The sequence below is a fragment of the Haliotis rufescens genome, unplaced genomic scaffold (genome assembly GCF_023055435.1).
Source record: "Haliotis rufescens isolate VD_foot unplaced genomic scaffold, xgHalRufe1.0.p SCAF_9, whole genome shotgun sequence".
NCBI lineage: Eukaryota > Metazoa > Mollusca > Gastropoda > Lepetellida > Haliotidae > Haliotis > Haliotis rufescens.
In genome coordinates this window covers 6,378,033-6,438,980 of record NW_025964383.1, presented here as the reverse complement: position 1 = coordinate 6,438,980, position 60,948 = coordinate 6,378,033, and the positions used below count along the sequence as shown (strand labels likewise).

Below are 60,948 nucleotides of genomic sequence, written 5' to 3'. Positions count from 1 at the left end.
CGTGTTGTACATGACGTGTTTCTATCGTGTGTTGTATATGACGTGTTTCTATCGTGTGTTGTATATGACGTGTTTCTATCGTGTTGTACATGACGTGTTTCTATCGTGTGTTGTATATGACGTGTTTCTATCGTGTGTTGTATATGACGTGTTTCTATCGTGTGTTGTATATGACGTGTTTCTATCGTGTGTTGTATATGACGTGTTTCTATCGTGTGTTGTATATGACGTGTTTCTATCGTGTGTTGTATATGACATGCTTCTATCGTGTTGTACATGACGTGTTTCTATCGTGTGTTGTATATGACGTGTTTCTATCGTGTGTTGTATATGACGTGTTTCTATCGTGTGTGGTATATGACGTGTTTCTATCGTGTGTTGTATATGACGTACTTCTATCGTGTTTTGTATATGACGTGTTGCCATCGTGTATTGTATATGACGTGTTTCTATCGTGTGTTGTATATGACGTGTTTCTATCGTGTGTTGTATATGACCGGTTTCTATCGTGTGTTGTATATGACGTGTTTCTATCGTGTGTTGTAAATGACGTGTTGCTATCGTGTGTTGTAAATGACGTGTTTGTATCGTGTGTTGTATATGACGTGTTTCTATCGTGTGTTGTATATGACGTGCTTCTTTCGTGTGGTATATGACGTGTTTCTATCGTGTGTTGTATATGACGTACTTCTATCGTGTTTTGTATATGACGTGTTGCCATCGTGTATTGTACATGACGTGTTTCTATCTTGTGTTGTATATGACGTGTGTCTATCATGTGTTGTGTATGACGTGTTTCTATCTTGTGTTGTATATGACGTGTGCCTATCATGTGTTGTGTATGACGTGTTTCTATCGTGTGTTGTCAATGACGTGTTTCTATCGTGTGTTGTATATGACGTGCTTCTATCGTGTGTTGTATATGACGTGTTTCCATCGTGTGTTGTATATGACGTGTTTCTATCGTGTTGTACATGACGTGTTTCTATCGTGTGTTGTATATGACGTGTTTCTATCGTGTGTTGTATATGACGTGTTTCTATCGTGTGTTGTAAATGACGTGTTTGTATCGTGTGTTGTACAAGGCGTGCTTCTATCGTGTGTTGTATATGACGTGTTTCCATCGTGTGTTGTATATGACGTGTTTCTATCGTGTTGTACATGACGTGTTTCTATCGTGTGTTGTATATGACGTGTTTCTATCGTGTTGTACATGACGTGTTTCTATCGTGTGTTGTATATGACGTGTTTCTATCGTGTGTTGTATATGACGTGTTTCTATCGTGTTGTACATGACGTGTTTCTATCGTGTGTTGTATATGACGTGTTTCTATCGTGTGTTGTATATGACGTGTTTCTATCGTGTGTTGTAAATGACGTGTTTGTATCGTGTGTTGTACAAGGCGTGTTTCTATCGTGTGTTGTATATGACATGCTTCTTTCGTGTGGTATATGACGTGTTTCTATCGTGTGTTGTATATGACGTACTTCTATCGTGTTTTGTATATGACGTGTTGCCATCGTGTATTGTACATGACGTGTTGCTATCGTGTGTTGTATATGACGTGCTTCTATCGTGTGTTGTATATGACGTGTTTCTATCGTGTGTTGTATATGACGTGTTTCTATCGTGTGTTGTAAATGACGTGTTTCTATCGTGTGTTGTACAAGGCGTGTTTCTATCGTGTGTTGTATATGACATGCTTCTTTCGTGTGGTATATGACGTGTTTCTATCGTGTGTTGTATATGACGTACTTCTATCGTGTTTTGTATATGACGTGTTGCCATCGTGTATTGTACATGACGTGTTTCTATCTTGTGTTGTATATGACGTGTGTCTATCATGTGTTTAGTATGACGTGTTTCTATCGTGCGTTGTAAATGACGTGTTTCTATCGTGTGTTGTATATGACGTGTTTCTATCGTGTGTTGTATATGACGTGTTTCTATCGTGTGTTGTATATGACGTACTTCTATCGTGTGTTGTATATGACGTGTTTCTATCGTGTGTTGTATATGACGTTCTTCTATCGTGTGTTGTATATGACGTACTTCTATCGTGTGTTGTATATGACATGCTTCTTTCGTGTGGTATATGACGTGTTTCTATCGTGTGTTGTATATGACGTACTTCTATCGTGTTTTGTATATGACGTGTTGCCATCGTGTATTGTACATGACGTGTTGCTATCGTGTGTTGTATATGACGTGCTTCTATCGTGTGTTGTATATGACGTGTTTCTATCGTGTGTTGTATATGACGTGTTTCTATCGTGTGTTGTAAATGACGTGTTTCTATCGTGTGTTGTACAAGGCGTGTTTCTATCGTGTGTTGTATATGACATGCTTCTTTCGTGTGGTATATGACGTGTTTCTATCGTGTGTTGTATATGACGTACTTCTATCGTGTTTTGTATATGACGTGTTGCCATCGTGTATTGTACATGACGTGTTTCTATCTTGTGTTGTATATGACGTGTGTCTATCATGTGTTTAGTATGACGTGTTTCTATCGTGCGTTGTAAATGACGTGTTTCTATCGTGTGTTGTATATGACGTGTTTCTATCGTGTGTTGTATATGACGTGTTTCTATCGTGTGTTGTATATGACGTACTTCTATCGTGTGTTGTATATGACGTGTTTCTATCGTGTGTTGTATATGACGTTCTTCTATCGTGTGTTGTATATGACGTACTTCTATCGTGTGTTGTATATGACGTGCCTCTATCGGAGGCGGTCCTGCGGCTTGAAGATGTTATTTATAACGGCGGCTTTTTGACATCTAAAGATATGTTTCGCCTAAGTTAAGAAGTAAATATCGATGATCAACAATTTAAGCATATTTTCTGTACATACAAGATCCACAATGGCCATACTGACACGCACATTTCTGTTTTTCATGCTCATTATTTAAATATTTCGATTATACTATCATTCAGCTTTGTCATAGATTTTTTGTCTATATGTAAGATAAAATTATGCATTCGGTGATGTTACTTTTAAAGAAATGACATTTTAAAACATACTTTATAGTGCCTCTGTGTAGGCATGACAGAAAATGGACTTGCTGAATATTGTACACACTGCTTCCTGAATTCCATATTTGCAATAACGACCTAATCAACGAGATCAGATTGCATATTATACAAGAAGTACTCTTCTAGCACCAACTGTTACCCTCTGATTGTTTGACCCACAATATGTCTGTGAGCGCTGAAACGATCATACTTGTCAAACGAGATACTGTGTTATGTTGCCAGTGTCGACCAGGACGAGCTGCTGTGTTCTGCTGTCAGTGTCGACCAGGACGAGCTGCTTTGATATGCTGTCAGTGTCGACGAGGACAAGATGCTCTGTTCTGCTGTCAGTGTCGACCAGGACGAGATACTCTGTTCTGCTGTCAGTGTCGACCAGGACGAGATACTCTGTTCTGCTGTCAGTGTCGACCAGGACGAGCTGCTTTGGTCTGCTGTCAGTGTCGACCAGGACGAGCTGCTTTGATATGCTGTCCGTGTCGACCTGGACGAGCTGCTTTGATCTGCTGCCAGTGACGACCAGGACGAGATACTCTGTTCTGCTGCTTGTGTCGACCAGGACCAGATACTCTGTTCTGCTGCCAGTGTCGACCAGGACGAGACACTGTTTTCTGCTGTCTGTGTCGACCACGACGAGACACTGTCTTCTGCTGTCTCTGTCGACCAGGACGAGACACTGTTTTCTGCTGTCTGTGTCGACCAGGACGAGACACTGTCTTCTGCTGTCTGTGTCGACCAGGACGAGACACTGTCTTCTGCTGTCTGTGTCGACCAGGACGAGACACTGTTTTCTGCTGTCTGTGTCGACCAGGACGAGACACTGTCTTCTGCTGTCTGTGTCGACCAGGACGAGACACTGTTTTCTGCTGTCTGTGTCGACCAGGACGAGACACTGTGTTCTGCTGTCTGTGTCGACCAGGACGAGCCACTGTTTTCTGCTGTCTGTGTCGACCAGGACGAGACACTGTGTTCTGCTGTCTGTGTCGACCAGGACGAGACACAGTGTCATGTATACTCTCCAAAGAAAGTAGGGAATATTCGAACAGTTGACACAAAGCGAAATTGATATACGGTCTGTTAAAAGCACAGGAAGATTAAACATAATTAACATGAGCAGCTCAACTATATGACATAGAGGTTATCACGCGAGTGTGTTTGGGGATGGTAAATATCCTGCATTAGGAATAAACATTGTATTTAGCGAGCCTTGGCTGTAGTTTATCCAGATTCCCGATGGTTAATTCTGACTCGATCGTCGAATGACAAGGGCGACGCCATGTTTGTTTATAAACAATGAAAGTAGTCCCTACTTGACCTTTGATATTTGCATCTCTATCCGCATATGACCCCAACGGATATCGTTTTTATCCGTTGGCTTTATCCTGCCGAGAAACCTACCCATTATATGATAAACTGAATGTATCCGTGTTAGGGACGAAGTTAAGAACTGCTCTTTGAACAGATCCACGTGAAGTATTTGGACCTTAAATCGTAAAAGGAGTCAGGTTTAATCAGTTCAGGTCTAAAATTGGCCTAGGCTGGGCATTAAAGGAAACTGTCCCGAATAGTGTTTTCATACCACTTTGAAGAGATTCGAGAACAACCATACGAAGTCCACATGGCCCAAAACAATTCTCTGTAAAGATGACCCCTCACCTTTATTTGCTCCTTCGAATCTCAAACTGATGGGCACGTGAACTGCACGTGTCGTCTCGTAGTGCCGTTATCCCACACTTCTTGTCATTGTTCACATCACTTGGATATGGATATAAGTATGGATTCTGCCAAGAGAAATCGCAGTTAATCTATGACCAAACGCATTACCATGTGGACTCACAGGGACCACACAATATCTAATGTAAGAATTTCATATATCAATTATATCACATTTCGATACTGATAAGCCAGATACAACTGCCCTAAAATTTGCCATGGAATCAGTCAGCGAATATTATTACTGTTTCCATCAACCTGTTTTAAACCTAAAGTATTTCAAACAGCTTGACTAAAAAGAATTATAAACAATCATGGAGTTGAAACGCTGATAGAACCGAAATCCAAAAAGCATCTATGACCCGACCTCTTACGGGCCAGTTGTGTCAACCTCCTGAAGGTCATATTGTCCAGCAATGTTTAAAACTCCCGACCCACACACACTAGACACTCAGTCATCACATCAGTAACAGGTGGATATTTGTTGAGGTGATACGTTATTTCCAAACAATCACCTTGTACAGAAGGTATTGGAGTTGTTAGGTCGTATCCAGTACAATGTCACAATGCCTTAGAATGAATGCGATCGAATTTCATAAGATCGCATGTTGAGGCAATGGTGAAAATTTGACATCCAAGTTTACTTCTGACACAATCAACGCAAAAGCAACAAAAAGGACGACTAATCTGCACCACATTCTGTTGTGGAAGTGTATTTAAGCAAAATCAATGAGTTATTTGCATTTGGACATTATACTGGCGATATGCGAAGAGAATGTCATTCCTTTGGTCAACGTATATGACAGGACATTTGATGTGGAAACAAATTTGATTCCGTTTTTGACTAAATACAATTCTGTATTATGAGGGTAAACAAAAAACATGGCAACTTACTTTGTACGATATATTTCAAACCCCATTTACAACACCATCTATGAACTATGCTGGGACACTTTTGTACAGATTCCAGTAGAAATGGAAAATGACCAGAGCGTCTCCAAAAGGCCCTTCATCCACTTGAGAAGCATCACCCATTAACATGGAACTTATCACACTTGAACATCCCACATCAGTCCAAGCTGTTGCAGCTTATATAGCAGGCATTGTCTCTATACCATGTCATAACCTATATCAATATCAGAATACACACATAATGAATTCCTCATTAGCAACAGCCATTACATATAGGTCTAAACGGAATCCGTGAACCATACTGATGTCGAGTAAGTAACTGATCACGCTCAAGGGCTCCATAATTCTACATACACTAGAAGTACGTCATATTTTTCTGTAAGAAGTTGCTTTTAAGGACCCTTTCCTCGCTTTAGAATTGAAACAACACGTGCATGTTTCGGAGAACTTGGTAACTTTAAAAAAAGAGCCAAGTTAATTCAACAGATCCCGGATATCTTCAAGGGAAGAATCTAGCAATTGTTCAAAAAGCATTCATAACATAATTCTTCTGCACCATGGGACTTTTTTTCCTCTTGTTAAAATCTGAATCAAAATTGGACAATGCAGTAGCTATGCAAGGTTAATTGTTTTCTCAGTATCAGCTTTTATTCTTTTGTCCAAAATACTTTCTCAACAAATAGCTTTTGGGAATTGTTCGGCCAAAGTATTGTGTTTCGCATCATTGGTTCCTGCCTGTCTATGTTGGCCGAATACAGCAGGGGGCGTGTTATAATTGAATTGAACCTTTTTTTCAAAATTGACGATAGTGGTCTGGCATACTTATTTCAGAAACATAACTGCGCTAAATACTCCTTTTGCTGAACTCACTCACCGTTGAAATTCTGAACGTTTATTTTATGAAATTCAGCCAAATCTTATGGCAATAAAGTATCACAAATGTGATTTAACCAAGCTTTGAGAATGTTGTCTTAAAACTTTCCAGGCGTTTTACCAATACATGTCAGTAGTAGCTATTATCTCAGGAGTAACGTTAGCATTGACAGTAGAACTATCTAAACAGTAAAGACTGGGAAGTTATCACTACCCCGAACGTCATCAGGAGGTATATGCTCGTATATCCCTAAAGTAAACACTGGGAAGTTATCACTACCCCGAGCGTCATCAGGAATTATATGCTCGTGTATCCCTAAAGTAAAGACTGGGAAGTTATCACTACCCCGAGCGTCATCAGGAATTATATCCTCGTATATCCCTAAAGTAAAGACTAGGAAGTTATCACTACCCCGAGCGTCATCAGGAGTTATATCCTCGTATATCCCTGAAGTAAAGACTGGGAAGTTATCACTACCCCGAGCGTCATCAGGAATTATATACTCGTATATCCCACAAGCTTTCTACGAGTTTTGCCACGTGCAGTCAGACTTGGAGCATTCCATTGCAATATAACGAGAAGCATTAGTCATCCTTCCATTTGGTCTTGTTTGTGTGAAGTGAACTTTTTATAGGAACATGAATATCAATGTAGCAGTATGCTTGTAAATAGAATATTGTTAGATTTTAAAGCATCATTATAGTAAACTAACATCAATTAAATTAATAAGCTAAACCTAAATATTTAACATTTATTTCCCTAAATGTTAACTTCAGCACTTGCACAAGTGTACTAATTCATAGGCAAGCTAGTTTCTGTATATAGCTTGGGTAGTTCAGCCATTTCTTTATTAGGTTCATGGTTTGTCACTGGTTAGGTGCTTATTATTATCTAGCTTTTTGCATGATCTATGCAATCACGTGAACAGTCTGGCCGCAGCACACGCGCCCCCTCCCTTCAGGGATTTTCAGGACACGCTCCCCTTCCCTTCAGAGCCCTTCAGGACACGCTCCCCCTCCCTTCAGGGACCTACAGCACACACTCACACTCCCTTCAGGGCCCTTCAGGACACACTCCCCCTCCCTTCAGAGCCCTTCAGGACACACTCCCCCTCCCTTCAGGGACCTTCAGGACATACTCACCTTCCCTTCAGGGACCTTCAGCACACGCTCACCCTCCCTTCAGGGACCTTCAGGACACGCTCCCCCTCCCTTCAGGGCCCTTCAGCACACACTCACCCTCCCTTCAGGGCCCTTGAGGGCCCTTCAGGACACGCTCCGCCTCCCTTCAGGGACCTTCAGGACACGCTCCCCCTCCCTTCAGGGACCTTCAGGACACGCTCCCCCTCCCTTCAGGGACCTTCAGGACACGCTCCCCCTCCCTTTAGGGACCTTCAGCACACACTCCCCCTCCCTTCAGGGCCCTTCAGGACACACTCCCCCTCCCTTCAGGGCCGACTATTTGTTTGAATGAAGCGCCTTTCAGCAAGCAAATCATACTAAAAGGACAATTTTATATCTTCATGTACGCGTGACGAGGTGTCTGTGACAACAGTATTCGCACCTGGCGCATAAACAGCTATAACAGTAGTGTTGTGTTGATCTTGGAACCCAAACACCATTAACACTGCCATAGCACTACCATTACTGCTGCCTTCAAGTAATATTGTCAGTATAAATGTCAACCCTCTTGTTGGGGTTAAATGCCTTGCTATAGGTTCTTAGATGTGAAGTATTGACGTCCTTCGGTGATTTATACAGAATAGAGATAAAATGTGATGACATATGTCAATTTGGTGATCCATGTGAAAATGCATATCTTTATTAATGAAAGTGTCCATTGTACGTCCACCAAAGAAAAACTATGTTACTAATAATTTGGGACATTTTACAGAACGCCGTGAACAAAAATGTTAATTTAGATTTAAATTTGATGTTAAACGGAAATGAATGTTTGTTCATTATTGAAAATCAACACATCTTTAAAGCAGTGCAAATGTTGAGAAGTTATACAAAGAGATTTGGGTAACACTTTAATGTACATATACTAGTCTATCTCTCTTGTACATTTCTTGTTATCTTTACACTCATCTTCTTTTCTGTTTTCCTTGTATATGATTTACTGTACAAGCTTTGTAAATACCATGGAGAGGGAGTCCTAAGTTGGATAACTTGTTCCCAATCCATTTCAATCTGAATAAAATATGTTGAAATCAAACACCATTAACACTGCCATAGCACTACCATTACTGCTGCCTTCAAGTAGGATTGTCAGTATAAATGTCAACCCTTTTGTTGGGGTTAAATGCCTTGCTATAGGTTCTTAGATGTGAAGTGCTTAATTCAATGACGTCCTTCGGCTCCAGAAATTCAAACCACGAAACATCCCCTCTGACATTGTCTCCTAGTTTTACATTAAGCACCAGGCGCAGAATTCTAAGATCCAACATCCGCCTGAACAATGTCCTTTCTCCCCTAACACCATGTGTAGCCCAGCATAGCATTCTAATTAAAGTTTTTATCTTCCCCTTACTGGCTCGACATTTGTACTTGAAATCCTTTAAAATAGCTTTCATTCACGTAAAGCCAAAGTACAATTTGTAGTATCAAACACTACTATGGGCTGTGGTTGTCCATCCAACCGTCTTGTATCAATTCAGAAACATCCATGGGCTTTCCGTCAACCATCAATTCAACCTTCAAGTGTTGAGACTGACCCCTCTTTCAACCAACATCATGCCGGCAAACCGAGTGTTCACACATCTAGCCGTGCTCGTGGGTTTCGCCAAAATGATACAGTCTGTGATATATACTGCTTCTGGATCGCGTCTCACATGAAGCTAAGACGTCATGTGGTGTAACTAAAGTGTTGTTAAGACCAGTTAAACAACACAGTAACTTGTTTCGTATGTGCTCCCCCCGTTATGCAGTGTCAGCACTCTTCTCCGCAACAGAATCCAATCGACGGGTTAAAAGGGGCTCTAATTTGGCGCTAGTTTCATCTTTATCGTCCTCCATAGATACAGGGTTCATCTCAATATCAGCCTCCGTGTGTTGCTTGATTTGATTGGTCTTTTTTAATGCAGCTATTGGAATAGACAGCAGACTAGCCACAATAAGGGCAGCACCTGCAACAAAAGTGCCGAATTATAGTTCACTGATATTGCGTTTTGCATATACAGCTCTATGTGTGTTCTAGATCTTAAAGGCGGCACAGATGGCCCAGTCGTCTAAGGCGCCGCGATTCGCCGCGCAAAGATGCGTTGGTTGTTTAACGCGGCACTCAGCAATATTCCAGCTATATGAGAGGTCTGTAAATAATCGAGTCTGGACCAGACAATCCAGTGATTGACATCATGAGCATCGATCCACGCAATTGGGATACGATACCGAGCGAGACAGAAGATCTTTAGTATGTTGTTGTTTCTTGTTTTATTCTTATTAACATCTATGATGTCACTCATATGTTTCTTTCGCTGTGCAGAGTTGCCTCCCTTGGGCACGCCAGAAACCTATGATTGTGGGTTCGAATCCCGGTTCGCCCCGATTATGTTTCTAGGTTTGTCAGCACCATACCCATGCTCGTGGGTTTCACCGAAGTGGTAAACATCAGAGACATGCATCACTTCGGGCTTTCCCCCCACATAAAGCTGACAAGCCGTGATATAACTGGAATACTGTTAAAATACTCACTCACTCACTCACTATATCTCAAAAGGTCACAAAATCAAATAAAACTAATTCGGAAAGAGCCTCATGTTCCGATTCCTAAAGACACCTGAACACAAGTAGCTGACATCACAGCTCCCCGAGACTCACCTGAACACTAGTAGCTGACATCACAGCACCCCGAGACTCACCTGAACACAAGTAGCTGACATCATAGCACCCCGAGACTCACCTGAACACAAGTAGCTGACATCATAGCTCACCGAGACTCACCTGAACACAAGTACCTGACATCATAGCTCTCCGAGACTCACCTGAACACAAGTAGCTGACATCACAGCTCCCCGAGACTCACCTGAACACTAGTAGCTGACATCATAGCTCTCCGAGACTCACCTGAACACAAGTACCTAACATCACAGCTCCCCGAGACTCACCTGAACACAAGTAGCTGACATCACAGCTCCCCGAGACTCACCTGAAGACAAGTAGCAGACATCATAGCTCCCCGAGACTCACCTGAACACAAGTACCTGACATCATAGCTCTCCGAGACTCACCTGAACACTAGAGGCTGACATCACAGCTCCCCGAGACTCACCTGAACACTAGTAGCTGACATCATAGCTCTCCGAGACTCACCTGAACACAAGTACCTAACATCACAGCTCCCCGAGACTCACCTGAACACAAGTAGCTGACATCACAGCTCCCCGAGACTCACCTGAAGACAAGTAGCAGACATCATAGCTCCCCGAGACTCACCTGAACCCAAGTACCTGACATCATAGCTCTCCGAGACTCACCTGAACACTAGAGGCTGACATCACAGCTCCCCGAGACTCACCTGAACACTAGTAGCTGACATCATAGCTCTCCGAGACTCACCTGAACACAAGTACCTAACATCACAGCTCCCCGAGACTCACCTGAACACAAGTAGCTGACATCACAGCTCCCCGAGACTCACCTGAAGACAAGTAGCAGACATCATAGCTCCCCGAGACTCACCTGAACACAAGTAGCTGACATCATAGCTCCCCGAGGCGTCCAGCACCATACCTGCAGGGTAAAAGTCACTGAAGGATACAAAGAATGAAAATCCATCTGCCGGTCAGCTGATCAAAATTCATTCAAGTTTTAGTAACACTGTATTCTCAGCAATACTATAAACAAACGTGTACATTAAACGTGTACAGAAATGTGTGCTTATCGAAACAGTATGCGAAGTTCAAGAGTGTAAGTTTATGGTATACATTCAATTATAAATCACATATATAAGTGAAAACATACAGCATTACTCCATTGATGAGTATGGTTATCAGTAAGACTTTCAGAGTCAACACACCTGCAAATGGAGGTCCTAGCAGTAGCGATAGTCCAACAAAGAGATTCTTGACTCCATATCCAGTTGCCAGCCGTTTCACTCCAACTAGATCCGCGGTGATAGGGTTGAACAAAGCTATTGGTCCTCCAGTATAAATGCCATACAAACACGAAAATATGACTTGTTGTAAATAAGTGTCAGAAAACAATGTAAACACCATGATGACCACACCAGCAACACCGACTGTGCCCATGTGCAGAATCAGTGAGTCAATTGCAGGATCATTGGCAGCAAACCCACCCAGCACTCGAGCGATCATGCTTGAAATTCCCATGGCTGTAAATAACATGGCCGACCTCTGTTGGCTTGTTCCCTTTGATTCCACATAATTGGGGAGATGTATCTGGAAAGCGGATTCCCCAAAACCCCATGTTGCGAAGGATATGGCATACAAAAGGAAACTAACGTTGGACAGTATTTGTCCAAATTCATATATAATCTCCCTGAATCGATAGAAAAAGCAGCTTACTATTTGCCTATTTGTGTTGTCTTCCTCCTGCAAAATGTTATCACTTGTTGATGATCTCTGATTTTCGAATGGCGATGGTCTCATGAGCATTCCACACACACATGAATTGGCTCCAACACTGCCCAGTATAAGAAACATTCCACTTAAACCGAAAGTGTCCAACAGAAGACGCACTAGTGGTGCGCCAATCAGCATTCCCCACCCTGCACCGGACGTCTGAATCCCGGCCGCTAGAGGGCGATACTTGACGAAGTAATGACCGGTGATTACAATGGCTGCTGTCTCCATGAAACTCATCCCAAGACCTGAAATGAGAGTTAACAAATCAAGGCATCACACTAGTAAGTCTCCTGTTCAGTGATTCTGTATGCTGTATTAAAAATATATTTTACTTTGAATCTTGTAATTTATGTTTGACACCAATATCTCACCAACAACGACGCCATAGGATGCAATGAGCATGTTGATAGAGTTGGCGAAAGAGGCGCCAACCATGCCGGCCAGAATCAATATTCCTCCAATGATGGACGAGAGGCGACAACCCAGCAAATTTACAAGTGAACTTGTGATTGGTCCTGTAAAGATAAGAACATTCCGTTCAAGGGTAAGACGGTAGTGTCTGTGTAAGCATGTATACCACGTAAGTCATTGTGTGTGAAATGTGTAACTATTTTGCCAAATCAATGTGGCTTAAACTCGTGGAAGTGTTCCTTTGTGAATTTTTCTACACTCCAAAAACGTATTTACCCGTCAGCATCACAGTTCCTAACAACGAGGACCCAACCCACGACGTCTTAACGACTCCCTCTTCCATTTCCTCCAATACAGCTGTTATGATGACGCCGGTAGAATAGTACAACATGCCCGCGATGACCACCTGTAGCCAGCTGACGGTCAGAATCACCCATGCATAACCACGGTCGATACTCCCGTTAGTTGACATCTGAAAACAGGTATTGTAAAAGCATGACCTCTTTGCGAAAACAGGATTTACAGATGACAGAAATACGAGGTCAAAAACGTATAAGGCACAGTTTTTAAAAATGTAAGATTTACAATTTAGCATCTGAAGATAAAATTAGAGATGATGGTTCTTGCTGACAATCCTCAGGTCATCCTCATAGTGTCCCACAGGCCAATATTATTGGGTGTTCTGCTGGATGACAAAATACAACAGCAGCCTACCCTCACACAATGTTCTGTAGGGCGGCATTACATCACAATACAACACCAGTCTACCCTTATACAATGTTCTGTAGGGCGGCATTACATCACAATACAACACCAGCCTGCCCTTATGCAATGTTCTGTAGGGCGGCATTACATCACAATACAACACCAGTCTACCCTTACACAATGTTCTGTAGGGTGGCATTTCATCACAATACAACACCAGCCTACCCTAAGGCAATAGTCTGTCGGGTGGCATAACATCACAATACAACACCAGCCTACCCTAAGGCAATAGTCTGTAGGGTGGCATTACATCACAATACAACACCAGCCTACCCTAAGGCAATAGTCTGTAGGGTGGCATTACATTACAATACAACACCAGCCTACCCTAAGGCAATAGTCTGTAGGGTGGCATTACATCACAATACAACACCAGCCTATCATTATACAATGTTCCGTATGATGGCATTACATCACAATACAACACCAGCCTACCCTAAGGCAATAGTCTGTAGGGTGGCAATACATCACAATACAATACCAGCTTAACCTTATAAAATTATCCGTAGGGTGTCATTATGTAAGCAGGGCAATGTGGTTGGGCGTGTTTAATGAGCTTGTTTTGTTAGGGTGGTGAGCATTTTAGGGTAATTATGGAGTAGGGTGGTGAGCGTGTTGGGTAGGTACGGAATAGTGTATTGGAAGAGGGAAGTGAGCGTGTTGGGTAGCTATGGAATAGTGTTTTGGAAGAGGGTAGGCAGCTTGTTGGGTAGCTATGGAATAGTGTGTTGGGAGAGGGAGGGGAGCGTGTTGGGTAGCTATGGAATAGTGTGTTGGAAAAGGGTGGGGAGTGTGTTGGGTAGCTATGGAAAAGTGTGTTGGGAGAGGGAGGGGAGCGTGTTGGGTAGCTATGGAATAGTGTGTTGGGAGAGGGTGGTGAGCGTGTTGGGAAGCTATGGAATAGTGTGTTGGGAGAGGGAGGGGAGCGTGTTGGGTAGCTATGGAATAGAGTGTTGGAGAAGGGTGGGGAGTGTGTTTGGTAACTATGGAATAGTGTGTTGGGAGAGGGAGGGGAGCGTGTTGGGTAGCTATGATACAGTGTGTTGGAGAAGGGTGGGGAGTGTGTTGGGTAGCTATGGAATAGTGTGTTGGAGAAGGGTGGTGAGCGTGTTGGGTAGCTATGGAAAAGTGTGTTGGGAGAGGGAGGGGAGCGTGTTGGGTAGCTATGGAATAGTGTGTTGGGAGAGGGTGGGGAGCGTGTTGGGTACCAATGGAATAGTGTGTTGGGAGAGGGTGGTGAGCGTGTTGGGAAGCTATGGAATAGTGTGTTGGGAGAGGGAGGGGAGCGTGTTGGGTAGCTATGGAATAGAGTGTTGGAGAAGGGTGGGGAGTGTGTTTGGTAGCTATGGAATAGTGTGTTGGGAGAGGGTGGGGAGCGTGTTGGGTAGCTATGGAATAGAGTGTTGGAGAAGGGTGGGGAGTGTGTTTGGTAACTATGGAATAGTGTGTTGGGAGAGGGAGGGGAGCGTGTTGGGTAGCTATGGAATAGTGTGTTTGGAGAGGGAGGGGAGCGTGTTGGGTAGCTATGGAATAGAGTGTTGGAGAAGGGTGGGGAGTGTGTTTGGTAACTATGGAATAGTGTGTTGGGAGAGGGAGGGGAGCGTGTTGGGTAGCTATGGAATAGTGTGTTGGAGAAGGGTGGGGAGCGTGTTTGGTAGCTATGGAACAGTGTGTTGGGAGAGGGTGGTGAGCGTGTTGGGTAGCTATGGAATAATGTGTTGGGAGAAGGATGGGGAGTGTGTTGGGTAGCTATGGAATAGTGTGTTGGAAGAGGGTAGGCAGCTTGTTTGGTAGCTATGGAATAGTGTTTTGGAAGAGGGAGGGGAGCGTGTTGGGTAGCTGTGGAATAGTGTGTTGGGAGAGGGTGGGGAGTGTGTTGGGTAGCTATGGAATAATGTGTTGGAAGAGGGTGGTTAGCGTGTTGGGTAGCTATGGAATAGTGTGTTGGAAGAGGGTGGTTAGCGTGTTGGGTAGCTATGGAATAGTGTGTTGGGAGAGGGTGGGGAGTGTGTTGGGTAGCTATGGAATAGTGTGTTGGGAGAGAGTGGGGAGCGTGTTGAGTGGCTATGGAATAGTGTGTTGGAAGAGGGTTAGGAGAGTGTTGGGTAGCTATTGTGTTGGGAGAAGGTAGGGAGCGTGTTGAGTGGCTATGGAATAGTGTGTTGGGAGAGGGTTGGGAGAGTGTTGGGTAGCTATTGTGTTGGGAGAAGGTAGGGAGCGTGTTTGGTAGCTATGGAATAGTGTGTTGGGAGAGGGTGGGGAGCGTGTTGGGTACCAATGGAATAGTGTGTTGGAGAAGGGTTGGGAGAGTGTTTGGTAGCTATGGAATAGTGTGTTGGGAGAGGGTAGGCAGCTTGTTGGGTAGCTATGGAATAGTGTTTTGGAAGAGGGAGGGGAGCGTGTTGGGTAGCTGTGGAATAGTGTGTTGGAAGAGGGTGGTTAGCGTGTTGGGTAGCTATGGAATAGTGTGTTGGGGGAGGGTGGGGAGCTTGTTGGGTACCAATGGAATAGTGTGTTGGGAGAGGGTGGGGAGCGTGTTGGGTACCAATGGAATAGTGTGTTGAAGAAGGGTTGGGAGAGTGTTTGGTAGCTATGGAATAGTGTGTTGGGAGAGGGTGGGGAGCTTGTTGGGTACCAATGGAATAGTGTGTTGGAGAAGGGTGGGGAGTGTGTTGGGTAGCTATGGAATAGTGTGTTGGGAGAGGGTGGGGAGCTTGTTGGGTACCAATGGAATAGTGTGTTGGAGAAGGGTGGGGAGTGTGTTGGGTAGCTATGGAATAGTGTGTTGGGAGAGGGTGGGCAGCTTGTTGGGTAGCTATGGAATAGTGTGTTGGAAGGGGTGGGGAGCGTGTTGGGTAGCTATGGAACAGTGTGTTGGGAGAGGGTGGGGAGCTTGTTGGGTACCAATGGAATAGTGTGTTTGAGAAGGGTTGGGAGAGTGTTGGGTAGCTATGGAATAATGTGTTGGAAGAGGGTCGGGAACGTGTTGGGTAGCTATGGAATAGTGTGTTGGAAGGGGTGGGGAGCGTGTTGGGTAGCTATGGAACAGTGTGTTGGAAGAGGGTGGGGAGTGTGTTGGGTAGCTATGGAACAGTGTGTTGGGGGAGGGTGGTGAGCGTGTTGGGTAGCTATGGAACAGTGTGTTGGAAGGGGTGGGGAGCGTGTTGGGTAGCTATGGAACAGTGTGTTGGGGGAGGGTGGTGAGCGTGTTGGGTAGCTATGGAACAGTGTGTTGGAAGGGGTGGGGAGTGTGTTGGTAGCTATGGAACAGTGTGTTGGAAGAGGGTGGGGAGCGTGTTTGGTAGCTATGGAACAGTGTGTTGGGGGAGGGTGGTGAGCGTGTTGGGTAGCTATGGAACAGTGTGTTGGAAGGGGTGGGGAGTGTGTTGGGTAGCTATGGAACAGTGTGTTGGAAGAGGGTGGGGAGCGTGTTTGGTAGCTATGGAACAGTGTGTTGGGGGAGGGTGGTGAGCGTGTTGGGTAGCTATGGAACAGTGTGTTGGAAGAGGGGGGTGAAGAAGTTTGAGAGGCATAACACATGACAATGATACATTTCTTCGTTATATATTATTGATATTCTTTTACCGTTTTTTTTTCTATTTTCAGAGACAATCATCTGCACTGCCTTGACAATTTGAATCCAGTCCTAAGAAGAACCTGAGATTGTTTATACGTGTAACTCATGCATGGCCTTTAACCGACCACATCGAGGGGAATACGAGTGTTGCTGTCCAGTGACGGGGTGCATTACACCGTGCGCTGTTAGGAAACAACCTTACATCAGTAGGTTTATTTTTATTAATCTCATTAGAAGCACAATGTATGTTGTTTTTTAAATTTGATCTACTTCTAACAAAGTAGCAGGTTGAAGTTTGAACACATATATTATCAAGCTCTAATACCATCGAATACTTTCCGTTAAATCACCCCTTCAAGTTGTGTGCTCTTTGTTTGTAGGGGAAAAAAGATGACCACAAGAAATATCGTTCCCGGAAAAGCACATCTCCAAAGTCCTGACACTACATTGATGAGCGCCACACCTACAGGTCTACAAGCTGCTCTGAACACTGCTACTCATTGTGCAACTGATTGGGGATTATCTGACAGACAGACAGACAGACAGACAGACAGACAGACAGACAGACAGACAGACAGATATTTTATTGAAGCCTCATCTCAACTTTTGATATATAAAACGTGGACAGGTGTAACATGACATTTTACATTTTCCATGCGGATTACGGGAGACTGTTTTACGCATAAAAGGAAACAAACTACAAACAATGGGTATTAGATAAACCCGTTAACAATAACATTGAAATTCATACCAAGTGGGGATAAACAAATTGGTAGCACGTCTTTTGAGGATATTATGGCTGTTTTGGCAGTTAAAAAGGAAAGTTCAGGGTATAACAGTAGAAACCTAACCTTTATCGTTAAACATTAAACCTTCTTCAAAATGAGCACACTTCTTAAAAAGGTTAAAACGTTCAACATAGTAAAGTGGAAATGCAGTAAAAAGGGACATTCATCTTCAATAAAATATTTACAATAGAAACAGATTCTTTCACATAAAGGACATCCATCATATCTGCCAGTTTCAACTTTTAGAGGAGCTACACCGCATTTTAAAAGGGCCAGTGCCCTCCTATATGGACGAGACGAGACGAGACGAGACAACCAAATTCATATTTAAAAGTAAATGGTTCTTAGTTTGTTACCCCCCCCCCCCCCCCCCCCCCCCCTTCCAGTTTTACTTCCTGCTTGCGACATTTCATTGTACATAATCACTACAACTAACATCAGCACTATATAAGAAATATGATAATCAGCGTTTATGTGTTTTTTCTTAAATGAGCTAGATTAAGATCACAAAGTTTGACATGAACTCTATAATCTCTAAGTGTTCTGTTAAAGGCAAGCCTTAAATATAAAATAAATAAGCTTCAGTGCAAAATTTGGCATTGTTTATTAATTATTATATACTTCAGTGTGAAAGACTGAGTTTTCTGAAGTTGAGAAAAGTGATATTTTCATTGCAATGAACATAACCCTTGATATTTCACTGCAATGAACATTACTCCTGATATTTCACTGCAGCGAACATAATACTTCAACGGAACTTTTGTCATACAAGAGTTACCTCCCCTTAAATTGTCTCCCTTTATCGCCTGTGTCGAGCCCGTACACAAACGTCCCTTTTACGTTAATTCCACATTGACAAGACAAAAAAAATGACAGATGGTCATTTATGGAGTTAATATCACTTCTTGCCATTTGTTATTCTCTCGAAAATGCTTCGTTAAGAACTGTAAATGTCTCATTTAACTCGTCAATTCAGACTGTTCGTTTCGCAAAGCGCACTAATACAAGTATTTGGGGGCGCTTTGCATATTGCGTTACATAATTTTATAGATATGCTACTACAACTGCGACAGTGAGGTGCATTTATACATCAAAGTGACCGTATCGCTAGCACTCAGTTGGGCTTCGATGACAGCACGTGGAGCCGCACAACCAATGTAAACAAAGGATAACTACGCAAAACAAGTAGACTTTCACATATTAGGATACTTTCTTAATGAACTGTATTCATTCTGTGACATTTGTTTATGAAAATGTGTAGACTTGTCAAACATGAAACGGATGAAAAGCATATGCAATATCGTGAATGGACTGTGAAAGATGTGACGAATCGTCCCATGGCGCTGGCCTGTGGCTGGCTGCCGGCCGCATGGAACCCTGGGTAGGAGAGTGAGTTTGACCAGCATGTATTTTTTCGCTTCCAACAGCGGTCTCCTAGTTTTCAAGAATATTTTTTGTTAAAGTTGATTTTGTATATAATCATATCCAAATGTACGATAAAGAATTTTCGAGACCCTAAATATGTTTTGATACTTTTATCTATTCTTTAATTTTTTTCAAATGAGAAACTACTTTTTAAGTCTTAAATACAAGGGTGGTGAACCGTCCCTGTGTCCCTGTATCCCAACACGTAGGGAGAATTTACGTTTCAAGGTTTTACCCCGGTACGACAGGGGTTGCTGCTGTCCCCTGCATCGGATTCAGGGATAGGATTTATAATGCCCTCAGTCCAGCTGGAGGGTACGTCACCAAACTCAAAACACGTAGAAAACCGTCTATGTAGGAAGTTAAAACAAGTGTCATTTTTAAAAACACCTGCAGGTACATTATCAAAACCCGGTGATTTTCCCAATGTTGCTTGAATCACAGCACATGTCACCTCCAGAGTTATTTGGGTATTAAATTCACTGTCCCCTTCGTGTTCACTGTGTGGGACTGACTGGTCTGAGTTAGCACTAGCACAAGTTAGAAGGTCACTATAAGCTGTTCGCCACGTCACTACCATATAGATTGTTTTCATCCTGTCACAGCTAACGCCTACTCGACATATTCTCTTCCAAACATCAGGTTTGTTAGTCTGTCTTACAGACCCTGATACAAATATATATCAAATACAGCCCATGCAAGTCTATAATGTTTGGCAAGTCTGAAAATGAAGAGAGTCACTGGGCTCCTTTTTATAATATTTTTATTAAGATAACTGAACAACTGTTTTTTTATGTACGATATGTTCATTTCAGAGACTAGATGTTAGTCTACAGGTTTGTTTGAATCGCACCTATCATCCAGCTCCTGCAGTACGCCTTGTGTGGTCACATTTACCCTCTGCGCCTGTCTTTCGTTTTGATACATACACAAGTTTCAACCCGTGTCTACGTGGGCCCCTACTTTTACACCACACATCTTCAGCTTCACACGTCATTCCAAAGTCTAGAAAGTTTATCATTCCACCACCCTTTCTTTACTCTATGTCTTTTCGTCTCTGATCGTGTAGTGATGTTTTGGTACATTGTGCTCCATCTCGGCTCGAACTGTATCTGTGAATATGTCATATATCGGCTGTTTATATCATGTTGTTCTTTGGTTGTGTGAGATAAATTGTTTAGTGCCAAACTTAAAGTTTCTTAACATGACTCTGATGACAGAAAGTTTTTCGGCACCTTAGACGTGTCACATTTAGTGATGGTAATATTCTCAATGCTGTCACATGGCAATATGGTATCGCTGTTGGCAATAGGCAGCTCAGTTGTCCGGGCGGAATAGAGTGGTCTAGCTTCAGCACAGATGCGGCACTAGTCAAGCCAAAACAATCTGTCGCCTCCACGAAAGAATCGGGGCGTATAACTATAAAGTCGGAGAAGCCCAGTACTTGTTCATATGGACACACACAATAGTCTACTCCCGACAGACCTCTAGAAGACACATAAGTATAGTCATATAGTATCGTCGTTATTATTCTTCCATTCAATACACAACAGATGGCACTGATAAGGAAGTCTGTTAGATAGTTAGTTACACTTTCTAACACAACATATTTCGGTACAAAAGTCAACACCTTCCACACAATCTGTAAGGTTCCCACATCTACTATCAAGGTCACCACATGTAAAAGTTACGCCAGGTTGATAGTAATGGTAAATATGTAGCAGAAGTGTGTTGAAAAAGTTGTTTGCATTTGCGTGGCGCGTTGAATTTTCAGGGGCCAGATGACAAAGACAGGCTTTTAATCCCTTGAGGATTAATTTCAAACATGAAATATCTTCATACAAATTGGCCGAATACCCAACGTTAAAATTATCTAATAAAGTATATTTCATTAAAAAGATTCCACCAGATCCACACTTCGAATTTGCATGGGGCAAAGTTTCATTGTTACCAAACCACGAATAACCATCCAAGTTTATTTCGTTTGTGGAAGTGATGTGTTTCTCTGCCAGTTCAGTGATATCAATGTCACGTGATAGTAAACATGTTGACCGCAGTGTAGGATTTTTAGAACTTGACCAAGAAAATTCCCAAACCCACACTTCACCTAATATCGATTCGTACTACTTTGTTGTCATGTCCCCCGGAGTGACCTCTGCTGGAGAATCCTCTGTGCTGATTGGTTGAGGGCGACCTGTCGTAGTCACGTGGTCCTTAAATTGTTTTGTAAACACCGCCACGTGGGTTGCCTTCAGCTCGGTAATGACGGCCCCTGTGTTGGGGCGTGTGTTGTCGTTGTTGTTTCAGGCGTGTATGTCGTGCTCGGGATTGGGTCGGTGACGGGTCAATCGATATATATTGGAATTCAACAATTTTCTCATCTTTCTGTTTTTTAAGTTCCAGATTCAGATGTGTTTTGTTTTCATCCTCTACTGATGTTCTTTTCTTCTGATGATCGATGGTGAGTGAACAACTTCAGGATCGGATAAATCGTCGATCGTCGAGCTGAACGGGTAACAGTGATGATTGCATCTCCTCGCCTTTACACGAAAGAAATTGCTTATTTTCTTTCACAGATTATTTAAACATATCGGACTAGATTCAAAGGCGGTAACTTCGATGACTACGGTAACAACGTGTACAAATATAATTCAGAAAATGAACTTTGCCAGAGACATTCTACCAAAAATCTCCTCATTACATCTAAAGAATGTCCTGAATGTGGCAGACATACCTCTGATTATAAAAGAGAGAAACTTTTTCACTTATTTTATCAATTATCGAAACGAATTCTCCTCCACCCTCATTGACAAACTGGATTTTGAAACTTCTTTGAGTGGCATTTATGTTGAAAGCTATGATCAAATTTAACTTCTGGAAAAGAATGAGATGTTAACACTAATACAAGGGTTCGTTGCAACACAATCTGGAATAATGAACCAGCGTACTTTCGAAAGCATGTCAAATGTTCTGTGAATATATCTTAAATTGTTATTCATACTTTACATCTGTTGTATCGAAAAACCTCTCACTTGTGTACATATCTGATAATGAATATATATTTATACACCTTTTGTTAATAACGCGCCTTTCTATGTAAATAATAGCAACATGAATTTGCTCTGAGAAATATCACAATGTGGCTAATTTACACATGGGAGAATAGACTATCTGAAAGAGCGAACAGAGCACAAAGAAATGAGTTGACTAACTATATATGGGTCAAGTGAAATGGAATAGTATCCAACCGTAATCCCTGTGCACTTCTCTCTATGTAAAAGACAACGATCCCTACCTCGGACACTCCACAGATCAGCGGGCAGTGTATGGCCAAACAGGAGACGTGTCCTTTGTGTCAACCCCAGCTCCGCGAGGGCGTCTCTGACCTACAAACAGCTGCACGTCAAGCCCCACTGCCCTCGCCAGTCACACATCACTGATCATTATGAATTATTATAAACAGAATAGTTCATTTCCCTTCAAACCATCGGATTTCTGAATACGTTATGTTAATAACCACTCACCGGGACACAGTATGAAAACAGATGAAACCATTTTGTTAATGGAGTATATGCAATATACAATATGCAAAAACTATATGAAATATCTTCCCAAGGTTTTCTCACTTTCCCGGCAGGTATTGTTCTCATGCAAAAGTCTCCAGACCGAAATTCCCAGACACCATTCCTGGAATGAGTGACTCCCCCTACAGCGCCGTGAGTGAGTGAGTGAGTGAGTGAGTGAGTGAGTGAGTGAGTGAGTGAGTGAGTGAGTGAGTGAGTGAGTGAGTGAGTGAGTGAGTGAGTGAGTGAGTGAGTGAGTGAGTGAGTGAGTGAGTGAGTGAGTGAGTGAGTGAGTGAGTGAGTGAGTGAGTGAGTGAGTGAGTGAGTGAGTGAGTGAGTGAGTGAGTGAGTGAGTGAGTGAGTGAGTGAGTGAGTGAGTGAGTGAGTGAGTGAGTGAGTGAGTGAGTGAGTGAGTGAGTGAGTGAGTGAGTGAGTGAGTGAGTGAGTGAGTGAGTGAGTGAGTGAGTGAGTGAGTGAGTGAGTGAGTGAGTGAGTGAGTGAGTGAGTGAGTGAGTGAGTGAGTGAGTGAGTGAGTGAGTGAGTGAGTGAGTGAGTGAGTGAGTGAGTGAGTGAGTGAGTGAGTGAGTGAGTGAGTGAGTGAGTGAGTGAGTGAGTGAGTGAGTGAGTGAGTGAGTGAGTGAGTGAGTGAGTGAGTGAGTGAGTGAGTGAGTGAGTGAGTGAGTGAGTGAGTGAGTGAGTGAGTGAGTGAGTGAGTGAGTGAGTGAGTGAGTGAGTGAGTGAGTGAGTGAGTGAGTGAGTGAGTGAGTGAGTGAGTGAGTGAGTGAGTGAGTGAGTGAGTGAGTGAGTGGCTGTCTGTCTGTCTGGCTGGCTGGTTGGCTGGCTGACTAAAAACAAACTGGTTTCCCATGTCTTTTCTATACATGGCGAAATATACAAAGGGTCACACGAGGTGTTGATGTCAACAATGTACGCGTGGAAGGTTGTAGCATGAAGATAATGCGAACGTGGGGATTAACTGGACTCGACCATTTGCTTGGCCTCTGATATTCCTGGTAACCATTAGAAAGTAGACTGGATTGTGTTTCTTATAAGTTAATTATGCTGTACAATACCATGCATTATGACCATTGTGGGTGTATAGGAAGCAAGGTCATAATGAATGGTATGATTAACTTACAAGAAACACAATCTTCTAAATGTGTCTTTACATTTACAGAAAATACAACTTTATGGTAATTCTAAATCCGACGTGATATAGTGGTATAGGATGGACAATTAACACAGAATGATACTTTAGTTTTATTTGATAGAGAGTGCAAGGTGTAAGGGTTTAAGTATTCCGTATTCGATTATTAAAATGTCTTGTCGAGGTCTGTATTGATAGGAAACATAATCTTCGTCAAATATCTACTAAACATCAGGTATAACCTGTACCGTATGTATCCGAGTAAGATATTACATCCCTCGGAGAATTACTCTGTACAATTTACCGTACATTTTCAAATATAACATATGTTGCTGTTATTCTGCGACTTGATTGTTTCAAAGCCGGCTCCCATTACAGCTAATCCCCAAACTCCAGCCCTGGCAGTATTTTGAATACACTTGAAAGTCCAACACAACACGGGGATGAACGGGGACTGCGTTCTAACATATTCAAGATAAATTAGTATGAGCATAAGTAAATATGTTATATATACGTGGAACCAATACATTAAAAAACATACATAATTTAACTTAGAATAAACATTGTTTGCCTATAGATAATCAGTTATGCATAATACATTGCCACTCTATATCTATATCACGTTAGTTTATTAAAGAAGTGGTCTTTGTCTTGTTTTCCTTTTTTGCATATACTGATGGTTGACAAATATAGGGGCGAACCTGGACATAACTACTTGTCTTTGTAGTTTGTTTACAAAGGCGTACGTCCGAGGTTACACCTTGTTTCAATGATAAAAATGACTTAGAGTTCTCGTGATTACCCCTGTATATTAAGGGACTGATTTCACAATGTTCTTTTTAATAGTCGCCAGGTTATTCAACACCAACCAAAGGATAAACCTGTTCATTCGTCGAGCCTCTGCTGTTCTCCTTGTCCGACCTTATGAGATCGCCAACGCTCGCTGAATGACTTGAAGATCCGCTCATTCCTATGTTTGCAGACTATGTTATCAAACTGACGGTAGAAGGATGTGGCGTCATGGTTCCAGGACAACCAACCACCAATATCACTAATTATACCTGTAATAATTCCATGTGCTTGTCAAGTAATTGACGGCAAAATACACAGGTGTGGGGCTATACCATGAAACATGGATGACAACAAGGGTGTAGCAATCGTATTATCCACGCAATCCGAAATCCGAAAATGCTTTCACTGCAGGGATACTTTTATATATTACTTTTTAACCACAGGGGTATTTCCAAAATTAGTAACGGCACAATATGAGCTTCCGTCGTTCTTTTTGTCTGTTTGTTTAGGTTGAAGAAATTAATTAACATGCAGCCTCTTTATTATCGAAGTTTTCAGAGATCACAGGTAACCAACCCATCGGTGTTCAGAAAGGCGTATAGACACTGCCTCAATGTTTATTGACGCTGTCCCTACACACGGTAGCCCAGTCTCCTGCTCAGTTGCATTGGCGACCAAATCGACTCACAGCATCTGTGGTGTAACTAAAGTGTTGTTGAACAACACAGTAACTTGTTTCGTATGTGCTCCCCCCGTTATGCAGTGTCAGCACTCTTCTCCCCAACAGAATCCAATCGACGGGTTAAAAGGGGCTCTAATTTGGCGCTAGTTTCATCTTTATCGTCCTCAATAGATACAGGGTTCACTGTCATCTCAATATCAGCCTCCGTGTGTTGCTTGATTTGATCGGTCTTTTTTAATGCAGCTATTGGAATAGACAACAGACTAGCCACAACAAGGGAGGCACCTGCAATAGAAATGCCGAATTATTGTTCACTGATCATGATATTGCGTTTTGCATATACAGCTCGATGTGTGTTCTTAATCTTAAAAGAGATCACAAAATCCAATAAAACTAATTCCAAAAGAGCCTCATGTTCCGATTCTTAAAGACACCTTAAGACAAGTAGCTCACATGACAGCTCCCCCAAACTCACCTGAACACAGAAGGTGACATCATAGCTCCCCGAGACTCATCTGAACACAAATAGATGACGTCACAGCTCCCAGAGACACACCTCAAGACAAGGAGCTGACATCATAGCTCCCCGAGACTCACCCGAATACAAGTAGCTGACATCACAGCTCCTTGAGACTCACCTGAACACAAGTAGCTGACATCACAGCACCCCGCGACTCACCTGAACACAAGTTGATGACATCACAGCTCCTGAGACTCACCTGAACACAAGCAGCTTACATCACAGCTCCCCGAGACTCACCTGAACACAAGCAGCTTACATCACAGCTCCCCGAGACTCACCTGAACACAAGTAGCTAACATCACAGCTCCCTGAGACTCACCTGAACACAAGTAGCTGACATCACAGCACCCCGCGACTCACCTGAACACAAGTAGATGACAGCTCACAGAGACACACCTCAACTCAAGACAAGGAGCTGACATCATAGCTCCCTGAGACTCATCTCAAGACAAGTAGATGACATCATAGCTCCCCGAGACTCACCTGAACACAAGTAGATGACATCACAGCTCCCCGAGACTCACCTCAACACAACTAGCTGACATCATAGCTCCCAGAGGCTCACCTGAACAGTAGCTGACATCATACCACCCCGCGACTCACCTGAACACAAGTTGATGACATCATAGCACCCCGAGACTCACCTGAACACAAGTACCTGACATCACAGCTCATAGAGACTCACCTGAACACAAGCAGCTTACATCATAGCTCCCCGAGACTTACCTGAACACAAGTAGCTGACATCATTACTCCCCGCAACTTACCTGAACACAAGTTGATGACATCATAGCTCCGCGAGACTCACCTGAACAAAGAAGGTGACATCATAGCTCCCCGAGACTCACCTGAACACAAGTAGCTCACATCACAGCTCCGCGAGACTCACCTCAACACAAGTAGATGACATCACAGCTCCCAGAGACTCACATGAAGACAAGGAGCTCACATCATAGCTCCCCGAGACTCACCTGAACACAAGTAGCTGACTTCATAGCTCCACGAGACTCACCTGAACAAAAGTTGATGACCTCACAGCTCCCTGAGACTCACCTGAACACAAGTAGATGACATCACAGCACCCTGAGACTCACCTGAACACAAGTAGATGACATCCATCTCCCAGAGACTCACCTGAAGACAAGTAGATGACATCACAGCTCCCTGAGACTCACCTGAACACAAGTAGCTAACATCACAGCTCCCAGAGACACACCTCAAGACAAGGAGCTGACATCATAGCTCCCCGAGAATCACCTGAACACAAGTAGCTGACATCATAGCTCCACTCATAGCTCCACGAGATTCATCTGAGCAAAAGCAGCTGACATCATAGGTCCCCGAGACTCACCTGAACAAAAGTAGCTGACATCATAGCTCCTCGAGACTTACCTGAAGACAAGTAGATGACATCACAGCTCCCAGAAACACACCTTTAAGACAAGGAGCTGACATCATAGCTCCCCGAGACTCACCTGAACACAAGTAGCTGACATCTGCATCATAGCTCCACGAGACTCACCTGAGCAAAAGCAGCTGACATCATAGGTCCCCAAGACTCACCTGAACACAAGTAGCTGACATAACAGCTCCCCGCGACTCACCTGAAGACAAGTAGCTGACCTCAAAGCTCCCTGACACTCACCTGAACACAAGTAGCTGACATCACAGCTCTCCGAGACTCACCTGAACACAAGCAGATGACGTCATAGCTCCCCGAGACTCACCTAAACACAAGTAGCTAACATCATAGTTCCACGAGACTCATCAGAACACAAGTAGCTAACACCATAGCTCCCCGCGACTCACCTAAACACTAGTAGCTGACATCAAAACTCCCTGCGACTCACCTGAACACAAAAAGATGACATCACGGCTCCAGGACACTTACCTGAACACATGTAGCTGACATCATAGCTTCCCGAGACTCACCTGAACACTAGTAGCTGACATTAAAGCTCTCGGAGACTTACCTGAACACAAGTAGCTGACATCACAGCTCCTAGAGACTCACCTGAGCACAAGTAGCTGACATCATAGCTCCCCAAGACTCACCTGAACACAAGTAGCTGACATCATAGCTCCCTTAGACTCACCTGTACACAAGTACTTGACATCATAGCTCCCCGAGACTCACCTGTACACAAGTACCTGATATCATAGCTCCCAAAGACTCACCTGAACACAAGTAGCTGACATCATAGCTCCCCGAGACTCACCTGTATACAAGTAACTGACATAATAGCTCCCCGAGACTCACCTAAACAGTAGCTGACACCATAGCTACCCGAGACTCCCTTGAACACAAGTAGCTGACATCATAGCTCCCCATCAAACTCACCTGAACACAAGTAGTTGACATCATAGCTCCTCGAGACTCACCTGAACACGAGTTGACATCATAGCTCCAGGAGACTCACCTGAACACAAGTAGCTGACATCATAGCTCCCTGAGACTCACCTGGACACAGAATGATGACATCATAGCTTCAGGAGACTCACCTGATCACAATTAGCTGACATCATACCTCCTCGCGACTCACCTGAACACAAGTTGATGACATCATAGCTCCCCGAGACTCACCTGAACACTGAAGGTGCCATCATAGCTCCCGAGACTCACCTGAACACAAGTAGCTGACATCACAGGTCCCCGAGACTCACCTGTACACAAGTAGCTGACATCATAGCTCCCCGAGAGTCACCTTAACACAAGTAGCTGACATCACAGCTCCCTGCGGCTCACCGGAACACAAGTAGCTGACATCATAGCTCCTCGAGACTCACCTGAAGATAAGAAGCTGACATCATAGGTCCCCGAGACTCATCTGAACACAAGTAGCTGACATCATAGCTCTCCGACACTCACCTGAACACAAGTAGCTAACATCACAGCTCCCTGAGACTCACCTGAACACAAGTAACTGACATCACAGCTCCCCGAGACTCACCTGAACACAAGTAGCTGACATCACAGCTCCCCGAGACTCACCTGAACACAAGTAACTGACATCATAGCTCCTCGAGACTCACCTGAACACAAGTAGCTGACAACACAGCTCCCCGAGACTCACCTGAACACAAGTAGCTGACACCATAGCTCCCCGAGACTCACCTGAAGAAAAGTAGCTGACACCATAGCTCCCCGAGACTCACCTGAACACAAGTAGCTGACATCACAGCTCCCCGAGACTCACCTGAACACAAGAAGCTGACATCATAGCTCCCCGCGACTCACCTGAACACAAGTAGCTGACATCATAGCTCCCCAAGACTCACCTGAACAGTAGCTGACTCTATAGCTACCCGAGACTCACCTAAACACTAGTAGCTGACATCAAAACTCCCTGCGACTCACCTGAACACAAAAAGATGACATCACGGCTCCAGGACACTTACCTGAACACATGTAGCTGACATCATAGCTCCCCGAGACTCACCTGAACACAAGTATCTGACATTACAGCTCTCGGAGACTTACCTGAACACAAGTAGCTGACATCACAGCTCCTAGAGACTCACCTGAGCACAAGTACCTGACATCATATCTCCCCAAGACTCACCTAAACACAAGTAGCTGACATCATAGCTCCCCGAGACTCACCTGTACACAAGTACTTGACATCATAGCTCCCCGAGACTCACCTGTACACAAGTACCTGACATCATAGCTCCCCGAGACTCACCTGAACACAAGTAGCTGACATCATCGCACCCCATCAAACTCACCTGAACACAAGTAGCTAACATCATAGCTCTCTGAGACTCACCCGAACACAAGTAGCTGACATCATAGCTCCAGAAGACTCACCTGAACACAAGTAGCTGACATCATAGCTCCAGAAGACTCACCTGAACACAAGTAGCTGACACCATAGCTCCCTGAGACTCACCTGGACACAAAATTATGACATCATAGCTTCAGGAGACTCACCTGAACACAAGTAGATGACATCATAGCTCCCCGAAACTCACCTGAACACAAGTAGATGACATCACAGCTCCTGAGACTCACCTCAACACAAGTAGCTGACATCATAGCTCTCCGAGACTCACCTGAACACAAGTAGATGACATGATAGCTCCCCGAGACTCACCTGAACACAAGTAGATGACATCACAGCTCCCTGAGACTCACCTCAACACAAGTAGCTGACATCATAGCTCCCTGAGACTCACCTGTACACAAGTACTTGACATCATAGCTCCCCGAGACTCACCTGTACACAAGTACCTGATATCATAGCTCCCCAAGACTCACCTGAACACAAGTAGCTGACATCATAGCTCCCCGAGACTCACCTGTATACAAGTAACTGACATAATAGCTCCCCGAGACTCACCTGAACAGTAGCTGACACCATAGCTACCCGAGACTCCCTTGAACACAAGTAGCTGACATCACAGCTCCCCATCAAACTCACCTGAACACAAGTAGTTGACATCATAGCTCCCCGAGACTCACCTGAACACAAGTAGCGGACATCATAGCTCCAGGAGACTCACCTGAACACAAGTAGCTGACATCATAGCTCCCTGAGACTCACCTGGACACAGAATTATGACATCATAGCTTCAGGAGACTCACCTGATCACAAGTAGCTGACATCATAGCTCCCTGCGACTCACCTGAACACAAGTTGATGACATCATAGCTCCCGAGACTCACCTGAACACAAGTAGCTGACATCGCAGGTCCCCGAGACTCACCTGTACACAAGTAGCTGACATCATAGCTCCCCGAGAGTCACCTGAACACAAGTAGCTGACATCACACCTCCCTGCGGCTCACCGGAACACAAGTAGCTGACATCATAGCTCCTCGAGACTCACCTGAAGATAAGAAGCTGACATCATAGGTCCCCGAGACTCATCTGAATACAAGTAGCTGGCATCATCGCTCCCCACCAGACTCACCTGAACACAAGTAGCTGACATCATAGCTCTCCGACACTGACCTGAACACAAGTAGCTAACATCACAGCTCCCTGAGACTCACCTGAACACAAGTAACTGACATCATAGCTCCCCGCGACTCACCTGAACACAAGTAGCGACATCACAGCTCCCTGAGACTCACCTGAACACAAGTAACTGATATCATAGCTCCTCGAGACTCACCTGAACACAAGTAGCTGACATCACAGCTCCCCGAGACTCACCTGAACACAAGTAGCTGACACCATAGCTCCCCGAGACTCACCTGAAGAAAAGCTGACACCATAGCTCCCCGAGACTCACCTGAACACAAGGAGCTGACATCATAGCTCCCCGAGACTCACCTGAACACAAGTAGCTGACATCATAGCTCCCTGAGACTCACCTGGACACAAAATTATGACATCATAGCTTCAGGAGACTCACCTGAACACATGTAGCTAACATCATAGCTCTCCGAGACTCACATGAACACAAGTAGCTGACACCATAGCTCTCCGAGACTCACCTGAACACAAGTAGCTGACATCATAGCTCCAGGAGACTCACCTTAACACAAGTTGCTGACATCATAGCTCCCTGAGACTCACCTGGACACAATATTATGACATCATAGCTTCAGGAGACTCACCTGAACACATGTAGATGACATCATAGCTCCCCGAGACTCACCTGAAGACAAGTAGATGACATCACAGCTCCCTGAGACTCACCTGAACACAAGAAGCTGACATCATAGCTACCCAAGACTCACCTGAACACTGGTAGCTGACATCACAGCTCCCTGAGACTCACCTGAACACAAGTAGCTGACATCATAGCTGCCCGAGACTCACCTGAACACTGGTAGCTGACATCACAGCTCCCTGAGACTCACCTGAACACAAGTAGCTGACATCATAGCTGCCCGAGACTCACCTGAACACTGGTAGCTGACATCACAGCTCCCTGAGACTCACATGAACACAAGTAGATGACATCATAGCTCCCCGAGACTCACCTGAACACAAGTAGCTGACATCACAGCTTTCCGCGACTCACCTGAACACAAATAGCTGACATCATAGCTCCCCAAGACTCACCTGAACACAAGAAGCTGACATCATAGCTACCCCAGACTCACCTGAACACAAGTAGCTGACATCATAGCTCCCCCAGACTCACCTGAACACAAGTAGCTGACATCATAGCTCCCTGAGACGTCCAGCACCATACCTGCAGAGTAAAAGTCATTAAAGCTTTCAGAAGACGAAAATCTATGGGCTTAGCAAAATTCCTTCGAGTCTAGGAACACTATATTCTCAATAATACTATAAACAAAAGTTAACAAGAAAAATAAAGAGAAATATTTGCTAATTGCTGATATTTTGTGTAAATATAACAACTCCAAGCCTCTATCTGCTTGAAAAAAATAATTCAGCCTCAATAAAAAGTCTCAACTGCAAAATAGCCATCCTCATCAATACAGAGTATAGTCAAGGAAGATACCTGTATTGTCAAAAGTCATGAATTTACAACATCATTACAAGATACGCCAGGAGAATCAAGTTAGCTTAAAATGTACCCTATTGCAGTTGGTGATGCATCAGTTGTGAGGATGAAGGGTTTGTTTGGGTCCGGATATGCAAGGATGGGGGCAAGAAAGTAAGGGCTTATTTAAGCTTTTCAATTGCCTGTTGGCATTTATTGGACCATTTGAAAGACGCATCTTCTTTTCGAAGGTTACATAGAGGGTAGGTGATGTCAGAAAACTTTTCTACAAATTTGTGATTATACAAGGCCAAACCAAATGATGTATGTTGTGGACATTTTTAGGGGGATGGGATCCGTGTGAATCTATTTTTAAAGGATCGACATCTTTGCTGAATATATGCCCTAAATTGGTGACTTGTTTGGTCGAGAATTTACATTTGTAAATGCTCTGTCCTGCTCATTTGATCTATTGGAATACTGCCTTCAGGGGATTCAAATCTTGTGAAACGTTCTAGAAATATTATGATGTCATCGTCATATATTAATATATAACGCCAGTTCATTTAATGCTTGAAATGGTGAGCTGAAATGCCATAGGAGCATTTTTGAGGGCCGAAAGGAAGGCAATTCCGCTCGAAAACTTGATTGGGTGTAAAGAAGGCTGATTTCATTTTGTGTCTGGATGGAGTGGTATTTTCCAAAAGCCACTAGCACTATCAAGGACAGTAAAAATGTTTGCATGGCTGTCGCCAATAAGTGTCATCAACAACATCTTCAAAACGTGGTAGAGAGGAAGATATAGGCTTGGTAACTGCATTGACGTCTATAATCGTCTATAATCTACGGCAAAGCGGTAAGAGCTGTCTCGTTTTTAACCATGACAACAGAAGAGTGCCATTCAGAAGAACTGGGCTGAATGATATTGGCTACTAACATTTCTTGCACCTGCCTGGAACATGGCTGCGTTTTGCTTTGAAAAGGGAGTCTAATGGGTCTGGCGTCACCTGTTTCTATTTTGTGATGATGTAAGTAAGTATGTCCTAATCCTGACCAGTCTGAGAAAAAAACTGATCTTTGTGATTGGAGAAATGCATTGTACTGTATACATGTACTTTCAATATTGTCACTATTTTTAAAACGCTTTTGAGGACAAAAGCTCCACGATGTTCAGGGGTATTGTTACAGTGCAAACCACATCAATAGGTTTCTTTAAAACATCATTTATCTCAAAAACCAAATTGTTTCAATATGTTTCCAAAGTGCACAGAAATTCTTTCTCCTTTTTCTGTATGTATACAGCAAACATTCAGCATATCCCCTCTAACCATAAGTCCCCTCCGGGCAGGACCCTTAATCCCCAGTGCTATCTATGAATGTCAAGTTATTGTGTTCTATATTCTTTCCATAGGTTTAATTTGAAATAATTTGTCATAAAAACATATTAGTTCTCTTTTAAGATGAAAAACATTTCACCCCCTACAAATGAAGGAAAAAACTTACCCCCCCCCCCAAAAAAAAAATGCCCCCTATCCTCCTAATTTCAAAATGGTCCGTCCCTTACACCATACATAAGTAGGTTTATGGTATACATTCAATTATAAATCACATATATAAGTGAAAACATAAAGCATTACTCCATTGATGGGTATGGTTATCAGTAAGACTTTCAGAGTCAACACACCTGCAAATGGAGGTCCTAGCAGTAGCGATAGTCCAACAAAGAGATTCTTGACTCCATATCCAGTTGCCAGCCGTTTCACTCCAACTAGATCTGCGGTGATGGGGTTGAACAAAGCTATTGGTCCTCCAGTATAAATGCCATACAAACACGAAAATATGACTTGTTGTAGATAAGTGTCAGAAAACAATGTAAACACCATGATGACCACACCAGCAACACCGACTGTGCCCAAGTGCAGAATCAGTGAGTCTATTGCAGGATCATTGGCAGCAAACCCACCCAGCACTCGAGCGATCATGCTTGAAATTCCCATGGCTGTAAATAACATGGCCGACCTCTGTTGGCTTGTTCCCTTTGATTCCACATAATTGGGGAGATGTATTTGGAAAGCGGATTCCCCAAAACCCCATGTTGCGAAGGATATGGCATACAAAAGGAAACTAACGTTGGACAGTATTTGTCCAAATTCATATATAATCTCCCTGAATCGATAGAAAAAGCAGCTTACTATTTGCCTATTTGTGTTGTGTTCCTCCTGCAAAATGTTATCACTTGTTGATGATCTCTGATTTTCGAATGGCGATGGTCTCATGAGCATTCCACACACACATGAATTGGCTCCAACACTGCCCAGTATAAGAAACATTCCACTTAAACCGAAAGTGTCCAACAGAAGACGCACTAGTGGTGCGCCAATCAGCATTCCCCACCCTGCACCGGACGTCTGAATCCCGGCCGCTAGAGGGCGATACTTGACGAAGTAATGACCGGTGATTACAATGGCTGCTGTCTCCATGAAACTCATCCCAAGACCTGAAATGAGAGTTAACAAATCAAGGCATCACACTAGTAAGTCTCCTGTTCAGTGATTCTGTATGCTGTATTAAAAATATATTTTACTTTGAATCTTGTAATTTATGTTTGACACCAATATCTCACCAACAACGACGCCATAGGATGCAATGAGCATGTTGATAGAGTTGGCGAAAGAGGCGCCAACCATGCCGGCCAGAATCAATATTCCTCCAATGATGGACGAGAGGCGACAACCCAGCAAATTTACAAGTGAACTTGTGATTGGACCTGTAAAGATAAGAACATTCCGTTCAAGGGGAAGACGGTAGTGTCTGTGTAAGCATATATACCGCGTAGGTCATTGTGTGTGAAATGTGTAAACTATTTTGCCAAATCAACGTGGCTTAAACTCGTGGAAGTGTTCCTTTGTGAATTTTTCTACACTCAAAAAACGTATTTACCCGTCAGCATCACAGTTCCTAACAACGAGGACCCAACCCACGACGTCTTTACGACTCCCTCTTCCATTTCCTCCAATACAGCTGTTATGATGACGCCGGTAGAATAGTACAACATGCCCGCGATGACCACCTGTAGCCAGCTGACGGTCAGAATCACCCATGCATAACCACGGTCGATACTCCCGTTAGTTGACATCTGAAAACAGGTATTGTAAAAGCATGACTTCTTTGCGAAAACAGGATTTACAGATGACAGAAATACGAGGTCAAAAACGTATAAGGAACAGATTTACAATTTAGCATCTGAAGATAAAATTGGAGATGATGGGTCTTGCTGACATGAGGTCATCCTCATAGTGTCCCACAGGCCAATATCATTTGGTGTTCTGCGGGATGACAAAATACAACACCAGTCTACCCTTATACAATGTTCTGTAGGGTGGCATTACATCACAATACAACACCAGTCTACCCTTATACGTTGTTCTGTATGATGGCATTACATCACAATACAACACCAGTCTACCCTTATACGTTGTTCTGTAGGGTGGCCTTACATCACAATACAACACCAGTCTACCCTTACACAATGTTCTGTAGGGTGGCATTACATCACAATACAACTCCAGTCTACCCTTATACATTGTTCTGTAGGGTGGCATTACATCACAATACAACACCAGTCTACCCTAACACAATGTTCTGTAGGTTGGCATTACATCACAATACAACACCAGTCTACCCTTATACAATGTTCTGTAGGGCGGCATTACATCACAATACAACACCAGTCTACCCTTACACAATGTTCTGTAGGGTGGCATTACATCACAATACAAAACCAGTCTACCCTTATACAATGTTCTGTAGGGTGGCATTACATCACAATACATCACCAGTCTACCCTTATACGTTGTTTTGTCTGATGGCATTACATCACAATACAACACCAGTCTACCCTTATACAATGTTCTGTAGGGCGGCATTACATCACAATACAACACCAGTCTACCCTTATACAATGTTCTGTAGGGTGGCATTACATCACAATACAACACCAGTCTACCCTTATACGTTGCTCTGTCTGATGGCATTACATCACAATACAACACCAGTCTACCCTTATGCAATGTTCTGTAGGGTGGCATTACATCACAATACATCACCAGTCTACCCTTATACAATGTTCTGTAGGGTGGCATTACATAACAAAACAACAAGAGTCTACCCTTATACGTTGTTCTGTATGATGGCATTACATCACAAAACAACAAGAGTCTACCCTTATTCAATGTTCTGTAGGGTGGCATTACATCACAATACAACACCAGTCTACCCTTATAGTTGCTCTGTCTGATGGCATTACATCACAATACAACACCAGTCTACCCTTATACGTTGTTCTGTATGATGGCATTACATCACAAAACAACAAGAGTCTACCCTTATTCAATGTTCTGTAGGGTGGCATTACATCACAATACAACACCAGTCTACCCTTATACGTTGTTCTGTATGGTGGCATTACATCACAATACAACACCAGTCTACCCTTATACGTTGCTCTGTCTGATGGCATTACATCACAATACAACACCAGTCTACCCTTATACGTTGCTCTGTCTGATGGCATTACATCACAATACAACACCAGTCTACCCTTATACAATGTTCTGTATGATGGCATTACATCACAATACAACACCAGTCTACCCTTATACAATGTTCTGTAGGGCGGCATTACATCACAATACAACACCAGTCTACCCTTATACAATGTTCTGTAGGGTGGCATTACATCACAATACAACACCAGTCTACCCTTATGCAATGTTCTGTAGGGCGGCATTACATCACAATACAACAATAGTCTACCCTTATACGTTGTTCTGTCTGATGGCATTACATCACAATACAACACCAGTCTACCCTTATGCAATGTTCTGTAGGGTGGCATTACATTACAATACATCACCAGTCTACCCTTATACAATGTTCTGTAGGGTGGCATTACATCACAATACAACACCAGTCTACCCTTATACGTTGTTCTGTATGATGGCATTACATCACAACACAAAACCAGTCTACCCTTATACAATGTTCTCTAGGGTGGCATTACATCACAATACAACACAAGTCTACCCTTATACGTTGTTTTGTCTGATGGCATTACATCACAATACAACACCAGTCTACCCTTATACAATGTTCTGTAGGGCGGCATTACATCACAATACAACACCAGTCTACCCTTATACGTTGTTCTGTATAATGGCATTACATCACAATACAACACCAGTCTACCCTTATACAATGTTCTGTAGGGTGGCATTACATCGCAATACAACTCCAGTCTACCCTTATACATTGTTCTGTAGGGTGGCATTACATCACAATACAACACCAGTCTACCCTTACACAATGTTCTGTATGATGGCATTACATCTCAATATAACACCAGTCTACCCTTATACAATGTTCTGTAAGGTTGCATTCCATCACAATACAACACCAGTCTACCCTTATACAATGTTCTGTATGATGGCATTACATCACAATACATCACCAGTCTACCCTTATACAATGTTCTGTATGATGGCATTACATCACAATACAACACCAGTCTACCCTTATACGATGTTCTGTAGGGTGGCATTACATCACAATACAACACCAGTCTACCCTTATACAATGTTCTGTAGGGTGGCATTACATCACAATACAACACCAGTCTACCATTATACGATGTTCTGTAGGGTGGCACTACATCACAATACAACACCAGTCTACCATTATACGTTGTTCTGTCTGATGCCATTACATCAAAATACAACACCAGTCTACCCTTATACGTTGTTCTGTATGATGGCATTACATCACAATACAATACCAGCCTACCCTCATACAATGTTCTGTATGGATATAGATAGATAGATAGATAGAAAGATAGATAGATAGATAGATAGATAGATAGATAGATAGATAGATAGATAGAGACAGAGACAGAGACAGACAGACCGACAAAGAGAGACCGAGACGTTACGACTGCAAGTGGAAAGAAAGGGAGGGGGAGAAAGAGAGGGAGAGAGAGGGAGATAGAGAGAGAGGGGGAGGTGGAAGCTGAAATGCACATGTGACTAACTGAAAGAACGAACAGAGCACAGAGAGTAGTGTTGCCTTGCTCTATGCCTAGGTCAAAGTCACATCGAATAGTATCCAACCGTAATCCCTGTGCACTTCTCTCTATGTAAAAGACAACGATCCCTACCTCGGACACTCCACAGATCAGCGGGCAGTGTATGGCCAAACAGGAGACGTGTCCTTTGTTTCAACCCCAGCTCCGCGAGGGCGTCTCTGACCTAAAACCAGCTGCACGTTAAGCCCCACGGCCCTTGCCATTGATCTTAACATGTATTTATTTACCTCATCTTGTGAACTGACAAAGTTGTCAAAATGTCCATGGTGCGCACAGACACAAGACAAAATATGTATATTATATTTTCTTCATGACCAGTCAACGAGGCAGAATGACTGGGTACAATGTGACTGGAGTTGAACAAAGGAGTTGAAGTGGTGAACAAACTACAATGTAGGCATACTGCACAAGGAACGAATTACATTGTCGGCGAGAAGAACTGGGAGCTGACTAAATTGTAGGTGAACTGCACTAGTAACTAACTACACTTTATGTGAACTGCACTTGTAACTAACTACGTTGTAGGTGAACTGTACTAGTAACTAACTACGCTTTAGGTGAACTGTACTAGTAACTAACTACGTTGTGGGTGAACTGCACTAGTAACTAACTACGCTGTAGGTGAACTGCACTAGTAAACTAACTACGCTGTAGATGAACTGCACTAGTAACTAACTACGCTGTAGGTGAACTGTACTAGTAACTAACTACGTTGTAGGTGAACTGCACCAGTAACTAACTACGCTTTAGGTGAACTGTACTATTAACTAACTACGTTGTAGGTGAACTTCACTAGTAACTAACTACGCTGTAGATGAACTGCACTAGTAACTAACTACGGTTTAGGTGAACTGTACTAGTAACTAACTACGTTGTAGGTGAACTGCACTAGTAACTAACTACGCTGTAGGTGAAGTGCACTAGTAACTAACTATGCTGTAGGTGAACTGTACTAGTAACTAACTACGTTGTAGGTGAACTGCACTAGTAACTAACTACGCTGTAGGTGAACTGCACTAGTAACTAACTACGCTGTAGATGAACTGCACTAGTAACTAACTACGGTTTAGGTGAACTGTACTAGTAACTAACTACGTTGTAGGTGAACTGCACTAGTAACTAACTACGCTGTAGGTGAAGTGCACTAGTAACTAACTACGCTTTAGGTGAACTGTACTAGTAACTAACTACGTTGTAGGTGAACTGCACTAGTAACTAACTACGCTGTAGGTGAACTGCACTAGTAACTAACTACGCTGTATGTGAACTGTACTAGTAACTAACTACGTTGTAGGTGAACTGTACTAGTAACTAACTACGCTGTAGGTGAACTGCACTAGTAACTAACTACGTTGTAGGTGAACTGCACTACTAACTAACTACGCTGTAGGTGAACTGTACTAGCAACTAACTACGTTGTAGGTGAACTGCACCAGTAACTAACAACGTTGTAGGTGAACTGCACTAGTAACTAACTACGCTGTAGGTGAAGTGCACTAGTAACTAACTACGCTGTAGGTGAAGTGCACTAGTAACTAACTACGCTTTAGGTGAAGTGCACTAGTAACTAACTACGTTGTAGGTGAACTGCACTAGTAACTAACTACGCTGTAGGTGAACTGCCCTTTTAACTCACAACGTTGTAGGTGAACTGCACTGGTAACTTACAACATAGTAGGTGAAGTGCACTAGTAACTAACTACGTTGTAGGTGAATTGCACTAGTAACTAACAACGTAGTAGGTGAAGTGCACTAGTAACTAACTACGTTGTAGGTGAATTGCACTAGTATCTAACTACGCTGTAGGTGAACTGCACTAGTAAGTAACTACGCTGTAGGTGAACTGCAGTAGTAACTGACTAGGCTGTAAGTGAAGTGCACTAGTAACTAACAACGTTGTAGGTGAACTGCACTAGTAACTAACTACGCTGTAGGTGAACTGCAGTAGTAACTAACTACGCTGTAGGTGAACTGCACTAGTAACTAACTACGCTGTAGGTGAACTGCATCAGTAACTAACTACGCTGTAGGTGAACTGCATCAGTAACTCACAACGTTGTAGGTGAATTGCACTAGTAACTAACTACGCTGTAGGTGAACTGCACTAGTAACTAACTACGCTGTAGGTGAACTGCATCAGTAACTAACTACGCTGTAGGTGAACTGCACTTGTAACTTGTAACTATTGACAACTCGCTTTCTTTATTAATCCTCAAAAGCTCTGTTTAGTTATCAGTTCGGATAATTAGGTAAATAAGTAGAGTTTGATGAACATTTTATGTCATAATTTGTTGTTTTACAAAATGTGAATAAAATGACCTATTTTTCAATTCAGAATTGGAACGTTTTTCATTCTGAAACGCAGTGACACTAAGTCTTATCACTAACAATATGTTAGCTGGCAGGGATGTGCCCTATTTCCTCTATTAGACGCCGGGTCTCCAATACACACCGGCCTCGAATTGACCGGGTCAAATGTTGTGTCTGTTACCCCGTTACTTAGGGGATAACAAGGCGTATTCTTATCCTTAAATGAGAGTCAGTGATCAGTCAAAGAGATGTTCCAGTATTGATTGTGAGGTTCAGTGTGTTATACATGATATATTCATCAAACAATAATCTTAAATGTACATTTCATTTTGATTGATGTATTAGCGTTTCACGTGGAAGAGTTTGTGTACATCATTACAATTATAATATTTCGTTTTTTCAACACAACACTGGATAATAATCGTTCAGGAACCATTCATACAATTACTTAGATCACATCTCACTTATACCTCAAAGGTTGTCATATAAATCTTATTTGCCGTTGAACCTAATATGTACATTGGTTCTCTATCAGCATATAATTAATCATACATGAGTGCAATAAATACACAACTATTCATGACAATAGATCTAATTTATTTACGTATTCAAAAATGACTGAGATATTATGCACGACAATATTCATGAAGAAATTATTTAGAAATACCCAAAATACATAATATTTGCCGCTTTCTATTCATCATAAATAGTAAATTTCTATCATGATATTATTGACATAAATAATAGAATTTGTACAAGTGAGCTTACCTTAAATTTGAAGGGAGAATTCCGCGAGTCAACTTACTTACTTATATTGGAGATTTTACGTGCGCTTTCCGGCTTCACGCGTATGTCGCACACGGGCCCGCCAGGCCATTTAATGTGTTTCCGAAAGGGGGAAAAGGAAGTGGTGGTGCAACCCAGGAGGGGGGTTTAAGGGTTGCTTATATAGTAATATTGGGATTTTGAGATTTGGAATGAATGCCAAGAGTTGGTAGGGGGCGAACTAAGGGAGCTGTGTGTGGTGGGTGGTTTGTTAGTTTATGTGATTTTGGTCTTTTTAGTTTATTTGGGGTTTAAATGCGACTAATTAGTCCTGTTTTAATTAAGTATATGCCTTAGGCTTTGAATTCTTCTATTTTATTTTGTGGAATTTAAGATTGATTCTAGAGTAAGTGCAGTATTAAGATTTAGGGTGGTTTGTAGTGTAGTTCGGTGTGTTTGGTAGTGGGTGCAGTGGATGAGTACATGTTCTGGGGTTTATTGTTGTTTGCAGTGTGGGCAGGTTCCTGTTGCGTGTAGTTTAACTTTTTTAAGGTGGTAATTTAGTTTGGTGTAGCCTGTTTATAGTTTAGTGATTATTCTGTCGATTTTTTTGGATGGGTGTAGTATTTTTGGTTTAGTTAGTGGTTTTTTAAGGACTTTTCTGATTTGGCTATCTGAGTTTAGGTATATGTTTTGCCATTTTTTGGTGATTTTTTGTGAAGTGACACTTATAAATTCTGATTTTGAGATAGGTAAGTTTAAGCTTATTTCTGGGAGTTTAAGGGATAATTTTGCTGCTTTATCTGCGTTTTCATTGCCAAAGATTCATACGTGGGCGGGGATCCAAATGAATTCTATTTGTTTGCCTGCCTTAGTTAAGTCGTTTGAGCTTTCGAGTATTTGATTTTTTAGTAGGGGCGTTTTTTTGTGTTTTTATTTTTGAGGGCTTGCAGTCCACTGAGGGAGTCGGTTACGATTAGGATTGTTGGGGTTTTTTAGATTGCTGATTGTGTAGGGATGAGGCCATGCCTATTAGTTTGGCCGTGAAAATGGATTGGTTGTTTGGGAGTCGGTAGGATTGGGTAATTTTAGTTGGTTGTGCAATGTGGACTCCGAAACCTGTGTGTTTGGAGATCGGATCTGAGGATCCGTCTGTGTATATGTGACATCAATTTGGCAAATTTTAGTGTATGTATGCTTGTGTGATGGTTTTAGCTATGTTAGGGTCAGTCTGTTTGTTTAGTGTATTGCCTAGAGTTGTGTCTATCTTAGGTATTTTAAGTTTTGGGGTGAAGATATTTGATTGTTTACTGTTTTGTTTGAGATTATTAATTTTGTGTTCATTCAGGTAATTGATTATTCTTTGGGATATTGGAGTGAATAGTGGATGTTTCCGGGCTAGGGCTTGGTTTTTGGGGCTAATATTGTTTTTAATTATGTTTTGGATTAGAGGGTTTGACTGGGACGCGGCCCAGAAGTTTAGGGTAAGTTGTTCCCTACGTAGTTTAAGTGGCATTTCTCCTGTTAAGGCCTGGAGTGAGGTGGAGGAGGTGCCATGTTGAGTTCGTGTGATTAGTTTTAGAGCCTGATACTAGATTGGGTCTAGTTTTTTTAATGAGAGAGTTGTTTAGGGTGTTGTAAATGGCACGGCCGTAGTCTAGTTTGGATCTAATTAGTGATATATAGAGTGAGAGGAGGGTATCTTTGGAGGCTCCCAAGTTGGAGCCGGTTAGGCATCTTAGCGTATTTAGATCTTTGCTGCATTTTGATATTAGGTTTTAAATGTGTGCATCTCAGGTGAGATGTTCATCGAAGATTAAACCTTAGAATTTGGTTTGTTTTTTAAATGTGTTTGTTTTGTTGTTTTGTTGGAGGTTTTGCATATTTTTGTGTTTAAATACTATTCCTGTTGTTTTTTCCGAGTTTAGGGAGAAGCCCCATTTGTCAGCCCATTGCTGTATTTTATTTAGGGATTTTTGAAGTAAGTTTTGGGCCATATCAATGCTTTTAGTGCGGATCCAGTGGATGATGACTTGGTTGATGCTTGTCATCGATCCTAATTGCGTGGATCGATGCTCATGTTGTCAATCACTGGATTGTCTTGTCCAGACTTGATTATTTAGAGACCGCCGTCATATAGCTGGTATATTGCAGAGTGCAGCGTAAAACAACAAACCAGCCAACATGAAAAAGTCAATCAGTTGTGATCGTCCTTTAAAAACACGGGTGTTGAACAAAACTCATGGAACTAAACTTTCTAAAAGATTAATGACCGTGACTTTTCGCCTAGTGCGATCAGAGCATAACACAGAAAGACCTTATATTTCCTGACAGTATAGCAACATCAATCGCTGGAGTTGCAAATATTTGACACAAAAAGCCTGTACCTGGTCAATCAAAAGGAATAATATTCTGTTTTAAATTAAGTTTTAATCATAGTCACGGTGGAGAATAGGCTGCCATTTGTGTTCGAATAAGTTAGGACCCCCAGTCAGACCACGATTAACCAATGAAATACTAATATTCACGAAATGAACTGCATACGTATTGAACTGCATACGAAAACTCCCGTGTGCCATGGAATACTGATAAGGCAACACGAGTTTTGTCCCATTACTTGAATAAATGCGAGTATGCTTTCAAGCGTAATATGAGTCTCATTATTCCTCTGAATCGGTGTAATGTTGACATAGCAGATGTTGAATACAAAAAGATCGCCTTTCGTGATTTACATCTTGTATATGCAACCGTTCCTGGTGTAAATGGCTTTCTCTTGGTCATATCGAAGTGACCCACGGTTACCATGATGTGAATTATTATATTATCATCCGCGTATTTTGATGTGTTTACTCGGGGGGATAATCCCTCGAAAAGGTCGTTGATCATAATATTGAAGAGTGTGGGGCTGAGGATGCTGCCCTGGGGAGTGTCATTTTCTAGGGGACATTGGTCCGATAGCGTTTGGTCTATGCCCACGGTGTTTTTGCGGTTTGTAAGGAAACTTTGAATGTAGTTTATGATTTGGCCTTTAAGTCCTTTTTTTGTAGTTTTTGTATTAGCCCGTTGTGCCAAACCATGTCGAATGCTTTGGAGAAGTCTAGAAAGATGCCTGTAGTATATTGTTTATTGAGTTGGCCTGTTTTAATGTCCTGCTCTAATCGGGCGAGGTTATCTAGGGTTGAGCGGCTAGGAGTGAAACCGCTTTGGTCTGGATTAATTATGTTGTTTTGTTCTAAGTAGTGTTGTAGCCTGTATTTGGCCATTGATTCCATTACTTTGCACAAGTTAGAAGTTAGGGAAATTGGTCTGTATGAATTAGCCTGGTCAGCTGGTTTGTTTGGTTTGGGGATCGGTATGACCAGAGCTTGTTTCCAAGGTGATGGGACCTGTCCGTTTGGGTATATGAGGTTATAGAGTTTTAGAAGAGTTTGAAGTAGTTTAGGGGTTAGTTGTTTAATTATCTGGTAGGAAGTGAGGTCTAAGCCTGGGGCTGTGACCTTTTTCCTATTTTTGAGGACGTGGAGTAGTTCTTCCATTGTGTATGGGAGATTTATTTCTAGGTTATTATCAGATTCTTTTGGTTCTTTGGTAAATTTGGTTTCTGATTTTAGTTGTTCCTGGAATTTTAGGTTGAAGTTGTTGTTACTACTGACGGCCGAAAAGTGGTTTGCTAGGTTATTAGCTTTTTGAGAGGGGTTGGTTGAATTGTTTATGTTGGGAGTTTTTTATATGACGTTTAAATGCCCCTAATGGCGTGGATTTTGCGCCAGACCGTTCTGGCGTCCGTGTGGTGATAAATTTCTTCGCAGATTTTTTTTCATTTTTTTGGTTTTAGCTGTTTTGACTAAGCTTTGTACTTGGTGGTTTAGCTCGTGTGCTATTTTTAGATGTTTGAAGTCACGTTTGGCTTTATCTAATGCGGTTTTGCGTTTACGTCAAGTTTGTTCTATTTCTTGGTTCCACCATAGAACCGTAGGTTTGCCTATTTTAGTTGTGGAAATGGGGGTTGAGCTTTTGGCTGCGTTAATTATGTAGTCTGTTAGGTTTATGCAATATGTTTCGGGGGTCGTTACTTTCTATATCGTCTAGGTTAGCCTGGTTGCAGATTTCCTGAAATTTGTCCCAGTTAGGTTTGTTATAGTAAAATTTTGGTTCCTGGTTTTGAGTTGGTGTTGGGGTGTTTAAGTCTCCTATAGTTATATATATGGGGAAGTGGTCACTGCCTAGTGGTACTCCGTGTACTTCCCATTGAATGCTTTGGGCTAGATCTGGGGTGCATATAGTTAGGTCGATAGCCGACATTTTGTGGTGGAATTTGTCGTATCTAGTAGATTGGTTGTTATTTAGAAGTATTAAATTGTTTTTTCTATCCAATCTGAGATTAGTTTACCATGTTTATCTAATTTGTCTGCAATGCTCCAGGTGGGGTGGTGGGCATTGAAGTCTCCCTGGAAGATTGTTGATTTATTTCCCATTTTGATGAGCGTGTCCAGATCCTCAGATTTAACTTGTTTTTCTACCCAGTGGTATATATTTATTATATTTTTTTGATTTTTTTTGACTGTTATTTGGAAGCCATTTGCTTCTAGGTTTGGTGTGTTTATTTTGATTTCTTCGTAATTTATGTCTTCCCTGACGTAAATGATCAGGCCGCTTCCGGCTCTACCTGGGTTTGTTTTGGCTCGTCGGTTCTAACTGAGTTATAATTTGGTGGGTAAAATTTAGTTCTGGCAGAGAATTTAGTTTCTTGTATGCAGGCAATATGTGGACCTCTGTCTAACCTAAATTTTGCTTTTAGGTCTTGGCCGTGGGAGGCTAGTCCGTTGGCATTCCATTGAAAGATATTTAGTACCCCCATTTTGGGGGATCAGTGGTTGGCTGTTTTTAATTTAGTGTTATTTAAAATGGTTACTTCCTTTAGTTGGTGGTTAAAGAGTTCGAAAGTGAGAGTTGTTAACTTTAGTTTGTGTGCTACTTTGTGAAATGATTTAATGCCAGCATTTGGTTTATGCATGTAAGCTAGAAGTAAAGTGAGATTACTTAAGTTTTTTATGCTAGTTAGTTGGGGACGTTTGCGCTCAGTCAGTCAGTCAGTTTCTTAGTTTTAAGGACCCCTTCTAGCATAGCTAATTTCGGGGTCGGGGTGGCCCCGTACTATTAGATAGGGAGAATTTGAAAAATAAAGTCCTGATAATGACCTGAATAGTGGAGATATGATAAGGTAGCCACCCCAAAAAATGTAAGGTGGAGGGCTGAGTGGTTGGTGTGTTGGGACGGGGCCTAGCTATAGTGTGATTTATTTGGAGTATTTAGAGTTGGTTATTTTTTGTGTGGTTTGTGGAAGAATTAGAAATTATTTAATAGCTTTCTTAAGTTGTTTTTGTGTCACATGGGTTTTGTTTGGAAGGATAGTGGGCAGTGAGTAAATAATGCTTTGGGATTTTAGGGAGAAGTGCGCTCAGTCAAAGAGATGTTCCAGTATTTATTGGGAGGTTCCATGTGTACTGGAAACACTACTGATCAACGTCGGAATTCTCTTGATTGGCCAAAACATACAATGTGTCCTTTAATTACAATTTTGGTTGGCTGAAATAGATTAGGTAATTTACTCATAGGAATTTGATTGGACAGGCAAAAATGAGTTCTTATAGGATGTGTCACGTGACCGTGACACGATGGTAATTGCATTAGTTACATCAGATTAATTATAGTTTGTTTTTACAGCTGCTGTCTGGATGTCTTATGAGTTTTTAGGGGATGTGTCACATGACGTGACTGTGACACGGTGGTAATTGCGGTAATTACGTCAGATTAAGTAAACTTTGTTTTTACAGCCGCTGTCTGGATGTCTATACAATGGTCATTAAGGTGATTTACAGGTAAAGAAATCAATAGATTGGATTTTAAGTAGACACTGGCGATGGCATATGGTTGCTGTTAATTAGGTTTGCTAGGTCAGCTTGGCCTTGACATGATGGGTAATTAAAGTGACATTTTAATGTTATATATGAAATATATGGCAATTATTGCAGGATATTACAGCGATGGCCCACCTCCCTGAGGAAGGTGGGCTATGTTGAAAGAATGACAAAGACGCAACAGTGGATTTAATGGCCGAGGGTGTGGAGGTTCTAAAGGGCTACCCCGATTTAGAAATGGAATAAATAGTATTTATGTGGCGACTTGAGTCGCCAAACATATTTGTTAATATATAATTAATGCTACGGCCCAAATGACGGAAACGACGCAACCCGACCACAGCTGCGGGTCTAAATGGGAGCGAACGCCGCCAGGCCAAATTTAATTGTTAATATATACTTAATGCTACTGCCCAAAGGACGGAAACGACGCAACCCGACCAACGCTGCGGGTCTAAATGGGAGCGAACGCCGCCAGGCCCAGCTATGTGGCAACTTGCGTTGCCAAATATAATTGTTACTAGATTCCCGAGTGAAAACCCGGGAAAGACTGGGTTCCAACTGGAAAGCAGGTAACCGGAAACCCTAATTAGTATATATATCAATATAAATTATGATGATATAGGAGGTAGCCCAGAAGAACCACGCCACTCCACGACTTGTTTTATTCACATTGTCAAGATATGTACAATATTAGAGATATATATAATTAGATATGTACAATTTGTTGTGCCTGGTACCTGTCATAGACAATAAAGTTGATGTACAATGGAAATGAGATAGATGGAGGCAAACAGGGCGGGCGGGTGGGAAAGCGGAGAGCGACGACAATGCGATGTACCACGGATTGACAGCTGTGCGAAAGTGAAGAGTAGAGACGGTTACGTAATGAAAAAGCAGTGATTACGTCACCACGAGATGGTTACGTAACTTCCGAGGACACGCGCGTGCGATGACGTAGCAGGAAGTAAGTAAAATTGTAAACATAAGATGATATACCTGCAATAAAAACATTTAGTCGCTAGTACTAAATGTAAATATGTGCAAAACATATACATACAAATAAAGTATAGAAATAATTACATGAAATATATGGCAAATATGTGCAAAATATAAACATACAAATTAATATAAAAATGTGAAATATTTTATCATAAATTGTGCACTGTCACAATACCCTCGGGTGACCACAAGCTTTTGTCCTCAAAATCAAATGATGAGGGTTCAAAGTTCTTCACAATGAATGTTCATATTTTCCTGGTATGATATGCTGATAACACGTTGACCAATTGTTGGTGACTTGTTTGCCGTTCTAACTACGACCGTGGTCAATTAGCATTGAAGTCTGTTATCCATATTTAATGTTGTCTGGATGAAGAATATTGTACAATCCATGATGGGATATAAAAATAGTAGCTGAAAAGGGATGTTTTAAGATTGCACGAATGTGTCTAACAGTTCACATGGAACTTTGTTTGGATATTGATAGGTTGGCCTGAATATATATTTTTGATTTTAAGACCTGGCCATTGAATATGAACAGTTTGGAATATATGTCCATCTACATAAATACTATATGTAGTTGTTAGCAAGGTAGCGTCCCAATTGGATGGACATGTACTTAAACTAAGTATAGGAAGGAGTTCACGTTGAAAACCAGTTGTAAACTCAAGTGAACTTAAAGTACACTGTGCTTTCTTAGCTTTAAGTTGGTATACAATTAAAATGAGGAATATATAACCGTAAATAACATGAGTTGGATTGTGATACTCAAATGATGGTTGTTCCGATTTAACCAGAGAAGGTTGAGTAACTAAACAAACTGTAGCAGCTTGCGCTCTATACTTGAAGAAGAGCCAAACAAATGCCCGTTGATAATATAATTGATACACTATATTATCCAAAAGCAAACCAAAAGTTGAAATCAAATGTTGATTGTGGGACACTTATTTGTCCAGCAAGCAATGAATCAGTAAAGTTTTATATACATTTTCATCATTTTTGACATTCTTGTCAAGCTTAGGTGATCGTGCTGATCATTGGCAACAATCTTGTTAAATTGATGATTGTAGATTTTGAATTCAGGAATATTAACTTTGACAGGTTTGGCAAATAATGTGTCACCAAGAATGTTATTTAAGGAATCACCCTCAAAGAAATTTTGAATAAATGCCAAATTGACTGGATGGGAATATGTCACCTTGGAGTCTGTTTTGATTGTGACATGTACCAAGGTGTGATGTTATAAGACGATTTTCAGTTTTCACTGTACAAAGGCATGGTATAGTAACTACACACATAGAACAACCTTTTACTTAATTGGAGCCATCAGGGCAATTAAATGTAAGGAATGTTGTATTAAAAGCAAGTATAGAGTGAGATGTTAGTGGGATTAGCTTGGAAGTTTGGTGATCTGGTAGGAATCTAAAGTTACAGAGTTTCTTGATGTCAGTTTTGTCATTATTAAAGATGGCAACTTTACAAGATGGTTCAGACATAGCAGCAAGGGTTGGCTTGAATGGACAGTGAAATACTTTTCGACCATAACATTGTGTTAGAAGTGTGTCTGATAAGATTGTGAAATATTTCTCCCTAGTAGAGAGTGCTACATGTGGTGCCAAGTCTAATAGTTATGTGGCTTGTTTTGAAGTTGTGTTAATTGGGACAGGATATGAATTAATGTGAAAACGTTTGAAAGTATAATGCGAGGAAGCAACAGGTAATTTAAGAGTTACATAGAGTTTGTCAGATTTGGTGCGAGCAAACATAAATTTTCCATGTTCATAAAAGAAATTGGGATTCATTTCCAACAGAGAGAACCCAGCATATTCTTTTTCTCTGAGGTTCTGAATGTGGTGACATGTTGTAGTAAGCAGCTCAGGACTAATCAGAAGGGGAGATAACTTACCACTTACCAAAGACTGAATTCCGAGTTTGAATTCTTGTAAATTGTGTTCAGTGAGTGAAGCCTGTTGAATTTGATGAGTTAAAATGGACGTTAACGAACTAAATGCTTCCTTTAATGTGCTAAATGAATTGGTTATGCTCCTAGTGGCTTGTCGGATGGCTTCCTGATTTAAATTGATGCCACTGACAGCATTGTGAAACCTGTGGTCCAGCGCTGTCACTTATGATGAAAAGTGGGAGGAGAATCTTCTTAGGGTGTTGGCTTCTTTGATGTCTCTGACTGTGAGGGCATTGATGTGTCTGGCAATCACGTTGATGTCGTCCATGTGGCGGTTCCAAAAGGGTGATTTGGGAAATGTTCCAATGAATCCAGAGATAGCTCATTTGGATTGTCCTTTTGTCGGATATGTCTCTAGTGGAATGAACTTGTCAACCTGTTGACAATATTACATGTTGCATTGTCCCTGTGAGAACTGGTTGTGATTGGCAGATGTAATGGTGTTGGTAGTTCGATTTCGTATGTGGGGAGCCAATACTCATCAGCGAACTGTACTTTGACTGAAGGAGTGAAGACTACTCCATAATTCATACACTGAATGGTATCCTCTGTAGCTTTCTCACCAGAAACTGGATATAAAAGAAGTCCAAACAGGATGCATCCCAAGACGAACATGAGTCCTGAGAAATAAGGAAATCACAGTTACGATGGGAATAAGTCTAGGGGTGAGAAGTATGTGACGTCTCATACATATCCCTAGCACTTTATAGACAAATATTTACTATGCAATTTGTTGAGACTTATTCTCATCATTGTGTTATCATTGTGGAAATATCATGGTGGATAATTGCTATGTCTGATATTGTATGTATGAAAAATATTTATTTAAGAAACGTGGCTTCTTCTCACGTCCTGAGGCAGTCGTGGTTGCATGAAATCTATCCAACACGTGTTTTGGGATATTTCAGCAGGTTCCCATGTACTTGGTGATGAACCTTTCCATTTGACTCTGTAGATTTTCATACCATTTCTCCAGTCTGGTTTTGGACTGATCTTGGTGGCGCTTGTAGAGGATTGTTGATCCTAGGTGGTGGGCATTTGGTTGCTGTGCGATTGGATCTGGGTCTGGGTTGGGTTGGCGGTGGTGCAAATGTTTGAGCCGATTGGCATGCATCAATGATTTGTGATCCTTAATGGTCTGTTCATGACAATGTTTATAAGTATGATTAGGTCCTGTTGGTAATGTACAATTGGCCAATCCACTTTTGTGTCAGCTTCGGACTGTGACCTTTCTGTACCGTCTTGCCTTGTATTGGTGCTGTGTGGCCGTTGTGCCGTCTTGAGAAAGTTCCTTGGCAGCTTTGAGTTTATCCAGGATGAGTTGAAGATGATGAGCACTGTCCTTTGGGAGGTTGTCTTTTGGCAACAGATTGGTGTCAATAGGAAGTAGCATGTCATGGCCAAAGAGAAGATAATGAGGTGAAAATCCAGTACTTTCGTATGGCATACTCCAGAGTGACATCATGATATATGGAATAAAAAGATCCCAGTCATCTTGCTTCTGGTTGGTATAGGCCCTGAGTGCTTGTTCAATGACACTGTTGCATCTTTCACATACTCCATTAGTTTGTGAATGGTAGGATGATGTGGTAACATGCTTGACTTTGAGCATCTCACAAAGAGCATTAACAAGCTTTGAAGTGAACTGTTGACCACGATCTGTTAGTAGAGTTCGTGGGGCACCATACCTTCAGATAACTTCTGGGAATAGGAGATGTGCGACTTCTGATGCTTCTTGGGTCTTCATTGGGAAGGCTTCATTCCATTATGTCGTGGAGTCTATTGCCAATAAGACATAATTGTTTCCCTTTTCTGATTTTAGAAGAGGTCCAAGGATGTCGACGTGAAGTCTTTCCTCGATTGGCATTGGTATCATTGGGGCTGGTTTGAGATGCTTTGGAGGCTTTGACCTTTGACATACTTCACTTGTCTGTATATACTTGTTGATATCTTCATACATACCTGGCCAGTAGTATTTGTGATGAAGGGCTTGTAGTGTGGCATCTCTACCAAAATGGCATCCTCCTGCTTTGGAGTCCTGCCTGTCAACTTTGGGGACTGCAAGCTGTGTGATGACTGGATGACAATTGGTTTTGGAACCCCTGAACTTCATCTTGTAGAAGTGGTAGAGAGTTCTGTCTCTGATGTCATATTCCATTACTCTGCCCATGAGTCCTCTGATCTGTGGCTCTGTGTAGGTTGTTCGAATTTCTTGGTTTTCCTTGTAGTTGAAGATGTCTACAAAGTCTGTGCATTGCCTTTGACGATCACTTACTTGTGTACATCAATGGCAGTGAGGACAGGTGTGACTTCGGAATAGTTGAATGTAATCTGTAATGACTGACTTGGTTCCATGCTGTCTTGTTTGGGGGGAACAACGACTGGCATGACAGAGTTGTAGACGGGTATGTCATCAGTGTCTGGTAGTTGTGCAAGTGTGGGATAAGAACGTCTAGACAGAGCATCTGCATTTTTATTCTTCTTACCTGCTCGTTGAGTAATGTCAAAGGTGTATCCTTGGAGTTTATTAGCCCAGCACGAAAGTCTACCAGTAGCATTATGTTTACAGGTTTGGATGTAAGTTAATGCCTTATGATCTGTGTAGATTTTGAATTTGTGCCAGGTAGATGTGCCAGGTAAACATGAAATGATCGTTGATTGACCATTTCTTTTCAAATGGATCGTCCTGCATAAGATATGACATGTTCACGCCCAGCATCATCAATTTGGACTGAGATGTATCCTATAGCTTCTGAGGAGGCATCAGTTGTTAGGATGAATGGCTTATCAAAATTTGGATACACTTGGACAGGTGATGTTGTTTTTGAGGGTATTGAATGAATTTTGACACTGAGGAGTCCACTCAAAATTTGAATCTTTTGCAAGAGGGGCAGCAAGTTTGGAAAAGTTTTTGATGAATTTCCGAGAATAACCTGCAAGACCCAGGAATTGTCGAACATGTTGTTGTGATTTTGGCTGAGGAAATGACATAATTGCATAAATTTTGAGAGGGTCTGCTTTTGTACCTTCCCTGGAAAAGATATGGCCTTAATAAATAACTTCCTTTGCTGCAAATCTACATTTACTTGGCTTGAGAGTATGACCTGCCTCCTTAAGTTATTGAAATATTTGAGATGGCCTAAATGTTCGTCAAATGTTTTGCTGAAGACAATGATGTCATTAACATAGATCAGCACTGTTCCAATTCAGTGTAGCTAAGGCTTTTGCAATGGTGGCTTGGAATGCCATTGGAACGTTCTTTAAACCAACAGGTAGACTATTCCATTCAAAATTACCTTCTTGACAAATGAAAGCAGACTTATGTTTTGTTGTGGGATCGAGTGGTATTTGCCATAAACTACTGGCACAATCTAGGACTGAGAAATTTTTTGCTTTGGCGTGAGCTACGGTATCAACAACATCATCGAAACGGGGAATTGGGAAAAAATCTGATCGTGTTATAGAGTTTCCGTAATCTATGGCTGTCCTTCTTCCTTACCACAACTACAGGTGATCTCCAGTCAGATTGGCTTGGTTCAATGAATCCAGCGTCCAGCATTTCCTTAACTTGCTTGGCTGTCTCATTGCAGACTTGCACAAATTGTCTGTAGAATGGATACGAACACGAGGTGCATCACCAGTATCAATTTAATGATGCTGCAAATCTGTCTTGCCAAGCTCAGTCCAATCTTTAGCAAAAAACGGAATGCTGTGACTTGGGAAAATACTGTAGTTGATCCTTTTGCTCTGAATCTGATTCCAAAAGATGCAGTGGCGTCAGGAGTTGACTTGGGTATGTCATCTAGTGAGTATACTTGATCTGTTTCTAGGTAGGATGCAGTAGCTATCACTTTTCCCGGAGGGATAGAGACTGCTTGATCTGTACAGCTGAAGATCCTCAAGGTTGACCTGGTACCTTTGAATTGTATGAGGCAATTGGTGCCGAAGAGGTTGATCTTGGAGAGTCGGGATACTGGTTCCAACAATAGCATTTGATTGTCCATGACACGTGAGAGTTATATTACCTTCAGTGTTGGGAGAAATTACCTGATACTTAGTGTTCCTTACAACACCTGAGTTAGTTTCAACTAAACTAACATGAATTTCACCATCATAAAGGTGAACTAAACGACGACCACCGTCGATGATGACTTTGTGGTCTGTGATGAAGTCCATACCAAGGATTAGTGAATAGTGCAAATGTGTAAAGACATGAAATTTGTGCTCAATGATGAGGTGACCTACAGAGATGATCACAACCTACACCTATGATTTGACTGTGTGCAGATTTTTGGAATGTGGTTGTAGAAATACCTGCTTTTTGGAGAACCTTCTTGATGACACATGATATACCTGCACCTGTATCATCTAAAGCACTGTTTAGTTTTGTTGATACTTACAATTATAGTGTTTTTTTACCAAAGGGACATGCGATTGATGATTTCAGGGATTGATAAATAAATTGATTCAGGGGATTTTTGAGATTGGGTTTTGGGAATAGAAACGTTTTGTTTTGTGTGGGTACCTGGCCTTACCAGAAGACACAGGTGCCTTATCCTATCTTTGACCATGTTTGCAAGCCTCGTTGGAATGACCAGGGTACCTATCCCAAGTACAGGCTGTACAAGTATGATTTTTGTATGGGCAAACACTACGAGAAGGGCACTAACCTTTACATTCTGTACATCTCTGTTGACCTTGGAATTTCTGCCATTGCTGTGAGGGTTGCTGTTGGCGTTGTCTGGAAGGCCAACTGGAATGTTGCTGGCGTTGTCGGTTGGGCCACTGTTGTTGGTTAATTTGTTGGTACCTCTGTTGGTTGTTGTATTGGTATTGTTGCTGGTACGGATACTGTTGCTGGTTGAAGGGTTGGATCTGTGGCTGTTGAGGATATACCTCTGCTTGCATGACAGGGGCTTGTTTCTCTGCTAATAGTTGTTTCAGCAAAGTCTCAATGGAAGACGCTGTTGTGGTGCTGGCTTGTACTGCAGGTGTTCGGCGAGTTGTCAAAATTTGTGAATATACATGAGTCTTGGGCTCAAGACTGCCCACTGTTTGCTGTATTGTTGGTTTGAGTCCTTTCAGTGCAATCTTAACTTTGATAGGATCAGGTACGTCCTGTCCTGCAGCAATTAACTGGAACTGATCTATATAGCGTTGAACCCTCTGTCTCCATTTGGGCAACAGAGTAAAGAGCCGCGTCAAAGGCTGCAGGTCCAAATCTTTCTCCAAGGCAGCGTAGCTGGTCGTTGATAGGTGTGTCTACTGGAAGAGCTTGTGAATTGAAACAATGCTTGGCTTTGCCTTCCAAGAACATAGGCACGTACTGCCTTTGTTGGTCTTCATTTAGCTTATGTAGCTGGAAGGTGTTCTTTTGACGATCAATAAATAGGTTGACATTGTCCTGACCATCAAACCTATCCATTCCCAGGTGTTTTATCTTGACGGCCGGGGGGGGGGTATGGGGAACTTGTGGAAAAGCTGGTGGAGGAGTATTTGGTCTGTTGTTTTCCACTGGCTCTCTTGGTGCTTGGTGGAACTTGTGGAATAGCTGCTAGGGGAGTATTTGGTCTGTTGTTTTCCACTGGCTCTCTGACTTGACTTTGTTCTCCTGTTTGTGAGTTGCTTCAGTGTCCGTAGGCGTTGAAGGAGGGAGTGGTTGCTTTTTGTCTTGGCATGTGAGAGATTTTAGGGAAACCCTTTTCCCACCATTTGTAACCCCATTACTTATGGGATAACAAGACGTATTCTTATCCTTAAATTAGAAGGTAGAATTCCGTGAGTCAGTGATCAGTCAAAGAGATGTTCCAGTATTTATTGTGAGGTTCAGAGGTTCAATGTGTTATACATGATATATTCATCAAACAATAATCTTAAATATACATTTCATTTTGATGGGGGTATTAGCGTTTCACGTGGAAGAGTTTGTATACAGCATAACAATTATAATATTTCGTTCTTTCAACACAACATTGGATAATAATCGTTCAGGAACCATTCATACAATTCATACAAAGGTTGTCATATAAATCCTATTTGCTGTTGAACCTAATATGTGCATTGGTTCTCTTTCAGCATATAATTAATCATACATGATCGCAATAGAAAACAACTCCTCATGACAATAGATCTAATTCATTTACGTATTCAATAATGACTGAGATATTATGCACGACAATATTCATGCAGAAATTATTTAGAAATACCCCAAATACATACTATTTGCCACTTTCTATTCATCATAAATAGTAAATTTCTATCAGGATATTATTTGACATATATAATAGAGTTTGTACAAGTGAGCTTGCCTTAAATTAGAAGGGAGTCAGTGGTCAGTCAAAGAGATGTTCCAGTATTTATTGGGAGGTTCAATGTGTTGATAGGATGTTGTTGTTGCATTAAGTGTTTAAGAGGTCGCCTTCTGCCTAAGCAATTTCGGCTGACATGTCCCTCTTTGGGACTCCTGTGTGTGAGTAGGGTACACATATCTATTGTGAGTTTTCTTATATTAATATAATTTCATTTTTATCCTTGGCTTCTCTGTTTTTATACGTTCGAGTAGCTGTCCATATCTCAGAAATAGAGTTAGTTTGGCTTTCGCTATTGGACCTCTTGGCTATAGGAGATCTATGACAGATAGCAGATCTAACTGCAATTCTTGTTTTAATCTAGCCCGGGCTGGGGCATGGTCTTGACATTCTAGTAACACATGAGCAATGGTTTCAGCCTGATTGCAAGAATAACAAACCTTGTGATAGTGCTTTTTGTGACTGAGTCTGAGGCGTGAGATAGCAATCTCAATTTTCCTTTCATTTGAGTATGAGTTTGGCTTTTGTTGGACCTTGGGTTGAATTTTGTATAGCCATCTGCCGATCTTACTTGCATTCCATTGGGTTTGCCATCTTTCTGCTATGGATGCTTTGATTTTGCTTTTTATCTCTAGTTTATTAAAGCGAATAGGCTTTGTCTAGCGTTAGCTTCGCCAGTGAGTCTGCTTTTTCATGTCTATGAATATCTATGTGAGAGGGGATCCAACACAGCTCCACCTGTTGCCCTTGGTCCAATAGTTTCGTATATTCGTATAGAATATTGTTGACTGTTTGGCCTGGAGTTTGAGTTTCTGCCACTGATGGCTTGAAGTGCACTTAGCGAATCTGATAGGACGACTGCCTTTGCTTCCGGAAGTTCCGGTATGAGTTGAGTGCATGATGAATTGCCTCCAATTCAGCTGTGAAGACTGACTGACCATCAGGCAGGCGAACTGAATGTGCTTGGGGTTTAGAGCTGTGGATATGGATCCCTTAACCAGGACTGTTGTTGATAGGATTCTTGGATCCATTAGTGTATATATGGGCCCAGCTGTCCCAGGTAGTTTGAATTTTAGTGATAGCTACTAATCGTAGTAGGGTTGGGTTTTCTTCTTAGTGACTTCTAACTGATTTTAAAGCAGTGTCAACTTTGGGAGTTGTGTAACCCTTTGTAGTGACTTTCTGGAGGCTGAATGTCATCACAATTGTGACTTCGAATGAGTTCACATACTAATATCCCAGATGGCTTTAGTGAGGGATTTTTTCGAGCTAGGGCTTCATCTCGAGTGTTTTTGTCTTGCCATATCTTTTTAACCAAAGGGTTTGATGTTCGTCCCCAGAACGATTATATTGCCTGCTCTCTTCTTAGTTTCAATGGGAGTTCTCCCGTTTCTACTTGTAGTGCTTCTAGTGAGGTGCCCGTGGCCAGCATTAGGGCTTTGTATTGTATTCTGTCTAGGCGCCTCAAGACAGTATTTGATGCTGAATGAAAGGCCTCACAACCATAGTCAATTTTTGATCTGATAAGAGATTTGTAGAGGTCCAGTTGAGTGTCCCTCGAGGTGTGAGGTGTTCATCAAGGATCACCCCAAGAGATTTTGCAGATTTTTCGAATTTGATTGGTTTGCCGTTTATGGAGACATGGGGTATTATAACATCTTTCCTGAATAGAACTCCAACAGTTTTTTTCGCCCCAATTATTGCACCATTGATCTACTCCATCCAGGGCAGACTGGAGGGTTTTTTCTGATTTGTGAAATATCTCTGTGCTTTACCCATATTGCTCTGTCATCAGCGAATTTAGAAGTTTGGGTAGGAGAGTTGACATGGTCAAAAAGATCATTGATCATGATATTAAACAGGGTTGGGCTTATAATGCTGCCTTGTGGCGTGCAATTGTCCAGTGCCATAGGATCAGATCGATTGTTCCCAATTATAACTGATAGCGACCTGTCTTGCAGGAAGCTGTCTATGAAGTTTGCCATATTCCCATAGTTTGCCATAGTTTTGAGAGGAGGCCCCCATGCTATACCATGTTGAGGGCATTGCGTAAGTCCAGAAATACTGCGGCTAGATATTGTCTGTTTAATTGAGCTTTTTTTATTTCATTTTCCAGTCTTTGAATATGATGTAGACACGAGTGTCCCTTACTGAAGCCACTTTGGACAAGGATTATGTGGTTGCCAGTTTCAAGGTGATGCATGAGACTTTTCATAACCATGGCTTCCATGGCTTTGCACATGTTTGAGGTGAGTGAGATCGGTCAATAAGAGTTTGGTAGGGCTTCGTCTTTCCCTTGCTTTAGCAGCGGGATAACTGGAGCATGTTTCCATGCTTTTGGGACTTCTCCTTTGGACCATATTGTGTTATACAACTCAGTCAGTAAGCCTTTGGTTTGATCTGGTAGGTTTTTCAATATCTCGTTGCTGGTTGTGTCAAGATCAGGTGCTGTGCCTTTTCTATGTTGTATCTAATCATCAAACTCTGTCACAGTAAATGGTATATTGTATACCAAATGCTTGCTTTGCGGCCGTTTTGAGATCTTAAGCATAAGCAATTCTTTGCTGTAATTTGTGTTGCTGCTGACAGATGAGAAGTGCTCAACTAGAATATAGGCCTTTTCTTTAACTGTATGGGCGTTGGCTAACTTTTTAATTTTCGTGGGTTAAGGCTTACCCCTGATTGCATGTATTTTGCTCCAGACTGTTTTAGCATTTGTTTCCTTATTAAGGGATTTGCAGACAGTCTGCCATGACTCTTTTTTAGAATCGTCCATGTCTTACTTTTGTCCTGGCTGCTCGGACTTGGAAGAAGGGTGATTTATCCCTTTTTGACCTATTTATGGCTTTCTTTCTTACTCTCCAAGCTTTTGCTATTTCCCTGTTCCACCATGGTACCGGAGTTTTGCCAGTTTTGTGGCCTTTTGGGGAGAATTGATTTTTCAGCTGCCGCAATAATTGCTGAGGTGATATATACCTGAACCAGGCTACTTCCTCGCAGGTCATGCCTGTAACATGAACAGAGGCACCTGAACCAGGCTACTTCCTCGCAGGTCATGCCTGTAACATGAACAGGGGCACCTGAACCAGGCTACTTCCTCGCAGGTCATGCCTGTAACATGAACAGAGGCACCTGAACCAGGCTACTTCCTCGCAGGTCATGCCTGTAACATGAACAGAGGCACCTGAACCAGGCTACTTCCTCGAAGGTCATGCCTGTAACATGAACAGAGGCACCTGAACCAGGCTACTTCCTCGCAGGTCATGCCTGTAACATGAACAGAGGCACCTGAACCAGGCTACTTCCTCGCAGGTCATGCCTGTAACATGAACAGAGGCACCTGAACCAGGCTACTTCCTCGCAGGTCATGCCTGTAACATGAACAGAGGCACCTGAACCAGGCTATTTCCTCGCAGGTCATGCCTGTAATATGAACAGAGGCACCTGAACCAGGCTACTTCCTCGCAGGTCATGCTGGTAACATGAACAGGGGCACCTGAACCAGGCTACTTCCTCGCAGGTCATGCCTGTAACATGAACAGAGGCACCTGAACCAGGCTACTTCCTCGCAGGTCATGCCTGTAACATGAACAGAGGCACCTGAACCAGGCTACTTCCTCGCAGGTCATGCCTGTAACATGAACAGGGGCACCTGAACCAGGCTAGTTCCTAAAGGGAGTTTGTGTGTTTTTTATAGTATCATAGGCAAGATTTGCAGGACGGGCTCTGTATTAAGAAACATCAATCAGTGACATTACTCACACCCTCCCCCTTTGTCTCCCCCTTCGTCTCCCCCTTGGCAAAGTACCTTGGGGGGGGGGGGGGGGGGGGGGGGGGATGCACCGGTGACATGGCTAGAACACGCATGTTAGCCACGGAGGGACGTCTAAATAAGGGGTGAGGGAAGTCAGGTGTATTCCCAGAACTTCTTAGAATACAAGTCCAAAAAGAAGCACCTATTGCTATGTTTGAGTCACTTGATTCCAACTTTGACTCACTCAGAGACACTACAGCTGATCAATGAAAGTCAATCAACAACATCTCTTTGACTGACAATTCAACTGCTACTGACTTGAGACAGCGAGCAGCTGAACTAGACATTGACCTCTCTCAAGCTGACTTGTCTGAAGACCAAAAACAGACTTTGTTAACATTCATTCGCCGACATCGTGACTGCTTTGCTAAAGACATCACAGAACTGGGCCGGACTCATATGTTTTCCCACTCTATAGACACTGGTGACAACCGCCCCGTTCGAAAACGTCCCTATCCAGTACATCCAAAACATCGAAATGACATGGACACTCACATTAGGGATATGTTTGACAATGACATCATTGAG

General features: G+C 42.2%; 2 protein-coding genes and 1 long non-coding RNA gene across 3 annotated transcripts; 1 reads left to right on the top strand and 2 right to left on the bottom strand.

Annotated features, from left to right (window-relative positions):
* Positions 1 to 8,562: 8,562 nt before the first annotated feature.
* LOC124118720 (monocarboxylate transporter 12-like) lies at positions 8,563 to 22,456 on the bottom strand. The gene is made up of 6 exons (XM_046480960.2): positions 22,382 to 22,456; positions 12,808 to 13,003; positions 12,492 to 12,635; positions 11,553 to 12,365; positions 11,216 to 11,266; positions 8,563 to 9,663 (listed from the first exon to the last, which is right to left on the bottom strand). Exons 2-6 carry the CDS (start codon positions 13,001 to 13,003, stop codon positions 9,458 to 9,460), a joined length of 1,410 nt encoding a protein of 469 aa, XP_046336916.1. The 5' UTR covers positions 22,382 to 22,456; the 3' UTR covers positions 8,563 to 9,457.
* On the top strand, positions 12,320 to 17,966 carry LOC125377451. The gene is made up of 3 exons (XR_007219649.1): positions 12,320 to 12,401; positions 16,903 to 17,079; positions 17,254 to 17,966. It is a non-coding gene; the product is annotated as an uncharacterized LOC125377451 (long non-coding RNA).
* Positions 22,457 to 23,922: 1,466 nt separating the features above from the next.
* Positions 23,923 to 38,492, bottom strand: LOC124118727 (monocarboxylate transporter 12-like). The gene is made up of 6 exons (XM_046480970.2): positions 38,413 to 38,492; positions 35,142 to 35,337; positions 34,825 to 34,968; positions 33,886 to 34,698; positions 31,896 to 31,946; positions 23,923 to 25,555 (listed from the first exon to the last, which is right to left on the bottom strand). Exons 2-6 carry the CDS (start codon positions 35,335 to 35,337, stop codon positions 25,344 to 25,346), a joined length of 1,416 nt encoding a protein of 471 aa, XP_046336926.2. The 5' UTR covers positions 38,413 to 38,492; the 3' UTR covers positions 23,923 to 25,343.
* Between the last annotated feature and the right edge of the window lie 22,456 nt (positions 38,493 to 60,948).

Bases quoted from the DNA above. Each gene is read 5' to 3' on its own strand.
- LOC124118720 (XM_046480960.2), bottom strand. From the start codon at position 13,003: ATGTCAACTAACGGGAGTATCGACCGTGGTTATGCATGGGTGATTCTG. The intron at 12,366-12,491 runs GTGAGATATTGG...CTCTCATTTCAG, and splicing joins ATCCTATGGCGTCGTTGTTG to GTCTTGGGATGAGTTTCATG. The intron at 11,267-11,552 runs GTGTGTTGACTC...TTTACCCTGCAG, and splicing joins GCTAGGACCTCCATTTGCAG to GTATGGTGCTGGACGCCTCG.
- LOC124118727 (XM_046480970.2), bottom strand. From the start codon at position 35,337: ATGTCAACTAACGGGAGTATCGACCGTGGTTATGCATGGGTGATTCTG. The intron at 34,699-34,824 runs GTGAGATATTGG...CTCTCATTTCAG, and splicing joins ATCCTATGGCGTCGTTGTTG to GTCTTGGGATGAGTTTCATG. The intron at 31,947-33,885 runs GTGTGTTGACTC...TTTACTCTGCAG, and splicing joins GCTAGGACCTCCATTTGCAG to GTATGGTGCTGGACGTCTCA.